Source organism: Sceloporus occidentalis, unplaced genomic scaffold, assembly GCF_023333645.1.
Source record: "Sceloporus occidentalis isolate IW3139 unplaced genomic scaffold, rSceOcc1.0.p SCAF_4, whole genome shotgun sequence".
Taxonomy (NCBI): Eukaryota; Metazoa; Chordata; class Lepidosauria; order Squamata; family Phrynosomatidae; genus Sceloporus; species Sceloporus occidentalis.
The window spans coordinates 204,041,952-204,112,933 of NW_028316984.1; the positions used below are offsets into that span (position 1 = coordinate 204,041,952).

At 45.9% G+C, this 70,982-nt stretch overlaps 2 protein-coding genes across 5 annotated transcripts; one reads left to right on the forward strand and one right to left on the reverse strand.

Annotated features, from left to right (window-relative positions):
• Window positions 1-8,254: 8,254 nt before the first annotated feature.
• On the forward strand, window positions 8,255-21,624 carry LOC149315343 (cytochrome P450 2C29-like). 4 transcript variants are annotated; one of them, XM_089523648.1, is made up of 9 exons: window positions 8,255-8,437; window positions 12,725-12,899; window positions 13,962-14,111; window positions 14,469-14,629; window positions 17,291-17,467; window positions 18,057-18,198; window positions 20,793-20,977; window positions 21,135-21,276; window positions 21,413-21,624. In XM_089523648.1, exons 1-9 carry the CDS (start codon window positions 8,255-8,257, stop codon window positions 21,592-21,594), a joined length of 1,497 nt encoding a protein of 498 aa, XP_089379774.1. In that variant the 3' UTR covers window positions 21,595-21,624. The 4 variants fall into 4 exon arrangements, with proteins under 4 accessions (XP_089379774.1, XP_089379772.1, XP_089379773.1 ...); XM_089523646.1 differs by having other exon boundaries at window positions 12,725-12,887; window positions 21,135-21,300; XM_089523647.1 differs by having other exon boundaries at window positions 12,725-12,887.
• Window positions 21,625-30,511: 8,887 nt separating this feature from the next.
• LOC149315344 (cytochrome P450 2C19-like) lies at window positions 30,512-47,225 on the reverse strand. The gene is made up of 10 exons (XM_089522990.1): window positions 47,210-47,225; window positions 43,155-43,427; window positions 40,218-40,380; window positions 38,162-38,311; window positions 36,140-36,300; window positions 35,199-35,375; window positions 34,470-34,611; window positions 32,365-32,552; window positions 31,830-31,971; window positions 30,512-30,973 (listed from the first exon to the last, which is right to left on the reverse strand). Exons 2-10 carry the CDS (start codon window positions 43,335-43,337, stop codon window positions 30,792-30,794), a joined length of 1,488 nt encoding a protein of 495 aa, XP_089379116.1. The 5' UTR covers window positions 43,338-43,427; window positions 47,210-47,225; the 3' UTR covers window positions 30,512-30,791.
• Between the last annotated feature and the right edge of the window lie 23,757 nt (window positions 47,226-70,982).

Below are 70,982 nucleotides of genomic sequence, written 5' to 3' on the forward strand. Positions count from 1 at the left end.
TGGTGCCCAGTGGGTTTCCATGGCTGAGCCAAGATTTGAACCCTGGTCTCTAAAGTCCCAATCCAATGCTCAAACCTACTACGCAACACTGACTCATGAGTAGAGTAATTAACCTTCATTCGGAAAGAAAATGTAAGAACACACTCTAACACTGCATACAGAGCTAACCAAAACAGCCAAAGTAGAAAGAAACCCCTTTAGGGTTGGATTGAGGGATATATTTACCTATCCTGAAGAATGGTCCATTGAAAGCAGGAGAGGCTGAGGCTGAGAGTCTGGGGTCAACCGTCTGCAGCAAAGCAAGGAAGGGTTGACTGCAACCGAGAAGCTAGGTTTTCCGGGTTGTATTTATACCTTAAAACTAGCCCCAGGCCAAGGTGCTTTCATAGGGAGCAAAGACTCCATAGCCCTTCAGGAAGACCAAAGGGGTTCTCAAAGCGGTGGCTTGCTTTGATGATATGCAACAGATGAAAAAGTCTGATTTGATTGATAGCAGTGTCATTGACTTAACAACACCCGACAAGATCTGAAGGACCCCGAAATAAGCAGAAGAGGAAAGATTTTTAGGAACACAATGGAAGGTGAAAGGGGATCCAGTCTCGCTTGATCTAGTTGCCAGAACTCATCATTTGATTTTTGGTTTTCATAGACTCATAGAATCTTAGAGTTGGGGGAGACCCCCAGGAGCCATCCAGTCCAACCCCCTTCTGCCATATAGGAAGACACCATCCAGGCCCTCCCTGTCTGTTTAAAAAGAACCTCCAAGGAAAGAGACTCCTCTGTTGAACAGTTCTTACTGTCAGAAGGTTCTTCCTAATGTAGAGCTGGACGCTCTTTTGCTTGCATCCATCGCTCCAGGTCCCAGCCTTTGCAGCAGCAGAAAACAAGCTTGATCCACCCTCCATATGACATCCCTTCAAATATTTCATAGAGTCATAGTACCCTAGAGTTGAAAGAGAGCCTAAGGGCCATCCAGTCCAACCCCGTTGTGCCATGCAGGAACTCACCATCAAAGCCCTCCCTGGGACAGATGGCCATACAGCCTCTCTTTAAAAACCTCCAAAGAAGGAGACGCCACCATCTTCCACTGTCCAACAGCTCTTACTCTCAGGAAGTTCTTCCTAATGTTTAGGTGGAATCTCTTTCCCTGTAGCTTGAGGCCATTGCTCTTTGTCCTTGTCTCTGAAGCAGCAGAAAACAAGCCTGGAGAAGAGAAGGTTAAGAGGTGATATGATAGCCCTGTTTCAATATTTGAAGGGATGTCATATTCATAGAATCATAGAATCAGAGAGTTGGAAGAGACCACAAGGGCCATCCAGTCCAACCCCAATCTGCCATATTGAGGAGGGAGCAAGCTTTTTCTGCTACTCCAGAGAATAGGACACAATGGAGCAATGGATGCAAGCTTCAAGAAAAGAGATTCCAACTCAACATTAGGAGGACCTTCCTGACAGTAAGGGCGACAGTGGAACACACTTTCTCAGGGATTGTGGTGGAGTCTCCTTCCTTGGAGGTCTTTAAGCAGAGGCTGGATGGCCATCTGTCAATGGGGATGCTTTGATGGAGAGTTCCTGCATGGCAGAAAAAGGGGGCTGGACTGGATCAGGGTCCTTGTCGTCTCTTCTAACTCTTTGATTCAATCCTGACGTTGGATCTTAGCTGCAACCCTGAGTTTCTCCAGGCATCAGGGGAAACAAACATTTGCGCAAACAGGCCTCCCATACCCAGCTGTTTCTTTTTTCATTTAACTTCCAGTTAACCTGGAAGTTCTAGACCTCCCCTCCTCCTTCGCACGGCTGAGTTTTCAGATTAATTACAGCTGATCTCTATTGATCCGGTGACTGGAAATGCATTTGCGGCATGTTCTCGAAGACGGCAGAGTGAAAATGGCAGAGTTATGAGACCAAAGTCTCTTCCCTCCCTCCTTGGCTTTCTCTCTTTTTTCTCATACATACCCTAAACCTGAGACTTTAATACCTGCCATTCTCATTCTGTTGGCTGCCTGATTTCTTTCCGCAGGACTGGAAATCAATGCTAAATCCAAAGCAATGCATATGTCTGCAGCTGGCCCTCGGCAATTTCGTCTCATTTGGCCAAAAGCCGTCTGTCTCTTGGAGGGTCACCTGCTCTTTATTCGGCAAATATCGACCTGGTTCTAATCAGGCTGGAAACGACTTACAGAAAAGATCCAAAGTGCCAGGCTATTTATTTGCAAAGGAGGCAATGTTGACAGAAATTGGTCAGGCTCCAGCGGCAGCTGCCCCGGATTTTTATCCCCTGCTCCTGCCATTGATTGAAGTTGGGTGTCCTCCAGGCTCCAGACTTTGCGGAGATGCTTAACTGCAATTGCCGAAAGACCTCCCTGGCAAACCTGCTCCTGAAACGATGCCACACGCTTGTTCCGTTTTGGAGGATTTGATGCATTTGTTTATGTTAAAGATTTCTCTCTCGTTTAAAAAAATTAAATAAAGATCCCAACGCGGCTCGCAATAAGCATGTAAAAGCTGAAACGCATTTGAGATGCAACAACAAATATAAACATGTAATATCTAATTGCAGCCGCAAGAAGATGAAGGATGCACTCAGCAGTATAAATGGTGTAAATACAGCTTGGAAACATTCCTTTATGGGACAGACTACAAGCCCCAGCATCTCCCAGCCAATAGGTCCACTGACTATACTGGCCGGGGGATTCTGGGAGCTGTAATCCAAAAAGGTTTGCTGTTCCAAGGGTTGGTGGAGGCTTGATGTATTATTGGATGCACCAGTTCTTAGACAACACAACTGAATCTCTGGTTCGAGGAAGATCCTTAGCAATAGGAAGCTTAAGCATCAACTGAGGCGCAACAGCAGTCATGCAGCAAACATCTCCAAAGCGGACAAGATGTCACTTCATGCTGAGTCAGAAGGATGGTTTGTGTAGTCAAATAACATCAAGGTGGCATAAGTCTGGATTCTTTACTAGCCCTGCCTGTTGGTTATAGCTTTGGCCATCTGTATGGAAAGCTAGTGTTCTGTCCTGGGCCTATTCAACATCTTTATCAATGACTTAGATGAAAGAATAGAAGGCCTGCTTATCAAATCTGCAGATGACACCAAATTAGGAGGAGTAGCTAATACCCCAGAGGACAGGATCAAGGTTCAAAATGACCTGGATAGATTAGAAAGCTGGATCAAAGTTAACAAAATGGATTTCAACAGGGAGAAATGTAAAGTATTGCACTTAGATAGAAAAAATGAAATGCCTAGCTATAGGATGGGCAACACCTGGCTTAAGGAGACTTATATGTGTAAAAGGGATCTGGGAGTCCTAGTAGATCCCAAGTTGAACATAAGTCAACAGTGCAATGAGGCAGCTAAAAAGGCCAATGCGATCCTAGGCTGTATCAACAGAAGTATAATGTCTAGATCAAGGGAAGTAACAATGCCACTCTATTCTGCTTTTGTCAAGCCTCACCTGGAATTATCCTGTGTCCAGTTCTGGACCCCACAATTCAAAAAGGACATTGAGAAACTGGAGCCATGTGTCCAAAGGGGGGTGACCAAAATGGTGAAGGGTCTGGAAACCATGAAGCCCTGTGAGGAGAGACTCTGGAGATTATCGCATTAGCTTTGCTGTTGGGATAGACTCGGGATGCAACTTTCTTAAGGCGGATCTTAGCGCATTCACCCATCGCCAGGCAGTATGCAGCTTGAATGCAACCTGCGCTTCTCTCGCAGCTTTTCAGAAAAATCCCGTTCTTGAAAAGATGTGGGACAAGCTCAGAGAAGATCCGCCTTAAGAAAGTTACATCCAGGTCTGCCATGGCAGCAAAGCTAATGTGATAATCTCCTTAGGCAGCTGGGTCTGTTTAGCCTGGAGAAGAGATGGTTAAGGGGTGATATGAGAGCCTTGTTTAAGTATCTGAAGGGATGAGATATTGAGGAAGGAGACAGATTGTTTTCTGCTGCCACAGAGAATAGGACACAATGGAGCAATGGATGGAAGCTACAGGAAAAGAGATTCTGCCTCAATGTTAGGAAGAACATCCTGACAGTAAGGGCTGTTCGACAGGGGAACACTTCCCCTTGGAGATTGTGGTGGACTCTCCTTCTTTGGAGGCTGGGTGGCCATCTATCAGAGGGAAGCCTTGGATGGTGTCTCCCTGTATTGCATGAGCCGATTGGACGCGAGAGCCCTTGGGGTCTCTTCCAGTTGTAGGATTCTAGGATTCTAAGGTGTTTATCACACAGAGGTTTTTGCAGCTCAGATCCGAAGTGACTCCTGGTTCAGCTATGCAAATTCACGTCGTAACATGAATGTTTTATCACACCTGGTTGCCCTTCCGTTGCCCTTCCGAATTGAGGGGGAATGTAATCCAAGGCAAGTCACGTGATGTGGATTCACACAAAGCAGAGTGAGTGCACATTGTATTACCACACCGGTGGGATTCAACGATTCGAAATGGGACCCTTGTGCATGCTCAGTGGGGGTCTGGATGCATCGTGACCTTGTATGTTTCTGGGGTGAAAAGGGGCGCAAGTTCTTGTTCCCTGTTTCACGTAATTGTGTGATTGCTTGAATATTTGCCTCGTGAATATTTCTGTGTCTTCTTCATCCCCCCCCTTTTTATTTTACCTTCTATTTCAGCAATTTCAACAAACACATGAATAGACAGACAGACAGACAGACAGACAGACCGACCGCCCGACCTGTATTTTCACATTCACGCACATTCACACATGTATATATTCCCAAAAAACAAGTTGCCCTGAAAGTGAAAGGACCACCGAAAGGAAATGGGGGAATATTGCAGCACTGCATCATGGGAAATTTGCACCTGGGGGGGAGGGAGTCGCAGAGGCAAAGTTGCATTCCACACCAGACCAATTCGGAGTGAAATCGAAGGGAGCTTGGAAGCGAATTCTGTGAATTCACTTTTTTCAGAATTCATCAAAATGAGGAGTGACTTTGGAATCACTGCGGAAGCCCCATGGAAAGAGCCCCCATAGAAAGGAATTGCGTCTGATAACACATTCACGTTTTGTCATGAATTCGCATCATTGGACCCGCAGTCACATCGGATCTGAGCTGCAAAAAGCTGCCAAAACCTCTGTGCGATAAGGCTCTAAGTCAGTCCCAGTGTCAAACAACAATTCCCATCATGTAGTTTCTTATAATTTGCAGTCACAGTTTCTTTTCTCATTATTTGGAGCCATTGCAACAGCGGAAAACAAGCTTGTCCCTTCTTTTCCCTTGAATCAATGAAGATACTCGAAGCCATTGTGCAGCTAGTCTGTATCTTCTCTGAAGTTGCCAGATGCCACAGATGCTGCTGGCGAAACGTCAGGAAGGAACTCTTCTAGAACATGGCCACAGAGCCCCCCAAAAAGCCCACGGAAAACTAAGTCTGTATCTTCTTCCGTAGGAGAACTCTTTCGGGTTATGAAAAAGGATAGAAGGAACCTCTAGACAACCACAGTGGACTAAGAGAGGACAAGGTCATGAAATCCTGTAAATTAAGCATGGATGCAAGCTACGGGAAAAGAGAGTCCAGCTGAACATTAGGAGGAACCTCCTGACACTAAGAGCTGCTTGACGGTGGAAGACATTGCCTTGGAGAAGGAGGGAGTCTCCTCCTTTGGAGGTCTTTAAACAGGGGCCGGATAGCCATCTCTCGGGGGTGCTTCCCAAAATTTGGTCCTCCAAAATGTTTTGGACTTTATCTGTCAGGATTGCTGACTGTTGGCCAAGCTACTGGGGCTTTTGGGGGTTGAAGTCAAAAACACCTGGAGGACCAATGTTTGGAAATCACTGCTTTACATTTATGTGCAAGTCTATGAGCAAATTTCCATGAACCGGCTGACCTCCATAGGTCTATTTCTCTGTGCAGAAGGGCAGCATTTTCCACGCAAGCGAACCACCCATAAAGCAATCAGTGCCTCTTTTAAATTCTGGGTTTGGTCTACGCGCTTCGTTCCTCCCATTACGTCCCCCTGAAGAATGATTTGGCTCTTTAACTCTCAGCCATTAGAGGTTTCAGAAAACCTTTTCAATCTAAGCATTAAAAAAGAAGAAGAAAAGGTTAAGATTTAGAGGCTTTCGATAATCCAAGCCAGAATCGGTAGCAGAGAAAATGGTTCTAAATGGCACAGAACCAATGGGGAAACTTCGGAATGGAAAGTTAGTGGCGCCGTTTAAGAGCGCCATTAACAATTGCTATGAGTCTCTTTAAACAATGAGTTAGGTGCAGTGTCTCCTTTTGGATTGGGACCCTGATGGAGGCAGAGAGGGGATGAGCGAGTCACGCTCTCTCAGCCTCAGAGGATGGCAATGGCAAACCTCCTCTGAACAAATCATGGCAAGAAAAAACTCATGATAGCTAAGCTTTAGGGTTACCATAAGTCTGGAGACTTGAGTTCAAATTCCCACTCATCCATGAAACCCAATAGATGACCTTGGGGAAGTCACATTCTCTCAGCCTCGGAGGAAGGCAATGGCAAACCCCCTCTGAATAAATCTTGCCAAGAAAAAACTCATGATGTCTATGTTTTTAAATGAAAATGGCCTTAGCCTGCTGCTGATGGTGCATCTACATGGTAGAAATAATGCAGTTTGACACAACTTTCAGGGCTTTATCTCTATCCTATGGAATCCTGGGATTTGTATTTTGTGAGGGGGCAGCACTTTTGGGAAGAGAAGGCTAAAGACACTTTGGAAAAGCAAGCACAAAGCTTTCCCTCTTCTTCTTCTTCTTCCCTGTTAGAAGGAAGGAAGGAAGGAAGGATTAACTGCTGAAAAGGAGGCAAGGCACAGCAAAATGTAGGGCATTCAAGGAAAATGGAGGACATAACAAAAAGGATGGCAAAGGCAAGCCCCTCGGAGGATCCCTTGCCAAGAAACCCTGGGATAATTTAGCCTTGGGGAGGAGTCACACTCTCTCAGCCGTGGAAGATCCCCATTTAGCTAAAGAAACCCCCTCTGTGAGCTCTGGATTCCTATAGAATCCAATGCCACAGCCCTAATAGCCACTTACCAGCGAGTAAGTGCCATTGCAATAGGGGGGTTTACACCTTAGTAGAGGGCCAGGTTGGTGTAGTACCCTTGAGTATCAGACTAGGACTCTGGAGACCAGAGTTCGAATCCCCACTGAGCCATGGAAACCCACTGGGTGACACTCTCTCAGTTTCAAAGGATGGCAATGGCAAGCCCTGCTCTGAAGAAATTGGCCAAGAAAACTCCGCAATAGGGTTGTCCTGCGGTCATCCTCCTTTCCCAGGACCCATCCTACATTTCAACCTTCTGTCCAAAGTGTCCTCCATTCTGAGCTTGACTAGGAAGAATGTCCTCCAAGTCCTACAAGGCCAGGGGGATCTGTTGTGTGTGTGTTTTCAGATTGGAAATGCAATTTCTCATCGTCCCGTAGAAGCACCCACATGAGCAAGGGCTGTCCTATAAAGGCCATGTGGGACCACAAGGCTAAAAAGTGAACGGAAATAAAGAAAATCGATGGGGGAGGATCCTCATGTAGCCAAAATTATGGCTGGCCATGTCACCAATGACGCGGCAATGTGATCAGATTGAATGTCATTTTAAAATTGTGACATTGCGGTGAAAATACAAGTGGGAAAGACAGTGGGGTCCCAAAAGATAACCAAACCCTGAATCCAAAAGATCCAGTTTCATAGTGCGAACAACCCCAAGCTGGAATTGAATCAACAAACTAGATGGAAACCTCATTGCAAACCGGTTCAAATGGTAAGTGGGAATGAAGCTGATGGCTCTTTGTCTAGCTTGCTATCTATCTCCTGTCTGCCAGAGCTGGACTATCTCTCTTGGAAGCTCACCGAACAACTAAATTGTTGCATCATCTTCAATAACTATTTTTTTGTCCTAAGATTTTAAAAAAGAGGCAGTGGCACCAGGCTAGTAGTTATTTTTTACTCTCGGCACAGTCATAAAATGGATAGATTCTTAAGACATTTAAAACCTCTTAACTATTTCGGCCAAAGTGGAAAATTCTACTCTGTATCTTGCAGGACCAATATAAAGAAAGAACCTAGTTCCAAAAAGGTAATCTCCTGTGGACAGGAGCTGTAATGATTAATCTTACTTGTCTCAGGAAATCTTACTTATCAGAACCTTAAGTCTTTGGTTTACTACTCTCTATCTCTTGGCTTTGCATTGTATAAAGACCAGGCAACAGAACTCAGAAACCCAATTGCCTTCTCCTAGAATCTGGAATTAAACCTGCCATCAGTTCTGGCTGCTGGGATGGAGTCTCTGGGGACAACCACAGTTTTTCTGATCGTCTTCATCTCCTGCCTTGTTCTCTCTGCCGTCTGGAAAAATGGGATTTGGAAGAAAGGGAAGCTTCCCCCTGGACCCTTTCCTTTGCCCATCATTGGGAACGCTCTGCAGCTGAAGATGCACCATTTGGACCAGAATCTCCGCAAGGTCAGTGGAAAGATGGAGGCCATACTCTTAAACAGACATTTAGCGGAAGGCAATATCTAAAGACCCTAAAGGCACCAGATCTTGGAATCTAATAGGGCCAGCCCTTACTCTTGGAAGGGAGCCCATCAACCGATATCAGGCTCTGTAGGCACTATTTCAAAGGAAGGAACTGGCAGAGCCACCTCTGAGGATTCCTAGTCTAAGAAAACCCCAATGAGGTTTATGGAGTTGGAGTAAGTTGACAGACAATTTGAAGGCATTCTCTCTCTCTCATACACAAGGTCCAAATACCCTAAAGTTACCAGATCCCACCTGAGCTTGGAAGCTAAGCACGGTTAGCCCTGTTTAGTACTTGGATGGCCGAACCCAAAGGGTACTCAGCCATGACTCCTCTTCTTCATCCTGGAGAGAAGTGACCAGAAGGGTGTCCAGTGGGGCTCTGTCCTGGGCCCAGTGCTATTCAACATCTTTATCAGTGACTTGGAGGACAGACTTGGGGGCATACTCATCAAATTTGCAGATGACACCAAATTAGGAGGAATAGCTAATACACCAGAGGACAGGACCAAATTCAAAACGATCTGAATAGACTTGAAAGCTGGGCCAAAGCTAACAAAATGAATTTCAACAGGGAGAAATGTAAGGTACTGCACTTAGGGCGGAAAAATGAAATGCACAGATATAGGATGACGAACAAATTCTTTAAGGAGACTTATATGTCCAAAAGGGATCTAGGCGTCCAAGTAGAGCACAAGTTAAACATGAGTCAACAGTGTGATGCGGCAGCTAAAAAGACCAATGCAATTTTAAGCTGCATCAATAAAAGTATATTGTCGAGATCAGGGGTTGGCAATTCCCGGCCCGCGGGCCACATGTGGCCCGCCGAGGCCAGGGGACCGGCTGGAGCCTTGTCCTGCCGCCGATTGCCAAAGGCCCCGCGGCAGCAGCAATCGGCAGCAGGACCGGGCCACTCGCGCGGGGCCTTTAGGGGGACCGCCAGCCTCCTCCCTCTCGCGCAAGTGGCCAAAGGCCCCGCACCCTCGCGTGAGAGGTCAAAGGTCTCACGCACGAGTGCGCAGGGCCTTTGGGGGGCCGCTGGTCTCCTCTCTCCTTCTCGGCCTGCACGGAGGCTGGGAAGCAGCCCACAGGGCCGAGAAAGAGGGGGAGGCCTCCAGCGCTGGTGGCCCTCACCGGCTCTCTTGCCGGCCTCTGATGGGGCCTGGGGCCCTGTCAGGGGCTGGCAAAGAAGGGGAGGCCTCCAGCGCTCGCGGCCCCTGCCGGCTCCCTCGCCGGCCTCTGGCGGGGCCGGCAAAGAGGAGGAGGCCTCTAGCGCTGGCCCCGCCCCCAGAGGGTGGAAGCTCCACCCCCAGCATGCGGCTCCGCCCTCGGAGGGTGGAAGCTCCCCCACGGCTTCGGCCCCCTAGTTGTCTGAGGGAAAGCAACCCGGCCCCTACCTACCCCGGTCTAGATCAAGGGAAGTAATAGTGCCACTGTATTCTGCTTCGGTCAGGATTCTATGGCCTGTTACAGACTGCCAAAATAAAGCTGCTTTGGGTCTCTTTGGAGATATGCTATTTAAATGATGCATGGGTCCTAAGAGTCCAGAGGTCGCACCAAAGCCACACTCCATTCCTAAGCACTGGAGTGCAGCTTTCGTGCAGCTTCTGGATTCTTAGGACCCATGCATCATTTAAATAGCATATCTCCAAAGAGACCCGAAGCAGCTTTATTTTGGCAGTCTGTAACAGGCCTAAGATTCTATGAACTGTCAATGAATCCAGGGTGCTGTTAGTCTCCATTTCAGAGGAGGGAACAGGCAAAATCACCTCTGGGGATTCCTTGACTCAGAAAACACAATGACATTCATGGGGTGTCCATAAGTTGACAGGCAACTTGAAAGCATCTCCATATCAACACAGTGTGCATTTCATCATTTTGCTTCTACAGTGCGGCCGCGTTATACACGGGTGCGCTTTACGCGGTCTTGAGCGTATGCACTCAAGCCGCAGGGCATACGTAGGGTGTGCAGGTTGGTGCGTCCTATTTTATTGTTTCCAATGGTGCTTGAGCATAGCCGGAATTCGCCTTACGCGGCAATGTCCGGAACGGATCCCCGGCGTAAGGCAAGGGCAGACTGCATTTGCTTCTCTCCACAAGAAGGAAAGCAGCTTTGAATTTGGTTGTTTGCAGAGAGTGCAGAATTTAGTGCCAATAAGAACATGGGGAACAGTTTGCATTGCAAAGAGATCCCTGCCCCATTGAGATTACAGTGTTACTGTCTGCATAGAAAAGAGGATGAGGAGGGAGAGAATATGGGCAATAGCTCTGCCTCAGATAGCTATAGAGATAGGTAGATAGATAGATAGATAGATAGATAGATAGATAGATAGATAGATAGAGAGCTAGGCTCAGTTATGGGAGAAGGGTCACGGGATTCCTTTATTTTTATTTTTTACTTTTTTGTAATATTTATTGAAATTTCCATATCACACACACAAAAACAGCATACAAAAACAATATTCACTGAGCTTAAATCGCTAACAACAAACTAATATCCAACAAACAAAACACTTAAATCGTACTACCTACATTCAATTTTTTTCCATCTGTTTTGCTGGACCTGAACTTCTTACATTATTATTATTATTATTATTATTATCATCATCTTTTCATTTTAGTCAAGATATCCCTCGGATCTTGTCCCCTTTCCTTCTTTTTAAGCTATTTCTTCCTTTCCCCTTCCCTTTCTCTCTGTTTTCCCTTTTCTAATTCCTTCGAAATCTTTCACTACTCACTTCTTTCTATCTTTGTTACTATCCTTTCTGTCTCTTTCTTAGGTTCTTCATGGCCTCATTCCCACTTACTTTTAGAATCAATTCCAGAACTGATCCCTCAGACTGGTTCAGCAAACAGAGTGGTTCCCAATGTGTTTGTGCCGGTGTCAGGAATTGGTTCAGGAATCGGATGCCTGTTTTGCCAGGCCCGCATCTCCTGCCATATCTCCCTCCCTCTCTCCCCTCCTCCTCCTTTCTCCTTCCCTCCTTCCCTCGTGCCAGCCTGCCTGGGGGCCCTGGTGGCGTCAGTGGCAGCGGGGGGCTGTCAGGGCTCATTGACCCTCTCCTTCGGTTGTCATCCTCCTCCTCCTCTGTGAGATCCTGCATGGATCCTTCTCTGCCATCCATTGTGGCTTGCCTCCATCCTTCCTGTGGAGGCGGGAGTGGCAGGGGCTGTCAGGGCTCATTGGACGTGCCTCTGGTGTGCCTCCGTCCTCCAGGCCATCAGGGTCATTGGACGTCGTTGGAGGAAGGAGGCACACTGGAGGCATTTCCAACGAGCCCTGACAGCCCCCACTGCCACTGCCACAGGAAGGACAGAGGCAAGCCACGGCGGGCAGCCCCTGTCCTGCTTCCACCCTGTCCTCCTTCTAAGGTAGGCCTACCAGGGCGGAGAAGTAGAAGGATCCAGGGAGGATCCCATGGAGGATGGGTACAACCGTAGGAGAGGGCCAATGAGGCCTGACAGTCCCTGCCACTGTTGCCACTGCTGGGGCCCCCAGGCAGGAGGGAAGGAGAAAGGAGGAGAAGGAGGAAGGAAGGAAAGAAGGAAGGAAGGAGGAGAAGAGGAAGAAGGAATGAAGAAGGAGAAAGAAAGTGGAGGAGGAGAGGAAGAAGGAAGGAAGGAGGGAAGGAGAAAGGAGGAGGAGGAGAGGAAGAAGGAGGGAGGGAGGGAGGGAGGGAGGGAGGGAGGAGGAGGAGGAGGAGAGGAAGAAGGAAGGAAGGAGATAGCCAGGAGGACAGAGGGAGAGGCCAGGGAAGTGGGCTGCCAGTGGCAACCAGGGCAGATTCGAATCTGCCTGGCTCCCACTTGGGCTGAATTGATTTATTTCTAAATAAATTGATTCAGCCCAAAAGCCGTCCTATTTTACCCGCATCTTTTTGACATGGGTTAAATGGGCAAAAGCCATGCATCTCTTTCCGAATCACTTCAGCGATTTGAATTATGTGGGAACCATGGTGATTTAAACTGGATTATTTGGAATCATAATCCGGTTTAAACCACAGTGGGAACAAGGCCCATGTCTCCCTTTTCTATCTTTTTTCTACTTCTTATTCTTTCTCTTACTTTCTTTCACTTGCTGTTGGGGTCACAGTTAGTAGGAAGTGAGGTAGAAGGAAGGAAGCAGGCACAGAATGCAAAATTGTAATTGAAGATATGGTTCCTTCACCAATTTGGAACAACGCATAAGTGGCCACCCTACAATGTGCCTCTTACTTTGTCTTCCTCCAGCTGAGTGAGAAATATGGACCCGTCTTCACAATACACGTTGGAGAGGAGAGAGTAGTGGTCCTGCATGGATACAATGCCGTCAAGGAAGCCCTGGTCGACCAGGCCGAGGACTTTGCCGCCCGGGGGAAGATACCCACATCTGACATAGTCAGGAAAGGGAAAGGTAATTTCTTAGGTGGCTTTGTGTACAAGGATGGATGAGGACATGAATTGTGAAGACCAAGGGTAGAAAAGGGTTCATGCACTTAGTCATAAAAAAATCTAACTCAGTTGTTGTTCTTAATTTCCAAGAGGTCAGCTGGTGACTGTCTCAATGCCAAACCTCCGTTTCTTCAACTCTGTCTTCAACGTCTCTGCTCAGGCCCTGCAAACTCTGGACCATTGCAGCTCTCTTCATACACTTCTTTACCCATTTGCAATGCAGTCTTCCTCTTTTGCTCCTTCCCACATCACTGAGCATCACCATCTTTTTGAAGGAATCATAGAATCCTAGACTTGGAAGAGACCCCAAAGGCCATCCACTCTGACCCTATTCCATAGAGGTCTTTAAAGAGAGGCTGGATGGCCATCTGTCAGGGATGCTTTGATTGAGATTTCCTGCATGGCAGAATGGAGTTGGACTGGATGGCCCTTGCGGTCTCTTCCAACTCTACAATTCTATTCTGCCATACAGGAACTTACAATCACACCCCAAAGATGGCTATTCAGCCTCTGTTTAAAGACTTCCAAAGAAGGAGACTCCACCACAAGTGTATAAGTCTCCTTAAATGCAGTAGCTTACATTTCTCCGTGTTGAAATTCATTTTGTTAGCCTTGGCCCAGCTTTCTAGTCTATTCCGGTCATTTTGAATCTTGATCCTGTCCTCTGGGGTATTAGCTATTCCTCCTAATTTGGTGTCATCTGCAAATTTGATGAGTATGCCCCCAATTCTGTCATCCAAGTCATTGATAAAGATAGCCCTGGGCCCAGGACAGAGCCCCACTGGACACCCCACTGGTCACTTCTCTTGACCTCTTTTTTCTCTTCCAATAACCCCCCCTCCAAACACGCACACACAAATATACACATATCCCTTTCCCATGTACTGTGGTCAAGCCAGGTTTCCTCCATGGACACTGGACATAGTTCTGCCACTTGTAAATAAGAAATGGGTTCTCGACCTTGTGATTGCTTCCAACTGTATGATTCTATTACCTCTGTCACACACACACACACTCTGCCCCTCTCTTTTCCCAGGGATCATCTTCAGCAACGGAGAGACCTGGAAGCAGCTGCGGCGTTTCACCCTGACTACCCTCCGCAACTTTGGGATGGGGAAGAAAAGCATCGAGGAGAGGATCCAAAAAGAAGCCCAGTATCTCCTTGAAGAGTTTCAGGACACAAAGGGTAGGTATCTCCTGTCCTCCTCCACCTCTGCCACCCTTTGTAGGGTTCTTCTCATGCCTTTCCAGGAGATCCCTCCTTTCCTGCCATCCTGGAAAAAGGCTCCAGACTCCTCCATGGAGGAATCTGATGGTTTAGGGTAGAATTCCACCTGAAAAACATGGGGACCTCCCTGGCACATCAAGTTGTTTTTTTCAGCTGCCTGGAAAGCTCATATCTGACTCAACCAAGGCAAACGGCTGCTGTAACCATGCTCTGCAAAAAGAGAGGCCAGATTTCCAACTTTGGCTGCATTGCGACTGGCACGATACTGGGCTGCAACAAGGCCTTCCTCTCTCTCTCACTGTCTCTCTCTTCTAGGGAAGCCCTTTGACCCTTCCTTCCTGTTCAGGTGCGCTACCGCCAACGTTATTTGCTCCATCGTCTTTGGGAAGCATTTCAGCTACAACGACAAGAGGTTTCTACATATCATTTCCTTGGTGAACAGCAACTTGAATATTATCAACTCTTCCTGGGGACAGGTCAGCCCTTTTTTCCTCAGGCCCTTCTTGTGAAAATTTCAATTCATTTTGCATAGGCGTGTCTCTGTGTGGGATGCAGAAGAGCCGATCCGTGACCTGGGTAAAACTAAGGGGCGAAACAGACTGCCCCGAAGGTCTGGCTCTACAGCGCCCCTTTGAGAACCTGCTTAATAGCAAAGGCTTCCTTTCCCCAAGTGGGCAAGTCCCCCTCCACTCCCTGCAACATTTTGGACAAATAAGCGCATGGTTTTTTCATCCCCTCACAGCCTCTCTGCATTAATATTGCTCCCATGGCAACATTGCAAGCATCAGTCTGTATAATAAGGTATTGTTCCAGGTCCAGATGCTTTAGGATGCGTTTTGTGCTAAATAACTCTTTCAACTTTTGAAAGGCTCTTGACATTCTGGAGTCCACTTAATCTTGGGTTTTGGTCTACTATCTCCCACGTCTGTCCCAGGAAGGAAAGGTGTTACTTTGCTTGCCATCAAAGCCTGGTCCTGGGAGGTCTTGGTCCTATACGGCTTGGGAACCAGAATACTTAAGGGAACGCCTTTTTCCATACTGTCCGTCCCGCACACCAAGGTTCTCTGGGAAGAATTTACTTCAGCCAAAAGAATCCAGGCTAACCTCAGTTACCCAGACGGCCTTCTCCACCGCTGCTCCGAAGTTATGGAACGACCTGCTGGAGGAGATCTGCCACATTTCCCCTCTTACAGCCCTTAAGAAGGACCTCTTCCAGCAAGCCTTCCCTACCTAGTTTCCTCTCCCCAAATACAAATATCACTCGATCGTGATCAACCTCTCTCTATCTGCCCAGTTTTCCCCAATATTTATCCTACTGTATGTTAGAGTTTTGAGATTGTGATTATCTTATACTGTAGTTTTATAATTGGGATGCAGGGCTGGGAAGGGATTGGTTTTAAATTTTATTGTATTTTTAATGTATTTTTACTGTTGTAACCCACCCGGATTCCTCATGATTGGGCGGGCTATAAATACATCATTTATTATTAATAGTAGTAGTAAACAAAATTATAAAACAACATCCCCTTTTGCCCATCTGTTCTGTGTGAATAGTGCTTACTGCCAGTCTGTTTAGCCCCTCAGTCCAAGACTGAAGGAGTGAAGCACATGGTGCAGCACTGCACTAATAATCCAGAGGACAGGATCAATATGCAAAATGAATTTTGAATTAATAGAGTACACATTTGGGCCAAAACTAACAAAATGAATTTCAACAGGGAGACACGTAAGGTACTACTGTGAGCGGGGCAGGCGTGGCCAGCTGCATCCTGGGTCTCTAGCTTAGGAAACTGACTCCTCGTGAGTAACAAACTTGCACAGGCGAGGGTGCTTGCAACAGAAACTTTAATAAGGCCCAGTCAACACAACTTGCAACTTAGTCCCAACCTCTTCTCACAAACATAAACTTTCAACCACATCCGGTCTGGCCCCTGGGGAGTCTCCACTCACAGCCCCTCTGCCCTTCAGCTGGATCCTTGTGGCTTGCTGCCAACCTTCGGCGTTCCCTTCGGTGCTTCTCCAGCGGCTCCCTCTTGGCCTTCTCTATTTCCTTTGGGTTTGGGCCTTGTTCCCAGCACTTGCCCTTCGGGTCCCACCACTCGCCCTGCCTCCAGTCTCCTTCCCCAGGGTAAACAAAGTCTCCTTCCAGTTTGGGGTCTTTTAGTTGGACCTCCTCGTGCGGCCTCAGTCGTCGCACCCCGTGTCTCCCTTGAAAGGAAACAGGTACAGCCTCTCTTCAAGGGCTGAGGGTTACCTGGGCTGTTCCTTCCCCAACCGCCACTCCGCGGCCCCCTCTTCCGCGTCTCTCTCCCCCCCTCCCCGCACGCCTCTCCTCCTTACTACTTATCACCCCCTGGGGCTGCACCTCTTCTTCTGGCTCCTCCCCCGACTCCTCCTCCTTCTCCTGTGCCACCTGACCCTCTTCACCCCTCCCAACTCCCTCAGCTGCCCCTACTTTACTACAACTACACTTCAGCCAAAAAAAAAATTAATAAGAAATAAATGAAATGCATAGATATAGGATGGGGGACACCTGGCTTAAGGAGATTACACATGAAAGGGATCTAGGATTCCTAGTAGACCACAAGTTGAACATGACTCAACAGTGTGATGCAGCAGCTAAAGAGGCCAATGCGATTCTAGGCTGCATCAATAAGTGTCTAGATCAAGGGAAGTAATAGTGCCACTCTATTCAGCCTTGGTCAGGCTTCACCCGGAATAACACTGTGTCCAGTTCTGGGCAAAACACTTAAAAAAGGATGTTGAGAAACTGGAGCCATGTGTCCAAAGGAGAGAAACAAGTTGGAAATCACCAAGCCTTCTGAGGAGAGAGTGAGGGAGCTGGGGATTTTTAGCCTGGAGAAAAGAAGGTGAAGGGGTGATATGATGGCCCTGTTTAAGTATCTGCAGGTTGTTATATTGAGGAGGGAACCAGCTCCTTTTCTGTAGCTGCAAAGAAAATGACCTGGAGCAATGGATTCAAGCTACAGGAAAAGAGACTCCACCTCAACATTAATCAGAATGTCGTGACAAAAAGCACTATTTGACAGTGGAATATGCTGCTTCCTTGGCGTCTGGTGTCCATGAAAGATAGGAATAGTTGGACTTGGGTGACAGGTGTGCTTCTCTCCTTGCAGCTGCTCAATGCCTTCCCTTCCTTCATGGGCTTCATCCCTGGCCCTCATCACCGGCTAATACCAAACGCCCTGAAAGCCAAAGATTTCATTTTGGAGCAAGCCAAGGAACACAGGGCTACCCTGGACCCCAACAACCCTCGGGATTTCATTGACTGCTTCTATATTAAAATGGATCAGGTAAGGCAGAATCATAGACCTCATTTTCAGGGGGCAGTGAAGCTGTCTTGGATTGAGTTTGGGACTTCGAAAGAGATATCTGGGGTTCCTATCTTGTCCCCTTAAAGCCGTTCTGCCATGGGACCCAATAGAAACCATGGATGGGGGGGGGTGGCTAGCTAGAGGTTTATCTACCTAGGTCAGCAGTCCTCAACCTGTGGGTTGAGACCCCTTTGGACGTCGAACGACCCTTTCACAGGGGTCGCCTAAAAGCATAGGAAAACACAAATTGTTGATGGTCTTAGGAACTGAGATGAAAATAAATTTATGGTTGGGGTCACCACAACATGAGGAACTATATTAAAGGGTCATGGCATTAGAAAGGTTGAGAAGCACTGACTGAGATGGTCCTTGGAAAATGCCAAGAGAGGAGATCTAATGGAGGATCCTCAGGTCCCTCGCTGCACTGCAGATCCCAGGATTTCACATGACAGACTTCCAGGGAGACCAGCATGGACTCCAGCTGCTATAATTGTCGATTATGGGCCATTCCAAGTTCTACCAAGTGTAATAATGTTGACCCCACTGATTGTTGGTCATTTCTCTCTAGGAAAAACATCACCACGCATCTGAGTTCAACACTGAGAACCTATTCATCTCCACCCTTGACTTGTTTGGGGCAGGAACAGAAACAACCAGCACCACGCTCAGATTTGGGTTCCTGATCCTCCTGAAATACCCAGAGATAGAAGGTAAAAGAGATGTGGTTGCCCCAGTCCAGACGCTTCACTCCAGGCCTTTATCCTTTTCTCAGCATCTCCAGACCATCCCTTGCTGGATTTCTGCTTTGCTGCCCTGGAAGGGCCACATCTGGGGCTGAAAATGGGTCCCACAACCAACTGAAAGTTTACTTGTAGTTTATCATCTCTACGTTATGTAGTTGTGTTACCCCAAATGCAAGGACAGCTCATAGGGCTCAGGCAACCAAAGCGGAGATAGAGCCTGTATATAACGGTTGTGAGAAAAGGAACTCCAGAATACACGTCCAAACGTAATTTTATTATAATCAAGGGAAAGGACCATTCATACAAGGCTCTCACTCAGTGATACTGCTAAGAAACAATGATATAAATGCTGTAGCAGATAGTGACTTAAAGGGATTTCAGAGGACAGCGTTGTACTGATTCCAGCTGCGTAGCTCCAATCGATGAGAACGCTGTAAAATGGAAAATGGCAGCTAAGGTCGTGGCATGGCCAGCTTTTGCTGAGGAGTCAGGTGAGATACGAATGGAGCGTCTTTCTGATTGAAAACAAGACCAAGGTGGGGCTGATTGGGAAGTACCTTTTACCCTATAGAAGTGCTTGCCAAGCACCCCCAACATATCCTGGGGCAGGTTTCAGGGTGCGAATGGTTTTCCAGGAGGGAGGAATGATCAAGGAAGTTGAGAATGGCTGGAGAATCAGTGCAAACGTCCTTGGACAAAGGAGTTTTGCTCCTGGAGGGATCTCTGTTCTTAGATTTCTGTTCATGCGTAAACACAAGGTCTATCAGCCACCATTACGCCTATCAATGTAGGGATTATGCAGATTCCCATCTTATCTATTTTGTCTATACGCTCTTGAGCTCCCCATACTGGACTTCCTTATGTGGCAAGGCAATTTCCTGCAGTGCGGTGCACCTGCATCTATGTGCTCTGAACATCCTATTCCTGATACTAGTTTGATATTGGCACAAAAGAGGGATGCAGAGGGCTAGGCCTTGAGGTAGCACTGGTTTTCAGCCAGGTGTTGGGGATGGTCTTTGCAAGCAAACTTAGTGGGAGTTGCAAAGCGGCAAGTAGATTTCCAGTTGCTTGCAGACCCGTTTGCAGTCCTAAGCATGCTGGCCCACCATAAAATTGCCCCCACCCAGAGCAGTAAAACTTAAATCCAGAAAGGGATGGTCTGGAGATGCTGAGAGGAGGGAAGAGAATTCCTAGCATTGAGCCATGGCAGTTAAGGCAGTGTCAAACTGCATTCCTTCTCTCAAATCACTTAGGGCCCATTCACATTACAAAAAAAATCGGTTCTGAAACCGATTCAATCACGTGAAGTTCCTACTCACCCCGAATCTCACACAAGCAAATCCGGGGCTTGCACACCCGTTCCGTGTTAAATGGCCCCTAGCGCGGTGTTTTTGAAATCGGCACAAATACCGTTTCTTTTGGAAAACCCCGGGTCCTGGGAATGAGAACTTGGCCTCGATCACGATCGAGGCAAATTGAGGGAGGGATTTAGGTCAGAGGGTGGGCAAAGGGCAAGGCATTTCCTCCCCTCATCGGAGGGGAGGGGGAGGAGGAAAGAGTCCTGGGAAGAAGAGAGCAAGGGAAGGCATTCTTTAGGAGCCTCTTTTCCCTGCATCCCCTGCCCAAAGCCCTCTGTCGCTGGGCATTCCTTCCCTTGCAGGAGGAAAAAATTCAGGTCATGAACGGAGCTCATGTCAGGCAAACCCCCCCCCCCCCTTTTCAAATTAAAACAATTTTTTTGGAGCAAATATGCGCATTGAATACATTATGTTTGTATTCCAGAGGCAGATGGAGCTGGGCTTGCACTTTATATCCTTGGATCTCCTTGCCTTCTGCAGAGGGAGAAGCTACAAATGTTGCAAACAATCAATGTTACATTTTTAACCATTTTTTTTGAGCGAATATGCGCATTGAATACATGATGTTTGTATTCCAGAGGCAGATGGAGCTGGGCTTGCACTTTATATCCTTGGATCTCCTTGCCTTCTGCAGAGAGGGAAGCTACAAATGTTGCAAACAATCAATGTTACATTTTTAACAATTTTTTTGGAGCAAATATGCGCATGATTTGTCTTCTTGAGCAGATACAGCAAGGGAAGCAAAGGGAAAGCTACAAATGTTGCTTTTAAAAGCATAAAAAAAGCATGGCAATTCCATCCTTTGCCTGGGACAGGGGCAGATCTGACCCAAATGCCCACAGGTTGATAAAAAATTGACCCTGTGCCTGGCTCTTTAAAAAAAGGGAGGAGGGGGAGGACACTTTCCGATGCCCTTCAAAACGTCACCATGACGATCACTTGATTGACAGTGGCCACCTCGCCAGCAGATGCAGAATGCATTTGATTTAACATTTGTAGTGGGCACTTGCTAACGGAGCGATTCGGGGGAGGGGCATCCGGATCAGCCCAGTTCCTTCCAGGTCTTTTAGACCAGTATGAATGGGGCCTTAGTTATTGCCATTGCAATGAGCCAGAAAGGTCAAACCTCCATCACTGTTTCTTGGACTGCTCTGAGATTTTCTGGAAGTGGCTTGCCATTGAATTTCATCTGTCTTTTGACAGAGAGAGTCCAGGAAGAGATTGACCGAGTGGTTGGCTGCTCAAGAAGACCTTGCATCGCTGACCGTGAACAGATGCCTTATGCGGATGCTGTCCTTCACGAGATCCAAAGGTTGTTCTCTCTCGTCCCATTCAGTCCCCGTGCAGTGGTCAGAGACACACCATTCAGACAATATCTCATCCCCAAGGTAAGTTCTCTCCTTCCACTTGAGGATCCTGAAGCAGTTCCTGTACATAGCCTTGGTTGGCTTGAATGAAGTAATTAGAATTTTGCTTCTTCTCAGGGCTTTTGACCTCAATGTTTTTTGGATGAAAATAATATATCTCCCCCTTTATTCTCTCCAGGGAAACACAGTATATCCTGATCTCACCTCGGTGTTACATGACAGCAAGGAATTCGCCAACCCCACAAAGTTTGACCCACAACATTTCCTGAACAAAGATGGGAGCTTCAGGAAGAGCGACTACTTCATGCCCTTTTCTGCAGGTAAGATGGCCCCTCCTGCCCTGGGCAGCATTATTTGATTCTCCTAATCTTCTATTGTTGGGGCAGCAAAGGCATTTCCCTCTGTGACCCCATCTCCTTTTCTTCTCTTCTTCGCTTTTTGTGGGCCTCCTTGCAGGGAAGCGGGTCTGTGTAGGAGAAGGCCTGGCCCGCATGGAGCTCTTCTTGTTCTTCACCACCATCCTCCAGAACTTCAAGCTGAAGCCCTTGATGGACCCCAAGGAGATCGACATCACGCCCCTGATGAGTGGATTGACCCGTGTCCCCCAGACCTATAAGCTCTGTGCTGTGCCCCGCTGAAAAGGTCGCCTCTGGACAGCAAGTGGACTGGCCGAGATAGTCTGCATAGTAGATATTTCAACAAATACAATAGACTAAATAACATTGGTTAAGAAGTGAGAAAGTTGTTCCCACTGAAAGGGAGACCTCCCTTTTTATGTCCGTAATTGCTCACTATACAACCCCATTGGATGACTCTTCACCCCAGGCTTCAGAGGTGGATCTTCAGAGCATCTACCAAGATGGCTTCGTTTATCCCTTTCCTGGACTTTTCATGGAGACAGATTTTGGAGACCTTGCCATGTCAGTCTGGGATCTCAGTCTGCAAAGGGATCTTGTAACACCTTTGAGACTAACTGGGTGAGCAATGTTCTTTCTGTTTTAGGTGGAATATGTTCAACATATCAAGTAAATAAATTTCTGGTCTAAGCTTGTATTTTATGTTCAATACCTTTTCTATCATAACATGTACCTTCCTCCAATAGGACTTTAGTTTGGGGCCTACCACTACATATGAAACCATGTACCTCTCTTTTCTTGACACTTCCAACACTCATTAAAGTTCCTCTTGTAGATCTTTGCAATCTTACTAGGTGTCAAATACCACCTATCCTCCATTTTAAAATAGTTCTCCTTCAATCACTGTGCCTTTGTAAATATCTTTGTTTTGGTTCTAGCATACTTCCAGTTCTCTAGACCAGTCAGCCTATCACAATCTGAGGCCCATTTTATCATTCCATCTATTATCAAGTCTTCTTTCTGTTCTCTATTCCTTAAATACTTGTACAAATTTGATGTCTTTTTCCTTGGATCAAAAAAAAAAAGTCATGTCAATTTCCATGCTATCTTGAATTTTTTTTGATCCATCAACCAACTTTCTCTTAACTGTAGATACAAAAACCAATGCATTTTAGGGTCAAGTTGATTTAATAGGACCTGGCTGAAGTTTTTGAGGAAAAGGAGTGTGACCAACTTCCATTCCACTGGGAGACAGACTGTGCAATATTTGAACTGGTGCCCGGAGCGGAGACCCCAAGCCCAGCTCTACTCCGTGACCCCGCTAGAGATGAGGACTTTAAAGGATTTCATAGAAAAGAACTTAGCTAGAGGATTCATCCGCACCTCGACCTTAAGCTTCGGAAGAGTTATGAGCATTGGAGCCTTAAATCCTTAGTGTGGATGGCTTTCCTGTCATGACCCTATGCAGAGTGGAAGAGATGACATTGGAAGAGATGACATTGCAGCCCTCCATGGAAGCAAGGCGAGCACATCATGTATGGTATTGAAATACAGGTCAAAAGGCCAAGATAGGAGTTGCCATCCGGAAAGTCATTCACACTTTTGGACAGATTTATGGCCCAGGACATTTTGCCAGGCCAGAGCCATCGGAAAGCCATTCTCAGCTTGGAGGCTCTCTATAGATCAAGCAATCTTTAATATGTAGATTTGGTTTTTCTTTGAAGTAGGATAAACAACTCTCCACCTGAGGCTAGGTTTTGTCTTACTTAAGGCCCCCCAAATCCTTTGTTCTGGGTTCTGTGTTAGATTCCAGGTAGACTCCACATCTGCCTGAGTTCTGATATAGTCCCAATCCTCTGGCCGCTTCTCCATTTCCCCTCTGTGCGGCAAAGTCTTCATCGATCTGGACCCTGGAGCATCACAATACAGGTGAATATTACAGGTAGTGAAGCCTCTTGTTGTCTGTCCAGTGCTAACTTGCTATATTCTTGAGTTCTTGCATGATTGTATGAGTGTCTTAATGTGTATGGGTAATAAATAGTAGTCACCTTGGCTAACTTTGTAAACATAGGACTTGCAACCTCTAGTGATATTCAGCTAATGATAAATTCCTCAGACCAAGGTCTCATTCCTACAGGCCCCAAGTTTTCTTCCAAGAGAAGAAGGATGAGTCCCTATGAATTGGTCACTGACTATAAGCCCCTCAATGGGATATGCAGTACCAATAAATATCCTGTCCTGCTCATGAGGGATATGCGAGGGAGATTGGCTATGGGCCGAATCTTTACTACTACTACTACTAATAATAATAATAATAATAAAATATTTATTTGTTTCCTGTTTGAGGATTGAGGCGGGTAACAGCAAGGAAAATTTCAAATGCAAAATCACAGAAAAAAATAAGGAAACAGCTGGACTTGAGAGATGCTTACTTCCGAGTGCAGATCCTGGAAGGGGATGAAAACAAGACAGTGTTCAACTACCCCTTGTGGGCTTTTGAATATCTAGCCCACATGTTTGGGCTATTGGGAGGTCCGGGGTTCTTCATGTGGCTAGTAAATGAAGTTTTGCATGATTTGCTGTTTGAGGAGGTCCTGGTCTACCTGGATGATGTGTTGATTTATTCCCAAAATTTGGAAACCCATGTGAAGTTGGTGGAGGAGGTACTGAAGCGCTTCTTGGACAATCAGTTGCATGTTAAGCTACCCAAATGTGAATTCAACAGCGACAAACTAGATTTCTTGGACTATCGAGTGTCCACCCAAGTGGTAGAAATGGACCTATCGCTGCAGACAGTGTTGGAAAGGGCCCCACCGAAGACCCCCAAAACAGGTACATGGTTTCCTGAGATTTGTTAACCTTTACAGACAGTTCTTGCTGGACTTTTCCCAGATAGCGCTGTCCATTACAGACTTGTTAAAGACCAAAACCCACCCGGGAAGAGCCAATGAAAAACCGAAGCCGTCCACAAACATTAAGTGGACTCCAGAGTGTCAGGAGACTTTCAAAAGCTGAAAGGGCTATTTAGTATGGAACCCATCTTAAAGCATCCTGATCCGGAACAACTCTTTGCTATACAGATTGATGCTAACAATGTTACCATTGGAGCAATATTAATGCAGAGACTATGAGGAGACGTTATGACCGTGTGCTTATTTATCCAAAAAGTTCCAAGGAGTGGAGGTGGACTGGCCCACTTGGGAAAAGGAAGCCTTTATGCAGGCGCTGCAGAATTGGTGCCAGTTCCTGGAGGGCACCTCGCACCCCTTTGAAGTGTGGACAGACTGTGGCAACTTGGACACTTTGAAAACCCAAAGAAAGTTAGACCCAAAATAGAGTTGCTAGGCTAAGAAATTCTATCGCTTCAGGTTCCAATTAAAGGCTTTCCCTGGAAAGCAAAATGTACTAGCAGGTGCCTTATCTAGATTACCCCAATGTGAAAGCAGGAGGGATGCCCCAGAGGAAGCCATTCTCATCCCAAAACAGTTGGGACTGGCAGTAACCACTTGGAGCCAAACACACAATGAGAAGGAAAACAATAATCCAACCATGCCAGTGGAGCCTTTGTTTCAAAGCATCCCAGAGGCGGCCGAAAATGACCAGTGGATTAAGGAATATTTGGAGACTGTAGAGTTGAAAGGTGGACTGTGGTACAAAGGGACTCAGGTTTACATCCTGGGAGACCTGAGACTCAAGGTTTTACATATATGCCATAATACTAATGTAGCAGGACATTGGGGATTCCTGAGGACTTGGCATCTGGTAAGAAGATGGGATCCAGGGGAACGTAAAGACCTATGTTAAAGGATGACCAATATGTACTTGCTTTAAGCCAGTAGTGGGCAAGCCTTGGGGACTGCTGCGGACCCTGCCCCTGCCCAGCGCTCAAAGCAGGTGTACTTTGTGCGATGCAAGGGCTTGCCCAATGTGGCCAAATTGGCCGATTTATTCAGTAGACATGTGTACAAATTACAAGGGCTTCTGGACAAGATTGTGTCTAATAGTGGCAGCCAGTTCACTTTGAAATTTTGGAGGACATTACAAGCAAAATTAGGAGTTGAACAGGCAATGAGCACCTCTCATCACCCGGAATCGGATGGCCAATCAGAACGAATGAACTGCTCGCTGGAGCAGTACATTTGCTGCTTTGGCAACTACCTACTACAAGATGATTGGTCTGATTTTTTGCCCCACACCAAAGTTGCTTTCAATGGGGACATCAACCAGAGCACCGAACACTCATTGTTTGAGATCATCTTCAGCTATGACCAAAATTTTTTGCCTACACTTTTTGCCTCTCCCAGTGGATTACAAAAATTAAAGATTTGTGGCCGCACATTGTTACAATGCTGGATGACGCAAAAGACACAGGGATTGGGAGGTGGGACCTGGGAGTAAAGTTTGTTTACTAAAAAATTAAAAATTCAACAGACTTCCAAGAAACTGGGGCTAAATTTGTGGGTCCATTTGTGGTAAAGCGGCTGATCAATGAAGTAGCTGCCAAATTAGATTTGCCTAAGACATGTTCCATTCTACCTACTAAAACCAGCTTGGAATGAGGACCCAATCCAGCAAGGAAAAAGGCGGCATGGAGCCGCTCCTTAGGGGTGGTCTGTTGAACCCCTTATTTAGTGAAATATAACTCACAGACCCCACTTAATAAAGAATGGATAACAGTAATTGCATTTTTGGAAAAGAAGGGGGAAAGACAGTATTATTAAATTTTCGTGAATAATTTCCATTCCCCTTCCATTCCAGCATCCTCTGAAGATGCCATCCACAGCTGCTGGTGAAACATCAGGAGTAAACTAGAACATGGCCTCATAGCCCGAAAAACCCACAAAAAACTATTTTAATTGAGAATTAGAATTAGATAGAATCATAGAATCGTAGAATTGGAAGAGACTGCACGGGCCATCCAGTCCAATCCCCTTCTGCCATGCAGGAAATCCAAATCAAAGCATCCCCAACATATGGCCATCCAGCCTCTGTTTGAAGACCTCCAAGGAAGGAGACTCCACTACACTCCGAGGGAGTTTGTTCCATTGTCGAATAGCCCTTACTGTCAGGAAGTTCTTCCTAATGTTCAGGTGGAATCTCTTTTCCTGTAGCTTGCACCCATTGTTCCGGGTCCTGTTCTCTGGAGCAGCAGAAAACAAGCTTGCTCCCTCCTCAATATGACATCCTTTCAAATATTTAAACAGGGCTATCATATCACCTCTTAACCTTCTTTTCTCCAGGCTAAACATCCCCAGCTCCCTAAGTCGTTCCTCATAGGGCTTCATGGTTTCCAGACCCTTCACCATTTTTGTCGCCCTCCTTTAGACACATGGCTCCAGTTTCTCAGTGTCCTTTCTGAATTGTGGCGCCCAGAACTGGACACAATATTCCAGGTAGGGCCTGACCAAAGCAGAATACAGTGGCACTATTACTTCTCTTGATCTAGACACTATACTTCTATTGATGCAGCCTAAAATAGCATTGGCCTTTTTAGCTGCTGCATCACACTGTTGACTCATGTTCAACTTGTGGTCTACTTGGACTCCCAGATCCCTTTCACATGTAGTTTCATTCAGTCAGATGTCCCCCATAATCCTATATCTGTGCATTTTATTTTTCCACCCTAAGTGCAATACCTTACATTTCTCTGTGTTGAATTTCATTTTGTTAGCTTTGGCCCAGCTTTCTAGTCTATTCAGGTCATTTTGAATCTTGATCCTGTCCTCTGGGGTATTAGCTATTCCCCCTAATTTGGTGTCATCTGCAAATTTGATAAGTATGCTCCCAATTCTGTCATCCAGGTCATTGATAAAGATGTTGAATATCACTGGGCCCAGGACAGAGCCCCACTGGACACCCCACTGGTCACTTCTCTCCAGGATGAAAAGGAGCCATTGTTGAGCACCCTTTGGGTTCGGCCGGTCAACCAATTACAGATCCATTTAACAGTTCCTTTGTCTAGCCCACATTTTACAAGCTTGTTTGCAAGAATGTCATGGGAAACCTTGTCAAAGGCCTTACTGAAATCAAGATATACTATATCCACAGCATTCCCTTCATCTACCAAGCTGGTAATTTTGTCAAAGAAAGAGATTAGGTTTGTCTGGCATGACTTGTTTCTCTGAAACCCATGTTGACTTTTTGTGATGATGGCATTGCCTTCTAGATGTTCACAGACTCTCTGTTTAATGATCTGCTCCAGAATCTTTCCTAGAACTGATGTCAGGCTAACTGGACGATAATTGTTGGGATCCTCTTTTTTCCCCTTTTTGAAGATGGGGACAGCGTTTGCCCTCCTCCAGTCTGCTGGGATCTCTCATGTTTTGCAGGAGTTTTCAAAGATTATTGCCAATGGCTCCGATATTACATTTGCCAGTTCTTTTAATACCCTTGGATGGAGTTCATCTGGTCCCGGAGACTTAAATTCATTTAGATTAACAAGGTGTTCCTCTACTATCTCTTTACTTATTCTGTGCTGAAATTCCCCTATTCTGTCCTCTGCTCCATTATCCTCAGGTTGAGCACCCTTTGCCTTTTCTGAGAAGACTGAGGCAAAGAAGGTCTTGAGTAATTCTGCCTTTTCTCTATCTCCTGTTAGCATTTTGCCATCTTCTCCACGCAGTGAACCTACCGTTTCCTTCTTCTTCCTTTTGCTGCGGACATATCCAAAAAAGCCCTTTTTATTGTTCTTAACCTCTCTAGCAAGCCTGAGTTCATTCTGCGCTTTAGCTTTTCTGACTTTACCCTACACATGCCTGCTATTTCTTTGAATTCCTTTTTCGTGATTTCCCCCTTTTTCCATTTCTTATACATCTTCCGTTTCAAACTTAGTTCAGTTGAAAGTTCCTTAGTCATCCATCCTGGTTTCTTGAGACAGCTCCCGTTTTTCTTTCTCACTGGAACTGTTTGAAATTGTGCCTTCAGTATCTCTCTTTTGAGAAAGTCCCATCCGTCCTGAACTCCTTTATCTTTTAGTATTTCTGACCATGGAATCGCCCTCAATACTTCTCTAAGTTTACTGAAATCCGCTCTCCTAAAGTCTAGGATGCGTGTCTGACTCTGCCTGGCTTCTCCTTTCCACTGTATTACAAACTCCAGGAGAACATGGTCACTTCCACCTAATGATCCCACCACTTGCACCCCATTAACCAAGTCATCCTTGTTGGTTAGGATCAGATCTAAAATAGCTGACCCGCTTGTTGCCTCTTCCACCTTTTGGACCATGAAATTGTCTTCCAGGCAAGTGAGGAATTTGCTAGGCCTTGAGGATTTTGCTGAGTTTGACTTCCAGCAAATATCAGGATAGTTGAAGTCCCCCATCACTACTACATCTCTCTTTTCTGACTGTGTGGTCATCTGTTCTAGAAAGATATCATCCAATTCCTCCGTCTGACTTGGGGGTCTGTAGTAGACTCCCACCGTAACATCCTTGTTGTTTCCCTCCCCTTTGATTCTTATCCAGATGCTCTCCACCTGGCTTCCATGATTGATGTCCAGGATCTCTTCACTGGTGTAAATATCTCTGACATATAGTGCTATTCCTCCTCCTTTCCTGTTTGGCCTATTTCTCTTAATGAGGTTATACCCCTCTATTTCCACATTCCAATCATGAGACTCATCCCACCAGGTTTCAGTGATGCCTATTATATCATATTTGCTTTCTTGTACTAGGAGTTCGAGTTCATCTTGCTTATTTCCCATGCTCTGTGCATTAGTGTAGAGACATCGCAGACCATGGTTCCCTTTTACTTGCTGCCTGTGCAAGTTTTTTTGCCTCCCACTGTTGGGTCCTTGCACTGTTTGCCTTGTTTCCTCTATGTCAGTTTGACTATTTTCGCCATCCCTTTCGCCTTCCTTAATATTGTCTCCCTTCCCCTCGGAACTCGGTTTAAAGCTCTCCTGATCAAGTTCTTGAGACTGTTGGCAAAGACATTTCTTCCAATAAAGGATAAAGGATATAAAGAAGGTATAAATGAGGTAAAGCTCGACTCAGGCTTGCATCCTTCTGAGGAGGGAGCTAAAATGAGTACCCAGACTATTGGGGGCAAATTAGCTTACTTGCTAATTAGCTTACTTGCTGTTCACCGCTATCATCTTTGGAATAGCGGTATATAAATAAAACAAATTATTATTAGTTAAATAAGGAAATTGAATAGAATAAGGAGAATAGAGAAAGAATATAATAATAAGAATGTTATGGAAGTGGAATAAAGGGAAGGTCTTTGTCATGATAATGCTTGAGGAAATGATGAAATGGTTAAAGTCATAGATTGAGGAGGGAATAGAAATATGCTGGTAAACTGGAAGTAGGTATGGTAGTTGGGAAAGGAAGGTGAATGAAAGTATGTGGAAGAGAATAAGGTATGAGTAAGTGATGAATGGGAAGAATGTAGGGAGAAGTTGAAACAGGAGAGGGAGAAAGAAGGGAGGGGTGGGAGTAGGAAAGGTAGAAAGGGAAAGGAGGAAGAACAGAGAGAGGGATGGAAGAGAAGGAAAAGGGAAGGAGAGAGGAAATAGAAAGGGATAGATGAAGGAGATAAGAAAATGAAAGAAAGTTGACCACAAAATAAGAGAGTAAGAGACGATGTTTCTTTGTAAGTTGTAAGTTGTCAAGTGTATAAATGGTTTGATAGGATTAATGGGAAGACCTTATTATTGAAGATCCTATGCTAGAGTATGTATGCTCATGTGTTAGTTGGCATGTAATGTGTTAAGGATGTTATGATTGTTGTGTTGTGTTATTTTTATATGTTTAATAAATTTATTAATAATAATAAAAAAGGAGTCACAATTCAAGAAGGATGTTGAGAAGCTGGAGCATGTCCAGATGAAGGCGAAAGAGCTGGAAACCACCAAAACCCTAGGAGGAACATCTTTGGGATCTGGTTATGTTTATCTTGGAGAAGAGAAGGCCAAGGGGTGATATGATGATAGCCCTGTTTAAGTATTTGAAGGGATGTCATGTTGAGGAGGGAGCAAGCTTGTTTTCTCTGCTCTGGGAGTAGGGACCTTGAGCAATGCCCAGCCATGGAAACCCCATTGGAGTCTTAGCAGATGCTCTGAAGAACCAGCTCTGAAGACAAAGCCTTAGTTGAAGAGTCATCCAGTGAGGCTGAATTGTGAGCAGTTATGGACATAAAAAGGGAGGTTTCCCTTTGAGTGGGAACAACCTTCTCACTTGTAAAGCAACATTGTTTATTGTATTTATTGAAATATCTGCCATCCAGAATACTACTTGAACTTTCAGGATGCCACACAAATAAAATCGGTTCTAAACAATTTAAAGCTTGAAACAATAGCGAATAATTTAAACATACTACAAGCGTATTGGAGCTCTCAAACAAGCTCAAGCAGTTTAAAGTCCATGCTTGTGTGCGATCAATGCAGATTTATCAGAGCCCACATTTCCCCCTTGCACCAGACTGACTTTCTAGACTCAATGCTTTCGCCAGTCCACATTCTGTCCGGAGATGACCTTTTCAGCGGGGCATAGCACAGAGCTTATAGGTCTGGGGGACACGGGTCAATCCACTCATCAGGGGCGTGATGTCGATCTCCTTGGGGTCCATGAGGGGCTTCAGCTTGAAATTCTGGAGGATGGTGGTGAAGAACAAGAAGAGCTCCATGCGGGCCAGGCCTTCTCCTGCACAGATCCGCTTCCCTGCAAAGAGACCCACAGAAGAAAGGGAAGGGAAGAGAAGAAGATGGGGTCACAGAGGGAAATGCCTTCACTGCTCCAATGTCCTGGACTGTGGCCAGCACATACAGACACACACCGATAAGGAAGGCAATTAACTATGGAGCTGGAAGTAGTCCACAAACCTTGCAGGGAGAAAGAGAGAAAGCAAACCGAAAGCAAACCGAAAGCCAAGCCGAAGTCAGGATAACAGAGGTCTCAATAGTCAGTCCAGTCCAGGGCCAGGTCAGCCAAAAGGTAGCAATAGTCCAGTCCGGTCAAGAGTCAAGGCAACAAGGAGTCAAGATACAGGAAGCCAGTGCCAGCAGCAATCACACCAAAGGATTATGCAATAAACTCTGGTCCTGAGTTGGTGTCTCTCTGCTCATTAAGTAAGGGAAACTCTTCCGCGTGCCACCTGAAGCTGATTTGCTAATTGCCTCTCTGCAATTCTCTGGGATCTGTGCCTGCCAGCACTTTCAGCCCTGCGTTGTCTATAGGAGGGAACCTTGAAGCCTGGTTCCTCCCCAGAGTCACCACTAGGCTGCTGTGGCACCAGAGGAATCCCACCAGCACTAGGCCCTGGCTGAGCCTCCTCCTCTGGGGCTGGGAGATCAGGGCTGGATTCTGGCAGAGCAGGATGAGCACCTGGTGTAGCATCAATTACCTCTTGCACTGGAGCAGGATGAGCACCTGCTGTAGCCTCAATTACCTCTTGCTCTGGAGGAGCCCCATCCTCCTCCTCCTCCTCCGAGACCTGCTCTTGGCTGGCCATGACATCCAACAATGGAAAATTAGGAGAACCAAATAATGCTGCCCAGGGCAGGAGGGACCATCTTACCTGCAGAAAAGGGAATGAAGTAGTCGCTCTTCCTGAAGGTCCCATCTTTGTTCAGGAAATGCTGTGGGTCAAACTTTGTGGGGTTGGGGAATTCCTTGCTGTCATGCAACACCGAGGTCAGATCAGGAATTACTGTGGTCCCCTGGAAAGAATAAAGGGAGATACAGTCCACCCTCCCCATTTGCAGGGGATCCGTTCCAGACCCCCCCCCCCCATATTGGGGGGAAAGCGTATGCTCACGCTCGACAGAAAATAATGGGGTGCATGCTCACAGCAGTGCATGGGGCGCACAGCGTGAATACATGCTGCATTATTCCTGCCAGGGCTTGCCTTCCACGTAAACTTAAAGCTGCTGAAGATAAGCCCACCTATAAGGAGGACCAACTGTATGTTATTTTCATCCACAAAATATTGAGGCCAAAAGCACTGACAAGAAGCAAGATTCTAATTATTCCATCCAAGCCAAGCAAGGCTTAGAGAACCTTCTGTGTGCAGGATCCATTCTAGGTTCCTCAAGTGGAATCAGAGAACTTACCTTGGGGATGATGTATTGTCTGAATGGCGTGTCTTTGACCACCGCATGGGGGAGACTCAATGGGACGAGAGAGATGAACCTCTGGATCTCGTGGAGAACGGCGTCCGTGTAAGACATCTGTCCGCGGTCAGCCATGCAAGGTCTTCGGGAACGGCCAACCACCCGGTCAATCTCTTCCTGAACTTTCTCTATCAAGAGACGGATGAAGTTCAATAGCAAACCACTTCCAGGAAACCTCAGAGAGGTTCGAGAAATGGCAATAGAAGTTTGACCTGTGTGGCTCATTGCGATGGCAACATCTGAGTGGTTTGAGATCATTAGGTCCCAGCTCAGTGACTATATTGTTCTGAGAGAGATTCAGATTGAGAAACAGACAAACAGACATACAGTAGTTTTTTGTGGGTTTTTTGGGCTCTGTGGCCATGTTCTAGAAGAGTTTCTTCCTGACCTTTCTCCAGCCTCTGTGGCTTTGGCATCTTCAGAGAGACAACAGACAGACAGAAAGACTAGAGCTGCATCTGCATGGCAGAATGAATAGTTTGACAGCACTTTAACTGCCATGTCTTAGTGCTATGCAATTCTCTTCTTTCAGCATCTCCAGACTATCCCTTGTTGGATTTCTGTTTTGCTCCTCTGAGTAGGGGCAATTTTAGGCCTGTGGTGGACCACACGGGTCCCGCAAGCATCTAGAAGTCTAATGTGAAGTTGAGTGCTTTCAAAGCTGGTATCACAGCCAGTTTTTGGTGGGATTTTTTTGGTTTATGTGGCCGTGTCTCCAGCATCTGTGGCTGGCATCTTCAGAGAATGCTGGCACGGAAGAGAGTGGGGTATATATACTGTGTGACCCTGGGTAGGGAGGAGTGATGTCCATGTTAATCTGTGTATGGTTCAGGAATAAACTTTTCTACAACTTGGCAACATGGCCTGAAAAACTCACACAAATCTGGAAGTCTACTTGCCGCTTTTTAATTCGGAGAAAATTGGCTAGCAAAGACCACCCCCAACCCCTGGATGAAAACCAGCACTTCCTCAAAGCCTAGCCCTCTGCATCCCTCTTTTGTGCCAATATCAAACTAGTATCAGGAATAGGATGTTCAGAGCACATAGATGCGGGTGCACCGCACTGCAGGAAATTGCCTTGCCACATAAGGAAGTCCAGTATGGGGAGCTCAAGAGCGTATAGACAAAATAGATAAGATGGGAATCTGCATAATCCCTACATTGATAGGCGTAATGGTGGCTGATAGACCTTGTGTTTACGCATGAACAGAAATCTAAGAACAGAGATCCCTCCAGGAGCAAAACTCCTTTGTCCAAGGACGTTTGCACTGATTCTCCAGCCATTCTCAACTTCCTTGATCATTCCTCCCTCCTGGAAATCCATTCACACCCTGAAACCTGCCCCAGGATATGTTGGGGGTGCTTGGCAAGCACTTCTATAGGGTAAAAGGTCCTTCCCAATCAGCCCCACCTTGGTCTTGTTTTCAATCAGAAAGACGCTCCATTCGTATCTCACCTGACTCCTCAGCAAAAGCTGGCCATGCCACGATCTTAGCTGCCATTTTCCATTTTCCAGCGTTCTCCTCGATTGGAGCTACGCAGCTGGAATCAGTACAACGCTGTCCTCTGAAGTCCCTTTAAGTCACTATCTGCTACAGCATTTATATCATTGTTTCTTAGCAGTATCACTGAGTGAGAGCCTTGTATGAATGGTCCTTTCCCTTGATTATAATAAAATTACGTTTGGACGTGTATTCTGGAGTTCCTTTTCTCACAACCGTTATATACAGGCTCTATCTCCGCTTTGGTTGCCTGAGCCCTCTTGGCTGCTGTCATTTGAGCTAATAAAACTCCCTAATTTAACTATTATTTGCGAACAGCCTCTTGGGACCCTTGCATTTTGGGGTAGCACAGCCTAAAAATCTAGAGGTCAAATGCTAAAAAAAAAGACTTCTAGTTAATTGTGGGACCCATTTTCAGCCCCAGATGTGGCCCTTTCAGAGCAGCAAAACCGAAATCCAGCAAGGGATGGTCTGGAGATGCTGAGAAAAGGGCAGAGGACTGGAGTGAAGCTTGCCAGACTGGGGGAGCCTCATCTCTTTTACCTTCTATCTCTGGGTATTTCAGGAGGATCAGGAGCCCGTATTTGAGTGTGGTGCTGGTTGTTTCTGTTCCTGCCACAAACAAGTCAAAGGTGGAGATGAACAGGTTCTCAGTGTCGAACTCAGATGCGTGGTGATGTTTTTCCTAGAGAGAAATGACCAACAATCAGTGGGGTCAACATTATTACACTTGGTAGAACTTGGAATGGCCCATAATCGACAATTATAGCAGCTGGAGTCCATGCTGGTCTCCCTGGAAGTCTGTCATGTGAAATCCTGGGATCTGCAGTGCAGCGAGGGACCTGAGGATCCTCCATTAGATCTCCTCTCTTGGCATTTTCCAAGGACCATCTCAGTCAGTGCTTCTCAACCTTTCTAATGTCATGACCCTTTAATATAGTTCCTCATGTTGTGGTGACCCCAACCATAAATTTATTTTCATCTCAGTTCCTAAGACCATCAACAATTTGTGTTTTCCTATGCTTTTAGGCGGCCCCTGTGAAAGGGTCGTTCGACGTCCAAAGGGGTCTCAACCCACAGGTTGAGGACTGCTGACCTAGGTAGATAAACCTCTAGCTAGCCAACCCCCCATCCATGGTTTCTATTGGGTCCCATGGCAGAACGGCTTTAAGGGGACAGGATAGGAACCCCAGATATCTCTTTCGAAGTCCCAAACTCAATCCAAGACAGCTTCACTGCCCCCTGAAAATGAGGTCTATGATTCTGCCTTACCTGATCCATTTTAATATAGAAGCAGTCAATGAAATCCCGAGGGTTGTTGGGGTCCAGGGTAGCCCTGTGCTCCTTGGCTTCGTCCAAAATGAAATCCTTGGCTTTCAGGGCGTTGGGTATCATCTGTTGATGAGGGCCAGGGATGAAGTCCATGAAGGAAGGGAAGGAATTGAAAAGCTGGAAGGAGAGAAGCACACAGATCACACCTGTATTCCTTTCTTTTATGGACACCAGAAGATGAATGGACTCCCCAGAAGAAGAGGTATATGTTTGTTTTATGGGTTAAATTTGGATGGTATAGAATCATAGAATCATGGAGTTGGAAGGGACCCCTAAGGGCCATCAAGTCCAACCTTCTTCTGCCATGCAGGAAGCCTCAATCAAAGCCCTCCTTGGTACAGATGGCCATCCAGCCTCTGCTTTAAAAACCTGCAAGGAAGGAGACTCTGCAGCACTCCAAGGAAGCAGCATATTCCACTGTCAAATAGTTCTTTCTGTTAAGACATTCTCTCTAAATGTCTTTTCCTGTGGTTTGAATCTATTGCTCCAGGTTGTTTTCTTTGGAGCTACAGAAAATAAGCTTACTCCATCCTCAATACAACTGATCTTCAAAGATTTAAAGATGGCTATCATGTACACTCTTAATGTCCTCTTTCACTCTAAGTTTCACTTCATAGGGCTTTATGGTTTCCAGACCCTTCACCATTTTAGTCACCTTCCTTTTGACACACTTCAGTTTCTCAACATCTTTCTTGAATTGTGGTGCCTAGGACCAGACACTATTCCAGGTGAGGCCTGAGTAGAATCATCAGAGTAGAGTGCCACTTGGCCCAGGCCATGCATCCCACACAGAGACACAGCCATCAAGTCCAACCTCCTTCTGCCATGCAGGAATGAATTAAAAATTTCACACAAAAGGCCCTGAGGAAGAAAGGCCTGACCTGTCCCCAGGGAGAGTTGATAATCTGCAAGTTGCCATCCAGCAAGGCGATAATGTATAGAAACCTCTTGTCGTTGTAGCCGAAGTGCTTTCCAAAGACGATGGAACAGATAACGTTGGAGGCAGCGCACTTGAGCAAGAAGTTGGGGTCAAAGGGCTTCCCTGGAAGAGCGAGGGAGAGAACGGACGTGTCTCAGCCCAAGACCTTGCTAGTCGCAATCTAGTCAAGGCTGAAAATCTGGCTTCTGTTTTTGTGGAGTGTGTTCACAGGGGGTGTTTGCCTTGGTTGGGCCATATATGCAACTGGGAAAAACAACCTCATGTTCCAGGGAGGATCCCATCTTTTTCAGGTGGATTTCTGCCCTGGCAAGTATGGGGATAAGCAGCCATTGGTCCTTGCCAGTCCCATGGAAACTGACATCTCCCCAGGGCTTCCTGGCATTGGTGGGTCTCTCTGGCTGTGGCCAGCATTTCCTCATCAAGGCCTCTGAGACCAGCCTAGCTCAAGGAGAACCTCTATTGCCCACAGGAGCTTGGCATGGGATCTTGCCAAGGAAACCATTGGATCTGGGGCATGTGATCTATGAATCTCCTACTCCAGCAGCTGTTCCATGTTGGGTGGGAGGTCTGCCCAGGCCAACCCAGGTTCCTTGACTAACAAACCTCCCAAACAATGCAGATCCCCATGGAATGACTGGCAATACCCCAATCCACCAATTGTCCTTGATGCATGCAGCACTTCTCCCACCCAGGTGTCATGGTGGGTTGTTTGGATGCTCAGGTAAGGCCTTCCTGGCCATTGTGACTTGGGCATCCATTCCCAGAGTTCTTGGTTTGGGTGTCTAAAGGATGGGAACCATTTTTATTTAGAATTGGCTTGGGGCATGTTAGGAAATTTCTAATTAGGGGAATTTCCATTTAACACAAATTGACAAGAAGGAAGGGGTAACAATGCCCTTGAGAAACCATGTCTCTTAGTGTATACCAAAGGACCAAATAATCCCTTAAGAGATGCTGAGACCAGCTTCTCCTATTAAAGTCCAAATACTTATTAAGGGAGGGAACACACATACAACAAGGAGCACACGCACACACACATACACACCAGAGACTCAATTAAAGTAAAGGTGGGACAGTGGAAAAGATTGCGAGGCAGAACTACGGGTGATACTTACTTTTGAAGGCTTCTCTGGGAATCCAGTGCAGATGTGGATGAAGAATGTCATGGCCGCCAGAACGTGGGGGAAATGGCCGAGGGAGCTACAATCAGAGTCCAGTCTGGCATGGAGCCAAACTGTATTCTGAAAGTAGCACTCCTGAGTGAGCAAATCTAGGGGTTCTTATAGGCGAAATCTAGCCTCTGGCGATGAGCCTAATGGTTTGGCTGAAGCCTAGACAAAGGTGTTTAATTACCTGGGCTTTGTTAAGCCAAGGTGTAGGGTAGCCTGGTCACTGCAGTCAGGTCTTGACATAATCGAGAGAAGACAAACAGATAGCTGGCTGAGCCGTTGATTTGATCACCGGCCCATTAAGTGTGAGACTGAGAACAGTCAGCATTCTGTTGGTTTTGAAGGCAATGGCTCCCTCCTTAGCAACTCTCAAGCTACCTTTCGGGAATTTCCATGTGTATTATTTCTAGGGATCTGCCTCCTGCCTGGCAAGTTGCCTACCTGGTCTCCTTGCTTCGGGGAAATGGCGGTTCCACTAGGACCTCAGTTTGAGGTCAGAGTGAACTCCACACTCCAAAATTTTACAAAAATGCAGTTGTACTAAAAGGCAGTATGTTTTCAATTGAGACTTATGTAGAAAAGACGCATATGCCCAGGTCTCCTGCAGATGGGCCCTTGGCGTAGGACATGTGAAGGCCTGTTCCTCCCACCTCCTGGTGGAAATGTCCACCTCTCCTCTTGAGTCCATGGAGGAGCCTGGAGCCTTTTTCCAGGATGGCAAGAATGGAGGAATCTCCTGGAAAGGCATGAGAAGAAGCCTACAAGGGTGGTAGAGGTAGACAGGATCTGCCTACCCTTTGTGTCCCGTAACTCCTCCAGGAGATACTGGGCTTCTTCTTGGATCCTCTCCTCAATGCTTTTCTTCCCCATCCCAAAGTTGCGGAGGGTGGTCAGGGCGAAGCGCCGCAGCTGCTTCCATCTCTCCCCATTGCTGAAGATGATCCCTGGGGAAAAAAAGGTTGGGAGGCAGAGAATGTGTGTTTCTGTGTGTGTGAGACAGAGGTCATAGAATCATGGAGTTGGAAGGGATCACAAGGTCGATATAGTCCAAACTGTTACAATGCCAAGATCAATGCACATATTTAATCGGAAAAAATTACACAAATAAATGCATGATTCATGATACATCTCAGAACCCATTTCTTTTTTAAAAGTGGAGGGACCATGTCCAGTGTCCATGGAGGACACCTGGCTTGACCACAGCACACAGCAAAGGGATCTAGGAGTCCTAGTTGACCGCAAGGTAAACATGAGTCAACAGTGTGATGTGGCAGCTTAAAAAGGCAATGTGATTCAAGGCTGCATCCACAGAAGTATAGTGTCTGGTTGAGGAAAATAATAGTACCACTCTGGAGCATGTCCAGAGGAGGGTGATCAAAATGGTGAAGGGTCTGGAAACTATGCCTTACAAGCAAAGACTTAGGGAGCTGGGGGTGTTTAGCCTGGGGAAGAGAAGGTTAAGAGGGGATAGGATAGCCCTGTTTAAGTGTTTGAAGGGATGTCACATTGAGGATGGAGCAAGCTTGTTTTCTGCAGCTCCAGAGATTAGGATGTAAGTAAATAAGTAAGTAAGTAAGTAAGTAAGTAAAACATTTATTTATACCTCGCCTCTCTCTCAATGACAATTGAGGCACTTACAAGTTAAAAGTTCACATACAATCCCATATCCCCATATCCCCGTAACCCACCCTCCCCTAAAACATAATTAAACATTAACAATTTAAAATCATGCATTAAAATCAACATCAATTCAACCTCAAACATCAAGAACATCAAAAACCAACAAGTCAAGCACATAGAATGCAGCAAAGTCAGGGGGATAGAGGGTTTGATTTGGTGGCCGGGTTTTCTATTTGGGGAAGGCCTGCCGATAGAGATCCGTCTTGACAGCTTTGGTTGCAGTTAGCCTAGTTTTTATAGGTTGCCATAAATTCCTCCCAGAGGTCCTGAGTGCGCAGGGTGGATTGTATGGAAGAAGGTGGTCCCATAAATATGTTGGACCCAAGCCATTTAGGGCATTAAAGGTGATAACCAACACCTTGTACTGCGCCTGGAAACTAAGAGGCAGCCTGTGAAGCGATTTTAGAATAGGTGTTATCTGATTGCTTCTGGTTTAACCAATAATCAATCTGGGTGCCATGTATTAAACTAACTGGAGTTTCTGAAATAAGTACAAGGGTAGTCCCATGTGGAGCACATTGCAGAAATCTAGTTGTGAGGTTACCAGTGCATGCACCACAGTTTCTTGGTCCCTTTGATTCCAGGAAAGGATGCGGCTGGAGTAACAGCCGAAGCTGATAACAAGGACTCCTGACCATTAGAACCTCCTGATGGTAAGAGCTGTTCAACAGTGGAAGACACTGTATCAGAGGGTGATGGAGTCTCCTTCTTTGGAGGCGTTTAAGCAGAGGCTGGATGGGCATCTCTCAATTGGGATGCTTTGATTGAGAGTCCCTGCATGGCAGAAGGGGCTTGGACTGCATGGTCCCTGGGCTCTCTTCCAACTCTAGGATTCTAAGATTCTATAATTCCTTAGAAAATATGACGATGCTCAGTGAGGAGCAATAGACAGAGACAACACTGCAAGCAGATGGGGCCCATCAAGAAAGCTGCGATGGCAGCAGTTCTGAGTTTGCAAGACCTGAGCGCAGTGGTTGAAGACAGAGGAACATGGATCTTTCTCATCCAGATGGTCACCAGAAGTCAAAGCTGACTTCAAAGAAATAAGTTAACCATGATTGTTAGCTTGGTAGTGATTAACCAAGTGCATGAACCCTTTTCTACCCTTGTTAAAAACAGTGCCATATGGCCCTCATCCATCCTTGTACGCAAAGCCACCTAAGACTTTACCTTTCCCATTCCTGAGTTTGTCAGCTATGTGCACCTTTCCCCGGGGGGCAAAGTCCTCGGCCCGGTCGACCAGGGCTTCCTTGACGGCATTGTATCCGTGCAACACAACAGCCCTCTTCGCTCCGAAATGGAGTGTGAAGACGGGTCCATATTTCTCGCTCAGCTGGAAGAAGACAAAGTAAGAGGCACATTGTAGGGTGGCCACCTCTGCACTGTCCCAAATGGGGGAAACCCAGATCTTCAGTTACAATTTTGCATTCTGTGCCTGTTTCCTTCCTTCTGCCTCAGACACAGAATGCAAATTGTAATAGAAGATATGGGTTTCTCCCATTTGGGACAGTGCAGAGGTGGCCACCCAACACTAACTTGTTAAATTCAGTGACCCCAACAGAAAGAAGGTAAGAGAAAGAATAAGAGGAAAGAAGGTAGAAAAAAGACAGAAAAGGGAGACACGAAGGACATAAGAAAGTGACGGAAAGGATAGCAAGAAAGACAGAAGGAAGTGAGTAGGGAAAGATTTAGAAGGAATTGGAAAAGGGAAATTAGAGAGAAAAGGAAGTGGAAAGGAAGATGTAGTTTAAAAAGAAGGGAAGGGGACAAGATCCGAGGGATATCTTGACCAAAACAAAAAGCTAAAATAACAAAATTAAATAATTTAAAAAAAGAAAAGAAATAGACTGTTAGAAGTTTGAATTCAGCAAAACAGAGAGAAAACAACAATTGAATGTTGGTAGTATGGTTTTAGTGTTTAGTTTGTTGTATATTGGTTTGTTGTTAGCGATTTAAGCTCAATGTGTATTGTTTTTGTATGTTGTTTTTTTTCTGTGTGTGATATTGAAGTTTCAATAAATATTACCAAAAAAGTAAAAAATAAAAATAAAGAAATCCCGTGACCCTTCTCCCATAACTGAGCCTATCTATCTATCTATCTATCTATCTATCTATCTATCTATCTATCTATCTCTCTCTCTCTCTATCTCTCTAGCTATCTGAGGCAGAGCTATTGCCCATATCCTCTCCCTCCTCATTCTCTTTTCTATGCAGACAGTAACACTGTAATCTCAATGGGGCAGGGATCTCTTTGCAATGCAAACTGTTCCCCATGTTCTTATTGGCACTAAATTCTGCACTCTCTGCAAATAACCAAATTCAAAGCTGCTTTCCTTCTGGTGAAGAGACGCACATAGAAGCAAAATGATGAAATGCACATCGTGTTAATATGGATGTGCTTTCAAGTTGTCTGTCGACTTATGGAGACCCCATGAATTTCACTGTGTTTATCACACAGTAACCTCTGTGGTGTCATCCCCAAAATGGTTCAAGTTCAGTCACTCCAGAAAAGCAAGCCCATTTGCTAATGGTTATCACACGCAAGAGCACAACAAGGGTTTAAAGACACAGTATTTAGGGTTAGATTCGACTTTGGCTATCAGATGGGTGAGGACAAATCCCCATTGCTTGCTTAGAAATATCTGTTCTGAGCATGCTCCAAACTGTCCCTTCCACAAGTGCCTTTCCCAAATGCTGCAGGGAGGGAGGGAAGCCTCTTTGCCCCCAAAGCCCCAAAAGCTGTCTCTGAGGAAGGCAGACAAACTCCGTCCAGCCACAAAGACACACAGCTACACACAAGAGTTACATGAGTCCTATTTCCTCTGAGGCTGAGAGAGTGTGACTTTCTCAAGGTCACCCGGTGAGTTTCATGACCAAGAAGGGTCCCTGCCTGTCATCCATCTCTGTCAGTCTGTCCTCCATTTCTCCCTCCTGTCCAGGAGGACTTCCAAAATGCTCTCTCTCTTCCTTTGCAAGCTCCAAAACCAGACACAGACACACGAGAGAGAGAGAGAGGGAGAGAGAGAGAGAGAGAGAGAGAGAGGAAGGAGGAGGCTGGGGCCAGAAGCCTGCCTAATTCCATGTCCTCCTTTTCCAGGGCATGTCCTCCATTAATCCCAAAGGCTTCCTCTCGGCCTTCTCCCAGGAGAAAGCAGCCAAGAGGACGTAACTCCAGTAGTTTTGTGAACTTGCTTCCTCCTCACTGACCTCCCATCGTTCAGCCCAGATTCCCTGCGCAATGGCTGCTGGTCGTGTGGAAAACAGCTGCGGATTTGCCCTTGAACCCCCCACTTTAACCTTCCAGTTTTGCCCCTTTGATAAGGTCTGAGGCAAGGGATCCTCAGAGATGCTTTTGCCAGTTCCTTCCTCTGAAATAGAGCCTCAGGGTCTTTGTATTCCTTTGGGGCCTCCCATCCTGGGGATCCCATTAATTTTCTTAGGCCAGGGATCCTCAAAGATGGTTTTACCAGTTCCATCCTCTGAAATAGAGGCCACAGCACCCTCAGTTCATTGGCGGCTGTCCATCCAAGTACTAAACAGGGATGACCCTGCTTAGCTTCCAAGGTCAGGTGGGATCTGGTACCTTTAGGGTGCTTGGACCTTGTGTATGAGAGAGAGAGAATGCCTTCAAATTGTCCGTCAACTTACTCCAACCCCATAAACCTCAGTGGAGTTTTCTTAGACTAGGAACCCTCAGAGGTGGCTCTGCCAGTTCCTTCCGCTGAAACAGGGCCTACAGAGCCTGATATTTGTTGGTGGACTCCCATCCAAGTTCAAACAAGGGCTGGTCCTACTTAGCTTCCAAGATCAGACATGATCTGGTACCTTTAGGGCAGCAGTTCTCAACTTGTGGGTTGTGACCCCTTTGGAGGTCAAACAACCCTTTCCAGGGGTTGCCCAAGATGATTGGAAAACACTTATTTCCAATGGTCTTAGGGACCGAGACCATTGGTTGGGAGTCACCACAACATGAGGAGCTGTATTAAAGGATTGTGGCAGTAGGAAGGTTGAGAACCACTGCTTTAGGGTCTTTAGAGGGGTCTAGCTATGTAATGCACCAACACATCATACGTGTCTTTTGTGGAGGATGGCCACCCTTCTACTGACCTTGCGGAGACTCTGGTCCAAGTGGCTGGTCTTCAGCTGCAGAGCATTCCCGATGATGGGCAATGGAGGAGGTCCGGGGGGCAGCTTCCCTTTCTTGTGGGTCCTGCTTTTCCAGATGGCAGAAAGAACAAGGCAGCAGATACAGACGATCAGAAGGACTGTGGTTGTCCCCAGAGGCTCCATCCCGGCAGCCAGAAACGAATGGTAGGTTTACTTCTAGATTCTAGGAGAAGGCAATTGGGTTTCTGAGCTCCATTGCTTGGACTTTATACACTGAAAAGCCAAGTAAAACAAAGTTTTTTATTTACTGAGATAAGTAAGATTAATCATTACACCTGCTATCCACAAGAGATTAACCTTTCAGAACTGGTTTCTTTCTTTATATTCCCCCCCTGCAAAACAGAAGAATCCAAATGTATTTTGGTGCTCCCCTCCCAAGTGGGTCCAGGGTGAGAAGCATTTGTGTGCATCTCTTGCATCAAAACCACCGAAGAGCCCAGTGGCATCTTAAAGACTCTCGGGTTTATAATGTGATGCCATGAACAACTGTGGAGTCAGATTTGTAATGAAATGAACTTTAATCAGACGCATGGAGCATTATTCCTCCCTTCACGCACATGAGTGAGAGATATGGGTCTGTCAAAATTGGGAAATGGAGAGCAGGAGTTAGTAATATAGGACAGAGGTACATAGTGCCCCAGAGTCCCCCGTTACCTTCTCACGCTGGAGTAATGCTCGGAAACTGTCCACACGCCTGTCCTGCTATGCTCTCAGTCCTGAGCTCCTGCCACTGGCAGAGGTTGAAAATGAGGCCAGTAGTTGGCAGCAGCATCACTAGAGGGGTGCGTGTGGGGAACGCGGACCCTAATTTTATTATTTATTTATTTATTTATTTATTTCATTTTATTTTATTTTTATCCCACCTTTCTCTCAAACCTTTAAAGCTCTGAATTAGGCCCAACTTACTTGCGGAATCTAGGAGTCCAAGTAGACCATAGGTTGAACATGAGCCAACAGTGTAATGCGGCAGCTGAAAAGGCCAATGAAATTCTAGGCTGCACCAATAGATGTATAGTCTCAAGATCAAGGAAAGTCATAGTGTCACTCTATTCTGCTTTGGTCAGATCTCACCTGGAAGACTGTGTCCAGTTCTGGGCACCATAATTTAAAAAGGATATGGAGAAACTGGAGCCATGTGTCCAAAGGAGGGAGACTAAAATGATGAGGGGTCTGGAAACCATGAAGCCCTATGAGGAAAGACTTAGGGAGATGCCAGGGATGTTTAGCCTGGAGAAGAGAAGGTTAAGAGGTGATATAATAGCCCTGTTTAAATATTTGAAGGGATGTCATATTGAGGAGGGAGCAAGCTTGTTTTCTGCTGCTCCAGAGACTAGGACCCAATGGAACAATGGATGGAAGCTACAGGAAAAGAGATTCCAGCTCAACATTAGGAGGAACTTCCTGAGAGTAAGGGCTGTTTGACTGTGGAATAAGCTGCCTTGAAGAGTGGTGAAGTCTCCTTCCTTGGAGGTCTTTAAGCGGAGGCTGGATGGCCATCTCTCAGATATGCTTTGATTGAGAGTTCCTGCATGGCAGAATGGGGTTCGACTGGATGGACCTTTTCGGGGACTCTTCCAACTCTGGGATTCTATGATTCTAAGGAAGTAATTTTGACAAAGATTTCACTGGAAAAATATGGCTGAGTCCATAACAAAACATACTATCTGTAATATAGCTGTAAATAAACCTCAGGGAATTAATTTACGTTTATGTGAGTGTCTTTTTCTGCTTTTGAATGCCCTACATTTTTCTTGCACAGCCTTCCTTTGTGGTTGTGTCATCTGGTCTCACACACAAAAACCACATACGCCGAAGACGGCCTTTGCTCCTCCGGCAGAAATTCTGCTCTTTCCCATTTTCCTCTGCCGCAAGGAGAGTGAAAATGATAGGTCTGAAATGCAGAGATGATCCTTCCTTCCGCTTGGAGATGCTGGAACAACCCTTTTCCTTCCTTTCTCAGCCTCTCTCTTCTCCCCGCCAACCTCTGGGCCATAGGGAAATGCTGGTGCTATCATCATCCCCATCCCCATTTAATCACTTGTTCAGTGTTCTGTCTAAAAGCAGGGCTTAAAGCTATGCAAAAGCGCTTTTCGCGGCATGCATTCATTACCTTTCATTTCAGAAAATTACAATGGGCCCCTCTCTCTCTCTCTCCTGCTGCCAGCATTGTACAGGCCTCTCGGCATTATTCTTGCAAAGTCCCTCGTCTTCCCAGGCTTTAGAGCTGAGCTGAGCTGAGCTGAGCATCTCCATTCTGGGCTCTGAAACCTGATAATGCGCCTGAGGTACCCCTGGGGTTTTGCTCCACGGTGATGTCTCCTTCCTCTTTGCCTCTTCCCCTTTCCTTGCAGGAAACCAAAGACAAGGGGAAACAAAACTAGGCCTTCTTCTTCTTCTTTTTTTCTTTTTGCATTCGGGGTTAACGTTCTCTTTGTACAATTTTCCTTCCATCGAGAGCTTTCTTATTTCACTCTTATCTCACTCTCTGCTTTTGCAACAATGCATTTCGTGGAAGAGGGGGGGAAAGGAACCTTGTGAGAATGAGGTGCCTTGAATGATAACACTGATCAAGGAGGAGTTCACATTCAGAGCACTGGCTTCATTCATTCAAAGGTCCATGTTTTGGAAGCGGAATGGGGGGGCTTCTGCACAGATGAAGGCATCCTTCAGAGTGAAACCCCCCAAAGGTTCATCGGCATGCGCAAGGGCACCACATGCACAACTCTGCTTCACAATGTTAACAGGGTTCCAGTGACTGATTCAGAGTTAACCTTATTCCTTCAGCTGGAAAGGCTGTGAGATGGGGAAAACAGTATATGCTACCCAAGGAGCCTTTGAGAAGGAGAAGGAGAAGAAGGAGGAGGAATACGAGAAGAAAGAGATGAAGAAGAAGGAAGAGGAGGAAGACTAAGAAGAAGAAGAGGATGAGGAGGAAGAGAAAGAAAAAAGAAGAGGAGAAGGAAGACTAAGAAGAAGAGGAGGAGGAGGAACATGATGATGGTGATGCTGATGATGTTGAAGAGGAGGAGGAGGAAAAGGAGGAGGAGAACGAAGAAGAGGAGTAGGACAAGGACAAGGAAGACTGAGGAGAAGAAGAAGACGAGGAGGAGGAAGATGATGATGCTGATGGTAATGATGCTGATGATGATGCTGATTATGATGATGAAAAGGAGAAGGAGGAGGAATAGGAGGAGGAGGAAGAAGAGGAGGAGGAGGAGGAGGCGGGCGATGATGATGATGATGATGATGATGATGATGATGATGATGAAAAGGAGGAAGAGGAGGAAGAAGAAGAGGAGGAGCAGGAGGAAGACTAAGAAGAAGAGGAAGCGAAGAAGGAGGAAGTTGGTGATGATCATAATGAAAAGGAGGAGGAGGGGGGGAAGACTATGATGAAGAGGAGGAAACTGCTGAGAAGCAGTCCTTGCTGGAGTCTCCCACGTTGGCGGGGGCAAAGAATCCGCTCTGTAAACATTAAAGGAGCTTTCCAAAGTAGTGAAGCTCTTTGTGGAAAATGTTTCAGCCCCTTGGAGAGCTCCTATTGAGAGTGCAGACATGGAGACTACCAGCCAGAACTCCTTCAAGGCTCACTTGCCATTTTGTAGGAGGGTCGCCATGATCAGGTCCAAAGGGACTACGCCACCCGTTTCTTCTGAACACGTAGATCAGGCTCTATGGCGCAACAATGACTCTTTGGCTTCATAGTTCACATGGGGAAGAAGAACCTTCTCCCACTATTGTAACCTCTTTGCATTCCCAACAGTGACAAGATATCAGGGCTGGCAAGAAGTATTTTGTCATGGCCAGTAAAACAGGTTCTTTTAGGATTTGGGAAGTGTAGAAGACCCCGGAACAAGTGACAAGCAAAAGGACACAGAGAGACCAAATTTGGTTTTCAATCACTATGCATATAACATTTATTAATATACGAAGACATAACATTTACTTAAGTATCAAGAGCTCTTTCACACACACATTCACACAAACATACTCACAACACAGGTCCCCCACTGATCGATTGATCATCAGTCCATTCCAGAAGGTCGCGTGAAGCTTGGAGCCATGGGCGGGAATCACAAAAGTGGGCCTGAGAAGCTCTTCTCTTTATACAAAGTCCATCTCTAGCTTTCTGGCTACTGTGGTTTGCAGCCCATTACTCAACTTCTCCTTCCTGGAGAAAACGTGTTGTCTGTAATACCATGGTTTCAAAACATGTCAATGTCTTATCAGTTCCTGTTTATCTCTGTTTATGTTCTTCTGCAGCTCAGGAGATCGTGTTTTTACAAAAAAACCTCCTGTCAAATGTCAGCATTATTTCTATTTCTCACTTCTTTTAACAAGTTCATCCTATAGCAATGCTCCATGAGGGCATCCATTTTATTGATCAGTTCTTTGGTTCTTTAGGACAACCATGTTTTAACCAGAACCCATCCATTCCTCACAACCATTAGGGCTGGTTTCACTTTCACACCAGTGTAGCAGACTCATGTTGCCATCCCGAGGCAGGCAGCCACTCATGGAGACAACGTGGGAGGGTTCAAGGGGAGATGGAGGTGGAGGTGGAAGTGGCAAAAGGCAGGGAGGGGTCATTGCCATCGGCAATGCCTCAACCAAAATGCCTGGCACCCTTCAGCTGCCCCTCGCCTGTTCAGACTTCTCCCTCCATGGCCTTGGTTCTCTTGCTGAGGAAGCCAAGGCAATGGAGACAAATGGATGGGTGCCGGTGGCTGGGATGATCTGCTGCTGCCATCTGGGCAGGAAAAGGGAGGCAATGGCAGCAGGAAAGCGAGGAGCGCAGATATAGGATGGGGGACACCTGGCTTCACAATAGTACAAGTGGAAGGGACCTAGGAGTCCTAGTAGACTACAAGTTGAACATGAGCCAGTGGCGTGAGGCAGCAGCCAAAAAAGCCAATGCAATTCTAGGCTGAATAAATAGTAGTATACTGTCCGGATGGAAGGAAGTCATTGTACCACTCTATTCTTCTTTGGACAGGTCTCACTTGGAATAATCCTGTGTCCAGTTCTGGAAACCACAGTTCAAAAAGGATGTTGAAAAACTGGAGCGTATCCAAAGGAGGGCAACTAAAATGGTCAAAGGCCTGGAAACCAAGCCCAATAAGGAAAGACTTAGGGAGCTGGGGATGTTTAGCATGAAGAAGACAAGGTTAAGAGGTGATATGAGAGCCTTGATTAAGTATTTGAGTGCATCAAGCTTGTTTTCTGCTGCTCCAGAGAATAGGACCTGAGCAATGGATGCAAGCCACAGGAAAAGAGATTCCACCTCAACATTTGGAGGAACTTCCTGATGGTAAGAACTGTTCGACAGTGAAAGACATTCCTCAGAGTGTGCTGGAGTCTCCTTATTTGAGGGCCATTTTTAAGCTGATGGCCATCTGTCAGGGGTGCTTTGATGGTGAGTTCCTGCATGGCAGGATGGGGCTGGACCCAATGTCTTTTGCAGTTTCTTCCAACTCTATGAGTCCATGAGCCCATTGTGCCATTACTGCCTCTGCTGGAATCTCCCTTTTCCACCTGGCCAGCAGCCCTGCCAGACCCAGAAGGAGCTTCCAGGTGGCATAGAATCATAGAATCCTAGAGTCGGAAGTAGACTCCAAGGGCCCTGATCCAGTCCAACCCCATTCTTCTGCCATGGAGGAATTCTCAATCAAAGCATCTCCATTGACAGATGGCCATCCAGCCTCTGCTTAAACACCTCCAAAGAAGGAGACTCCAGCAAAACCTCCATTGAGGGAGTGTTTTTACAAAAAAACCTCCTGTCAAATGTCAGCATTATTTCTATTTCTCACTTCTTTTAACAAGTTCATCCTATAGCAATGCTCCATGATCGCATGGAGCTCTGCAGCTAACAGAGATGACCACTGTCGAAAAGCCCTTACTCTCAGGAAGTTCCTCCTAACGTTGAGCTGGAATCTCTTTTCCTGCAGTTTGCATCCAGTGCTCCATGTGCTATTCTCTGGAACAGCAGAAAACAAGCTTGCTCTATTTTCAACATGACATCCCTTCAAATACTTGAAGAGGGCTATCATATCACACCTTAACTGTCTCTTTTCCAGCCTAAAAATACCTAGCCCCCTTAAACCTTTCCTTCTAAGGCCTTATGGTTTCCAGACCCCTCACCATTTTGATCACTTTCTTCTGGACACAGTTCCAGTTTCTCAACATCCTTTTTGAATTGTTTTGCCCAGAACTGGACACAGTATTCCAGACAGCCCTGGAGTGACCTGGTGTGGTGCATCCTCTTTGCGCCCTCCTGATGAGGCCTCTGGTTACCAATGACAAGGAGAAAGGGATGCCTTGGAGGGAATGGAAGTCATCCCTGATCCTGCCCTATGGATGTGCCAGTTCTTTCCTAGCTCCTGAAGAGCGTCCTTTTCCCCTCTGCAACATCTCCTCTTCTCCTTCGTGAAGGAGGCACAGCTGCTTACCTTCCAGCCAGAGTTATGTCATTGCCGCCTTTAATCTCTTTATCTTTTCCTCCCTCCCTTTGGCAAAATTAGTCATTTCCAATTTCCCTGGGCTTGGCTGCCTCTGTTAAGCTTTGCTCTGTTTTGAAGCTGGAAGAACAAAAGCGGAGAATTCTTCTCTCTTTAACTTTGAAGGCTTCGCAGCAGCAGACTGATTCAGGATGATTCATTTCGCTGCTCCTTCTTTTGCTAAAAGACGCGGCTGGCTTTAAAGCAAGAGGTGGGCAACTCTCTGAGGCCCGGAGGCTGACTCCTCACTGCCTCCTCTCCTACCTTCCGGTTATATTTAACTTGCAAAACCAAGGCTGAAATCATGTTTGCATGGTATAAACCTACACTCAGATAGTTGCACAGTTCTGTTGAATACAGGTATTGTGCAATCCAACCTTGTGCATTGTGCGCTCGCAAAGGCCCTTTGTGAAATGGGAAATAATATTCATGGAGAGTTTCTGCATTTCCAAGGAACTGTATGCTCTATCCACAGTACAGCAATAATCCATTCTGAAACCGCTTTAACTGTCATGGCGCTATCCTATGAAATTCTGAAGACCCATTCCCTCTTACAAATAAATCGAGGTGCGATCCAAATTGATGGATCGATTCAACTGCGGAGTGTGGTTCCCACTACATTTGCCCCAATTGCATTTCCCCCCTCTAAAATAATCCACTTGTGGTTCCCATTCATGAATGAATCGATTCAAAATGATTTGGTTCCAGCTGGCCGAAGGGGAAATTTAAATTGATCCCGATCCGCATGTGGTTCTCACTTGCACAGATTTGGTTTGTCGAAATAGCAGTGGAAAAAATCAGCATCAAAAAAAGATGCGGGTTAAATGGGTCTAGTGCATGACCCCCCTCTCCAAATTGCTTCAGCGATTTGGATTAAGTGGGAACCAGGGGCGTTTGAACCAGTTCAAACAGATTCACGATCTGATTTAAAAGGTAGCTGGAATGAAGCCTGGGACTGTAGTTGTTGTGGCACCAGAGAAAGCTAAATGTTTCACAAAACTACAATTCCCAGAACCCCGTAGCATTGACTCCTGACAATTGAAGCAGTTTCAGAATGGTTTCAAAATTCAAGGAGGCCTGATCAGATTCAAAAGCTGGGCCAAAGCTAACAAAATGAATTTCAACACAGAAAAATGTCAGGGGTTAAGGGAGCTGATGTCCAAATCGTCAGGAGGACCAAAGCTTGGGAACCACTACTCTATTCTGAATACCCTCATAGCGCAAAGTATGTGAATCCATGGTGCAGCCCAGTGTGTAAGTGTGTAAGTCAATCAACTGTATGCACAGCTGGATGTGTAGCCACCTGCACAACAGCCGCTTTGAGTCCCAGCCTAGGGGTAATGAGGGGTATGAATAAAGTGATGGTGGACAGTACACTGGACATGCGCCTCTGCCTCTGGGGACTGGGCCTGAGTGCGAGTGTCCCACATGAGACACAAATATCCCATTGCTCCCAGACTAGATCTTCTGCAAGTATAGGAAACCAACAGCCACGTGGCAGGAAATGAACAACTTACACAAATGCAACAGACTCACTTTAATCTGTAGCACATTGTACCATCTCAAAAATTAAAACAAACAAACAAGACATTTAAAGCATCCCTAAAGCAAATAAACAGGAATGTACTCCTGTAGATCAAACAACGAAGGTGCTTCGGTCACAAATAAACCACTCTTTTGCAGACTAATAAACAAAGTTTTTTCCCTTGATATGTGTGCAAAAAGTGTGTGTGTGTGTTTTAAAAAAAGAAACAACCCTGGTAACACCACTGATATATAATTGGTTTTCCTTTATAAGGCAGCCTTGGATCCGAGGAGGCAAGTGTCTATTTTCTCCCGATGCGTGCGTGAGAACAGCATGATTGTGTGGCGGGGATATTATTAGACTCCCAAAGAAGACCAATTTACGGCTGAAACGTGCTTCGTGTTGGTTATATCTGATCGTTTTTATGTTTATTCGGTTTTTCAAGATGCTTTCAGAGGATGCATTCGGAGCATCTATACAAGCGGTTGCAATGCATCTGCAAACGGTCTGAATTTATGAATTTATTCCATACCTATTTGACATATTCCCAACTACGGCAATGATTTCTGTTGCCCCCAAAGCCTTGGTGATTGGGACTAAGCTCTCTTCATCTTTTTCAGTCTGCAAAGGGTAGCATTTGGTGAGGCAAACTGAAAGAGGGAATGGGGTAGCATCAGCTTTTGTAGACTTGAGCCTACTTCCTCGGATGCATGGAGCATCTTTCTTTTAGTTTAGCTACATGATCCCTTTGCAGACTGGTTTTTCCAGATTCACATGGCTAGGTCTTTGAGTCTTAGCTCCACGCAAAGCGCCAAACTCAGCCAGAGAAGAGTGGAAATCCATCCGTCTCTTCAAGAACTTGACCAAGGACAGACAGACACCAACGCTATGCATCTTCAAAGGTTCATGCGGCCAGCTTTCTTCTCTCATTTAGTCCCCAAGGTGCTGCAAGATGCCTTTGCAGACTGGTTTTCCAGACTAACACAGCTGTGTCATGGAATTCATCTTTTCCAGGCAAAGTATATGGCTTTCTGTATGGCTTTCCAGGAAAATTTTGAGCTTGAGCAGAAGGGTCAGAAGCATGTTCACTGAAGCTGATAGCCGTTCCATGGAAAACAGAGATTTGTCCACTGGGGCTACCTTCCTTCCTCTCTTCACACCAACCTTGTGAGGTAGGCTATGCTGAGAGGAAAGGGGATTAGCCTGACATCTGCTACATGAGCTTCGTGGCCGAGCGTGGATTTGGACCCAGCTCCACTGAAGCAAAGGGATCTACCTCTGTGTTGACTCACAATTCAACAGTTGATTCAATGGGTCTCTTCTAGATGGGAGCGACCAACAGAATGTCTAGCCATGCAATGGCACATTCTTGGATAGTGCGTAACTATGTGTCAGTGGGACTATGACTCTGGAGACCAGGGTTCGATTCCCAGCTTGACCATGAAACACACTGGGTGACCTTTCTGAAGTCATACTCTCTCAGCCTCAAGGGAATGCCAACCTCCTCTGAACAAACCTTGCCAAGAAACCCCTGGGATAGGTTTGCCGAAGGGTCGCGATAAGTCAGAAATGACTTGAAGGCAAACCAACAACAACACTTCACTCTGTATAGGGCTGCCCTGGAAGATGACTCAGAAACAGCAGCTAGTGCCAAACACAGCTGACTGAGGCTGCATTTACGCGGCAGAAATAACGACACCACTTTATCTGTTATGGCACCATCCTATGGGATCCTGGGATTTGTAGTTTTGCAAGGTCTTTAGCCTTCTCTGTCAAAGGGGGCTAGTGTCTCACCAAACTACAGATCCCAGGATTCCATAGGATGGAGCCATGACAGATAAAGTGGTGTCAAACTGCATCATTGCTAACAGTGCAGATGCACCCATGGCTTTTCTAACCCCTTTTAGCCATTTTGAGTTGTGTCAGTGTGTTTCTGTGCTATTTTGGATTATCTATTGAACTGTGGAATTGTTTAAACTGTTCGTATTGTTTATGTAACTTTGCCATCCCAAGATCTCATGATTAAGGGTTGGGATAAACATTAATTAATTAATTAATACGGCAGCATTCGGAAGCAAGTCTGTTGTAGCCCAACCCCTGTGTCACTATGCAATCTGAATGCCTTACCTCGACCTTGAGTATCTTATCAGCTCCGATCCAGAGTGGAATTGGAGCTTTAATTTAGAGCTAAAGTGCTCCATTGCGATGCCTGTTGGCTGCCATATTGGAAACGTGGGACATTTCTGGTGGAAGACTGAAGAACCACAGGCTACAAAGTGGCACCATGGAGGCATGGTCAATATTTTCAATTTGGGCCAATCAGGCAGGTAGACTTGGCTAAGGGATGCCTGCGGATGCAGCTTGCTTCCTGGGCATTGCCTTTGATGGCATTTTTTGGGGAGGGAAACAGAATCGATTCAGCATTGTATTTATATTAAGTTGGTTTATTTTTTAAAAAGGATGTCATCTCACCTCAGGAGCACCTCAGGAGTGGGTAATTCCATTGGGCACAAGCTAATAAGGAAGAAGCAATGGGGGAATAAAAAATATGAATGCCAAGAGAATGCCAAGTCCCAATTAACCCATCTGATAGCCCTGAGGAGGAATCTGTTGTACTCAAAACAAGAAGCCACTGTCAGAACAAAGACAGAAAAACAGAATGGTTCCCAATTGGGAAAGGAGTCAGACAAGGCTGCATCCTTCCACCGTTTCTGTTCAACTTGTATGCAGAATGTATTGTAAGAAAAGCAGACCTGGACACAGAAGAAGGAGGAGTGAAAACAGGAGGAAGGAATGTCAACAGTCCAAGGCAGTATACGCAGATGACACCATAGTACTCCATTCTGTTTTTCTGTCTTCTGTTCTGACAGTAGCCTCTTGTTTTGAGTACAACAGATTCCTCCTCAGGACTATCAGATGCGTTGGCACTCCCATGTCTTTGAAGGCCTTCCATAGTCTTTTGTGATGGCCAACTGCAATAACTGAAGCAATGACTGAATGATGAGTCAACTCAGAGGTAAAACCCACTAATCCAGGTCTAATCTGCACTTCATAAATAATGCAGTTCCAGAGTGCTTTAGCTGTCATGGCTCCATGCTATCAAATGTTGGGATTTGTAGTTTTGTGAGATGTTCTGTCTGAGAGCGGAGGTGTCACAACAAACTCCATTTTAGAAGCTCCATTTTAAAGCTGTACTGTAAATGTGAACTTCAGAGGGGCAAATTGCCCCGATCGAGGTAAAGGGTAGTGGGCACTTGTTTCCGAGCAGATTTGATATGGGGGCAACTGGATCTGCCCAGTTCTATCCAGGGCAAATGGGTGAGTGGGAATGGGGCCAAAGAAAATCAAAATAATGGCCACAGAGAACCTACACAAATTTGAATTAGACAACAAAGAAATAGAAACAGTAAAAGAATTCCCATACCTGGGATCAAACACTGATAGAAATGGAGACTGCAGCCAGGAAGCCAGAAGAAGACTAAGAATGGGAAGGATGGCTATGAAAGAACTAGAGAAGCTCCTAAAATGCAAAGATATACAACTGAGCACAAAAGTTAGACGCGTACAAGCCATTCTATTCCCGATTACCATGGATGGATGTGAAAGCTGGATGGTTAAGAAAGTGGATAGGAAGAGAATCAATTCATTGGAGATATGGGGCTGGAGAAGAGTGCTGAGGATCCCAAAAGGACAGACCAATGGGTCCTAGAGCAGAAGAAATCTCCCTGGAAGCCAAAATGACCAGACTGAGGCTGTCGTACTTCGGACACATAGTGAAAAGGAAGGACTCATTGGAAAAGACCATAATGCTGGGAAAGGTGGAGGGAAGAGAAAGAGAGGAAGGCCAGAGGCCAGATGGAGGATGGAGTCTATGAAGGAGGACACTATGGGGATGAATTTGCAGGACCTGAGCAGAGCAGGGGAGCAGGTGTCTCATCCACAGGGTCACCATGGGCCCAGATCCACTCCAGGGTGGATGGCAACAACAACAAAGCAGGAGTCAGCCCCAAATCTCACTGAAAGCTGAGGGACCAAAGTGGACTTGGATGGCACATAAGCTTTAATGCAAGGGGGGGGGGTAATTTTTTGAGGGGGGAAAGTGGCCAGGGTTTTTTTGTTTTGTTTTTTCCCCATCCAGGCCACACTTGGACATGCAATGCCAATTCTGATCTATGCTGCCTCCACTTTGGATCTCATTTTGGTCCTAACTGGGATTTCAGTGTGGGAGAATGGAACATTTGTGAGTCAGTGGTTTCAGGGCCTCTTTTTTTTTGGCAAAACAAAATTGGCAGAAAATTGATTTGGGATTTTTAAGAACAGTTTTTGGGGTAGGCCATTGGGGCACTGTTATCAAGTTTGGATTTTAATAAAATTTTGGAGTAAGTGGACTTCACTAAGACCCCAAACGGACTTCCTAGAGGAGCCGCCATTAACCCAAAAGCGAGGAGGACATGTAGTCAGCCTGCATGGGAAGAGGCAGGATCCCTAGAAAATAGACTTGGATGATCCCCAGAGGAAGTTTGGGAGTTGCCAAACCAGAATGGCCACTGCTTCCAAAGGTAAGACAGTAACCTTGGCCTCGCACCTAATGGGCCGGTGATCAGCTTAAGGAGCAGCCCTTGATCTGTTTGCCCACCCGATTGCATCCAGACCCAGTCGCATTGTTGTAACTTCTCCTCTCCTCCACTTAGCAATAGCCCAGGCAAACAAGCCTTTGTCTTGCCCTTTATTTCATTGCTACAGGCTACATTCAGCCTATACATACCTTGGGTTTTGGGACCCTCAGTGTGCTATGACCAGATTACAGAGTGGTCCATGCCGGTCTGAACTCTGATCTTAGCTCCCTCGGCCATCTTTCATGAAGTTCTGGCAGCCATAGAATCATAGAATCATAGAATCGTAGAGTTGGAAGAGACCACTAGGGCCCTGATCCAGTCCAACCCCATTCTGCCATGCAGGAAATCCAAATCAAAGCATCCCTGACAGATGGCCATCCAGCCTCTGTTTAAAGACCTCCAAGGAAGGAGACTCTATCACCCTCCGAGGAAGGAGTGCATTCCACTGTCGAACAGCCCTTACTGTCAGGAAGTTCCTCCTAATGTTCAGGTGGAATCTCTTTTCCTGTAGCTTGCATCCATTGTTCCGGGTCCTGTTCTCTGGAGCAGCAGAAAACAAGCTTGCTCCCTCCTCAATATGACATCCTTTCAAATATTTAAACAGGGCTATCATATCACCTCTTAACCTTCTTTTCTCCAGGCTAAACATCCCCAGCTCTCTAAGATATTCCTCATAGGGCTTCATGGCTTCCAGACCCTTCACCATTTTAGTCCCCCTCCTTTGGACACATGGCTCCAGTTTCTCAATGTCCTTTCTGAATTGTGGCGCCCAGAACTGGACACAATATTCCAGGTGGGGCCTGACCAAGGCAGAATACAGTGGCACTATTACTTCTCTTGATCTAGACACTATACTTCTATTGATGCAGCCTAAAATAGCATTGGCCTTTTTAGCTGCCGCATCACACTGTTGACTCATGTTCAACTTGTGGTCTCCTTGGACTCCTAGATCCCTTTCACACATAGTTTCATTCAGCCAGGTGTCACCCATCCTATATCTGTGCATTTTATTTTTCCGCCCTAAGTGCAATACCTTACATTTCTCTGTGTTGAATTTCATTTTGTTAGCTTTGGCCCAGCTTTCTAGTCTATTCAGGTCATTTTGAATCTTGATCCTGTCCTCTGGGGTATTAGCTATTCCCCTAATTTGGTGTCATCTGCAAATCTGATAAGTATGCTCCCAATTCTGTCATCCAGGTCATTGATAAAGATGTTGAATAGCACTGGGCCCAGGACAGAGCCCCACTGGACTCCCCACTGGTCACTTCTCTCCAGGATGAAAAGGAGCCATTGTTGAGCACCCTTTGGGTTCGGCCGGTCAACCAATTACAGATCCATTTAACAGTTCCTTTGTCTAGCCCACATTTTACAAGCTTCTTTGCAAGAATGTCATGGGAAACCTTGTCAAAGGATGAATCTCCACTCATCCAAACTTGCATTGGACTTTCCCGGAGAAGACTTCTAAGGTAATGTATTTCCCCTAGTGATGCCTCTCTCTCAACCTATCTCTCGAACTCACTCCTTTGCTTTCCGCCAGTATTGAATGTGTGTGTGTGTGTGTGTGAAAGAGAGAGAGAGAGAGAGAGAGAGATCCCTTGCTGTATGTGTGTTTCTGCTTTAATAAACTTTAGACATTTAATTGGACATAGTTGGTATCTGTGTCATCTCTCCAAGGATTTCCTGGTGACCTTTGGTATACACCACGGGACCCGATCTTGGCGAAGGGCGTTGTTAGGGCCCCCTCAGCAATTTGAGCTAATTAAAATTCCCCTAATTGAAAGACTTCCTAACAGCACTGAGGTGGGGCTTGGGGGCCACAAATATGGGGCTTGAGGCCTCAGAAGCCCACAATCTGCACCGCCTCCACCCCTGTTTTAATGGGCGAGCAAAGAGACCCCTAGCATGTAAGTCCTGCAGAGCAGAGCAGAGGAGAGCAAGCAAAGAATGGGGACAAAGCCCACAGAATGTGGGGCTCGAAAGCCAGGTTCTGGCTCATGTAACCCATCCTTTGCTGAATCTCCTGGAATCCCAGTGTTGAAAGAGGCCCTGGGGACCATCCAATGCAAACCCCTTCGGCCATTCAGAAAGACACCATCCAAGCCCTCCCTTTGACAGTTGGCTATCCAGACTCTGTTTGAAGTCCTCCCAAAAGGGAGACTCCACATCCTCCATTGAGGGAGCGTCTTCCACGGTCAAACAGCTCTTACTCTCAGGACGTTCTTCCTAACGTTGCGCTGGAATCTTTGAGCCGCGGCTCAAAGTTAATGGTGGGAGACAGCAACGTCCTCTAAAGCTGTCCCCCCAAAGTTCCCAGATACTCCTCTCATTTTCTGCACAAAAATATCTGGTGCCCAACTGCTTATGAAATGCCCCTAGATAGTTCCTGGACAAGCGTCAAGATTCAAGAACTCCCTCTTAGTTTATCACACTTGGGCTAATTTTGGCATGGAAGAGAGATTAAAGCGCATTGAAAGCATCCTGCAAATGAAGCAGAAATGGCAAGTAACTGTGCAAATGATCATCACACACAATTGTGCAAATAAAGCGATATCGGAAATGCATTGTCACTGAAATCCCAAAAGTAACAAGATGTGCATTAATGCTTCTTTGTGGCCACTTTAATGGTGGGTTTTGTGCAACGTTGTGTAAAATCGTTACGCCTAATTGTAGGATTTTTCCGGGATATTCATGGGATAGACTCCCGATCTCCTCTGTGTGATAAACTCTATAGAAAAATAACCAGATTCCATTTGCTGGAACAGATGTAGATACTTTTTTTGCCACTTCCAGGTCGCCCTTTTCAGGTTATCTGCATCCAAACCTGTGCAGATGAGACCCACTGGCCCCCTTCCTGCAGGGAAGTGCTAACTTCACTTGTGGGCACTTTTGTACCTGAGCCTTGGGGTTTCCCCTGAACCCCACTTTCAGGCAACTTGCTTTTCTGTCTGGCTGATGTTGTGTGTGTCTGTGTCTGTGTATCTGAGAGTGTGCATGTCTTTGTCAGATGATTTGTCTTACAATCAGGAGGAGGCAGGCTTGCCTTCTGGAACAAGACTGAGCATTATGTTTGCTCTCCCTGCAGACGCCAGAGGCACAGATGAAATATTCAAGAGAGCGCCCGTTCTCCTGAAACAACATTAAGGGAGACGGTGACGTCTTTGGGGGGCACAGCTCCGATTCTTAATACGTTCCCCTTGAAGCTGAACCAGCACCTTGCATTTCCTATTCAAAGACATCACCACCGCCACCACCGTCATCACACTAAAATAATATTTCAGTGCAGAAATATTCATTCATGCACTGAAAATGCTGCTGTCTGTGCAGGAAATGCTGCAGTCGGGAATTTCCTCGGCTTAAAAACTGCACAAGGTTGAATCGCATAGAAGATAGCATTTTCTGCACCGAAATTAATATTTCTGCAAGGAAATATTATTTCACGTAGAATTATAGAATCATAGAGTTGGAAGAGACCACAAGGGCCATGCTCCCTCTGCTCTCTCTTCCATCCAGACTTTACTTTAAGCCAAAATAGTTATGCCTGCCTGAGTTTTGTAGGTTCTTTGGCATTTTTCCTCTTTGCTTCATCATTTAGATCCTTTGCTGCATGCCCCTAAGTTTAATCCTCGACTTATCCAAGGGTCATATCAAAATCCATAATTCCCCCCCTCCAAAAAAAAATCCTTGCCTTCGACTTATAATTGAGTATATACGGTAATATGGCTATAGCTTTGAATTCTGTTTCCAACCAGTTTTATTCTCTTTTAAAAATGTTTTTCTTTGTGCATTCAACACAATATCTGCTGCAAATTGTTTCATTAGCCCTGGTGGGCTGAGAGCGGAAAGAGAGAGAGATGCAATCCATCCATCCATCCATCCATTGTGACTTCTTGCAAAGTAATACAAAACAAAGAAAGGAAGAACAAGAAAGGCATGGACAGAAGAAATGCAAGACAAGGGGAGGGAGATATTTCTACATCTCTCTCTGCCTCTGCTCCTGCGTCTTCCTCCATTGGCAGCAACTGAGTGATAACCGGTCAGTGTGAATCATGAGAGAGAGATAAGGAAGGAAGACTGAAGGCCTCCTGCAAAAGGAGAAGCAGCACAATTGCAAGTGAAGACACCTCGGTCACCTTCAACACAAAGCACAGTATCTCTCCATCCAGTTGTCGCTGTGTGCCTGCAAGTCATTTCTGACTTATAGAGACCCTATGAAGAATTTATCATGGGGTTTTCTTGGCAAGGTTTGTTCGGAGGGCTTTCTGCCTTGCCCTGTGCCTTCCTCTGAGGCTGAGAAAGTGCGGCATTTGATTTGCACAATGGATTTGCACAATTGAGTGGGGATTTGGACCCTGGCCTCCAGAGTCGTAGCTCAGTACTCAAACCACTACACCATGCTTCCTCTCTGATCTCTCTATCTTAGTTGTTGTTATTTGCCCTCAAGTCAACTTCAGCTTATGGTGGCCCTGTTGGACTGTGACTCTGGAGATCTGGGTTCGATTCCCAGCTCCACCATGAAACGCATTGGGTGGCCTTTGGTAAGTCACACTCTCTCAGCCTCCTCAGGGGAAGGCAATGGCAAACCTCCTCTGAATAAAACTTGCCAAGAAAAATTGCAATTCGCAATTATGATTTTCACAGAACATTGCGATTAAACGGCCATTATCCCATGAATATCGCACACTTGCGATAAAGCTTTTCACACAATGTTGTGTTGAAAAGCGATTAAAGTGGCATTAACCTGTGAATAACCAGGCAATAAACAGCAACAAATCCCCCCAATGCTTTCTTGCTGTTTATTGCCTGGTTATTCCTGGGATAATTGCTCTTTTAATTGTGATTTAAATGTACTTGCGTGATTTTCACAAGATAAACCCTGTTTAAACTTCCAATTTTCCTCTGTGTGATAAAGTCCTGGGACCTGGAGCAATGGATGGCAGCCGCAGGGAAAGAGATTCCAGCTCAACATTCGGAGGAACTTCCTTGACAGTGGAAGGCATTCCCTCAATGGAGATTTAGTGGAGTCTCCTTCTTTGGAGGTTTTCAAGCAGAGGCTGGATGGTCATCTGTCAATGGGGAAGCTATGATTGTGAGTTCCTGCATGGCAGAAAAAGGGGGTTGGACTGGGTGGCCATTCTTGGGGTCCCTTTCAACTCTATGATTCTAAGGTATCGAGAGAGAGAGACAGAAACAGACAGATAGACAGAAGGTGTTTCCAGACTGCACAGTTGCCGCATTTGGGTACCACTTGAACTGCTGTAGCTTTAATCCTATGGACTATTGGGATCTGTAGTTTGATGAAGGATTTGGAATCTTCCAACAGAAGGTACAAGTATATTTCCCCAACTTCAATTTCCAAGGTACTCTGAACAACTGTCTACAAAGCAGAATTGAACCGATTTAACTCTGTGAAGTAGAAGGCTTTCATGGCTGGCATCCCTAGTTTTGGGGGTTTTTGGCCTATGTGGCCATGTCCTAGAAGAGTTTCTTCCTGACGTTTCGCAAGCAGCATCTGTGGCATCTGGCCTCTTCAGAGAATGCTTGCCTGGAAAGGAGGGGAGAGAGAGAGAGAGAGATCCTGTTTTAATTCTCTCTTTAGGGGGTCTTCCAAATAGCCCACTGCACTACAAATCCCACAATTCCATTCGATAAAGCCATGGCAATTAAAGTGGCATCAAACTGCTATACTACTACATCATGTAGATGATCCCAGAGAGGGACACAGATTGGTTCCATCAAAAGAAGGAACTCTCCCTGGCTGAATTTATGTAGTATTATATTGTATTGCATTCCATTGTCTTGGATTGAATTGGATTTATTGGATTTTTATCCCACTCCCCCCCCCCCCCAAATGGCCTAAATGTGGCTTCTTTTTGCTGGAATTCTGTTGGAAGTTCTCTCTGCAAGATGCAACGGAGCAGACACTCTGCAACACACTCTTCCTCTTCATCTGATTGCGATTCATTCAATTCATTTGTCTCTTTTAAACAATAGGCAGGAAATGAATAGGCAGAGAAAAGACAGTCTTTCTAATGAAAGGAGAAGGAAAGGACACGCGTCCGCTGGAGCTCTGTGGGGGGATCACTTATCTTCATTCTCCTTTTTGAGGTCCAAAACTGGACCCAGACACTGAATAAAAGGCAAAAAGAAAAAGAAGAAGTGCCAATGGTTCCACCAAGGGACCTGGGTTCATGCTATTTCCACCCATCACTAGTCATAGACTCAGAGAGTGATATAATTTCTGAGATGGATAATAATAATAATAATAATAATAATAATAATAATAATAATACATTTTATTTCTGTTTTCCCACCTCTCCCATAGGATCGAAGCGGGGTTACAGACTAAATAAAAAACCATTACAAACAATCTCACAGATAAAATTCAATAGTACAAAAACTCTAAATACAATCATACAACATACATATCCAGGGTAAGCAGAGATAGATTTGTCAATCTAATTTTGATAGACAGACCAATTCCTGATGGTAGAGGCATCCACAGTTTAAGCATTTTCAAGAGAGGCCCATCCAGGCTCTGCATAAAGAGCCCCAAAGGAGGAGGGTCCACCGCCCTCCAAGGCAGTCTGCATCCCAAAGTCAGACAGTCACAGAGTTCTTCCTAAGGGTTTCATTAATAATAATATGATATTTAAATCACCAAACTGAGACCCAGCATGGCATAGTGGCTTGAGCATTGGACCAGGACTCAGAGACCAGGGTTTAAATCCTGGCTTTGCCATGTAAACCCCATGGGATCTAGGAATACTAGTAGACCAGAAGTTGAACATGAGTCAAGAGTGTGATTCAGCAGCTAAAAAGGCCAATGCGATTTTAGGCTGCATCAATAGACATATAGTGTCTAGATGAAGGCCAATGTCACACTGATGATGGAGCAAGCTTGTTTTCTGCTGCTCCAGAGGCCAAGAAACAGAGCAAATGGATTCCAACTACGGGAAAAGAGATTCCACCTCAACATTAGAAAGAATCCATAAAGCCCTATGAGGAAAGACTTAGGGAGCTGGGTCTGTTTAGCCTGGGAAGAGAAGGTTAAGAGGTGATATGAGAGTAAGTATTTGAAGGGATGTCATATTGAGGAGGGAGCAAGCTTCATCCTTTCATTTAAATCAGGCCTGCACAGCATAAGGCCTGGGGGCCACATGCGGCCCCCAAAGGATTTTGGGACACCCGCAGGGATGTGGAGTGACTTCAAGGCTCCTTTGCCTCTTGGCTTCCGCATGGAGGAGGAGAGGAGGAGGACGGAGGGCGAATGCTTGCCCTGCAAGGCTCCTGCTTTGCCTGGCTTTCTCTTGAGAAAGCTGGGTAGCAGATGAGGAAAAAGGGCAAACACTCACTCCTCAAGGCTCCTCCGTCTTTGGCTTTCTCCCAAGGAGAAGTCTAGGCTGCTCAGCTTTCTGCTGAGGAGAGGGCTAGGCGACGGCGGAGGAGGAGGAGGAGGAGAGAATTAATATTAATTAATTCTAATTAATGATAATATTAATTAATTAACATTTAATTAAAGCCTATCTGTGGCCCGAAGAAGTGTAGCCTGTTTTAACTGTGGCCCCTGCCTACTGGCACGTTGTGCAGGCCTGATTTAAATCATCCCCCCAAATGGAACTCAAAGCAACGGTTAGTTAGTCTCAACATCAGCAGACCCATTCAAGCAATTCTTGGAAAGTGGGGCAAGACATAGCTTGACCTGGTTGGATCAATGGCTCTGCTCTAGCAAGGGAATAAAAGAGTCTGAGAGCTGGAAGGGAAGGCAAGGGCCATCTAGAGGGGACTCGAACCCTGGTCTCCAGAGCCATAGGCCGATGCTCAAACCATTACACCACGGTGGTTCATCCAGAGCAAGAGAAAACAGGCTGGTTCCACCTTCCATCACACAAAGGCATCCCTTGAGATATTTAAAAATGGCTGCATGATGGGTTGTGATGTCTTTCAGCCCGCTCTTCTCAAGGGCTTGGTGGTGTCCCAACTTCTCCATTAGGAACTGAAGCCCCTGGTGAATACTGGTGCCACTGGGAGGGCTCTCCATCTATCTCTGTCCCTGTAATAAAATGGAAATCCCATCAGAAAGCATGTCAAAATGTCCAACAGCATCAATCTGTGGGGGATAACTCCGTTGTTATTGCTGTTGCATCCCTTCAAGTTGTTTATGGTGACCTAAGGTGATGGGGTTTTCTTGGCACGCTCCTTCAAAGAGGGGTTGCCCTTCCCATCTTCAGAGGCTGAGAGAGTGTGACTTGGCCAGGATTCGAACCCTGTTCTCTAGAGGCATGGTCCAATGCTCAAACCACTAGGCCATGATGGCTCTCGATACATTCATGCTGGGCTGATTAATAAGGGCATTTAGCGGCCACCAAACAAAACACGAAAGCACCGGCTGGGCATTTCCCCTGACTTCTAAGCATGGAGCTGATGAATGGCTTGCAACGATCTTTATGCATTTTTAATTTCTTATTGGGTGTTTTAAACAACGCAAAGCGAAGGAAAACCTGAGCATCCTTGCCAAATTGAACAATCCTCATTGAAGGGAGGGAAGGCAGATTTTCATTAGAAGGAGAGAGAGGAGAGGGGACAAAATCAGAGCATTTCACTGTCTGATTAATTGAAATGCCAGTTCCATAAATTGCTGTGTCTTAAAAAAGGGGGGGATGTGTTTGCCATCAGGAGTCTGCAGCCAGCAATTATGAAACAAGAGACGCTGCCAGAAGTCATCAAGGAAACGCCAGCCTCGACGCACCTCCAATTCGAGGGTCTTTTTTCTCAGGAGAGCAGCCCAAAAGGCATCTGGCAGCAGCTGGACAGGAGCAGGACTTCAGGAGCTGAGCCGATTAAGTCCTCACTCAGCTTGAAAGCAAGCAGGGCAATGCTGGACATCTTGCTGGAGTTTTCATAGAATCCTAGAGGCCAACCCCCCCCCCTTTTTGCCATGCAGGAACTCACAATCAAAGTGCCTCCGACAGATGGCCATCCAGCCTCTGCTTAAAGACCTCCAAGGAAGGAGACTCCACTATAATCTCCGAGGAAGGAGTGTGTTCCACTGTCGAACAGCCCTGACTGTCAGGAGATTCCTCCTAATGTTGAGCTGGAATCTCTTTTCCTGGAGCGTGCATCCATTGTTCCATTGGGTCCTAGTCTCTGGAGCAGCAGAAAACAAGTTTGCTTCCTCTTCAATATGACATCCCTTCAAATATTTAAACAGGGCTCTCATATCACCTCTTACCCTTCTCTTCTCCAGGCTAAACATTCCCAGATCCCTAAGTCTCTCCTCATAGGGCTTCATGGTTTCCAGACCCTTCACCGTTTTAGCGGTCCTCCTTTGGGGCCTTCCTAATTATTGTTAATTACCTCCCAGCTGCCACTGACTCATGATGACCCTCTGAAGGAGAGCCCTCCAAGTCCCCCTCTTGTCAATAGTCCTGGTCAGCTCTTGCAAAGTCAGGGTTATGACTCCCTGGATGGAGTCAATCCATCTGGGATGCCATCTTCCTCTTTCCCTATTGCCTTCAACTTAACCACTCATTATTGTCTTTTCTAGCGAGCCCCTTCTTCTCATGATATGGCCAAAATACAACAACCTCACTATAAAGCATCTCGCAAATAAAGCAAAAACGGCGAGGAATTGCACAGATGGTTATCACACACAATTGCACAAATAAAGTGTTATCAGAAATGCATTGTCACTGAAATCCCAAAAGTAAAAAGATGCACGTTAATGCTTCTTTGTGACAACTTTAATGACGGGTTTTTGTGCAAAGTCATGTAAAACCGTCATTTGCATAATTAAGTGATTTTTCCGGGATATTCACAGGATAAAGTCTCCTTCATGTGATAAGCTCCTAAGACCCACCAGTTTTCCCCATTTGCTGACCCAGGTTCACCGCCAGCACCGTAAGGAGGAGCAGAGACATCACAAATGCTGCTGAGGAAGCCATGATGGAACCCCAGGAATCACTGTGTGGATGGGGAGGGGGACTCCTGATCCAGACCCACCCGTGTCTTCATTACCAGCCTCTTTGTTTATTTTGAAAGGCTCCCAGAACCAGCGTCCCTTCCCTCCTTCTGCTGGGCTGACATCTGGGTCATTTCCCAAGTCCATCTGATGGGCAAATAGCACTTGTGGTGAAGGTGGAAGGAAAACAGCAGGCAAAACATGATTGCAAAAAGACTATTAGAAGAGGAGGGTTAGGACTCGCTTTGATTAAACCTTGTTGCTTAGGAACCATCCTCGGGATTCTCCTCTTCTGCAAATACACTGCGCAAGGCCTCTTCCTCTGAAGTCAATGGAAGTTCCTTTTCTGCACCAGAATAAGTCCCAAGTCACCAGTCAAGTCCTCCTCCTTTGCTCACAATCTGTTCCAATGACCTGATTCTGCTCCTCTAGGAAGGAGAGCCACCTTCACACAACCCAACAACTTGCATGGAGTAAGCGGAGGCTTGAGTAGTGAACGCAGCAGGCGCTTGACCTCCAGGTGTGCTTCAAATCTTGATCACAGATCACAGAGACCAGTTGGTGATGCATGAGTGGATAAATCAGGCCCTGTACAGACTGGCCTGAAAGGCTGGCCCAGGGGTAGACTCGGGGCGTTGTGTCCAGATGACGCAGATGTGACTCCGTCTCCATTGTACCGCTCCACAGGGGCACGGCATCATGGCACTCCTCCAGCACTGCATCCATATAACACAGTACCGAAGGAGCGCCATATGGCCACACTGCTGCAGCTGTGGCGTCCTTTCAAGGGCACAAAAAGGAGCCACTTTTTGCACCCTTGAAAGGTTGGATTGGGCTGTGGTGTGTGGTTGCCTGGGCCCCGATCCAGCTAGGAAAGGGGTGGCATCCCACTGCCCCTTCGGGGTGGTCTGTCAAGCCCCTCAGTTGGGCCCTTCTCTGCTCTCTCTTTGCAAAGACCTTTTTATTTCAGCAGGACTTTGTCTTCAGGTTAATGCAGGATCTCTTAATGGGGTATATTATGTTTTGAGAGCCAGCGTGGTATAGTTGGCCTACAACCCTGGAGACTAGGGTTCAATTCCCACTTGGCAATGGGAACCCATTGGGTGACCTTTGGAAAGTCACACACTCTCAGCCTCCTCAGGGGAAGGAAGTGGCAAATCTTGTCAAGAAAACCCTCTCATAGTTTCATCTTAGGGTCGCCATAAGTCAGAAACGACTTGAAGGCACACTACGGAGTTTATCAGACAAGGGAAATTGGAAGTATAGTCCAATGGCAATCTGAATGCAATCATGTGGTTTAATGTTATTGCGTGAGAGGTGATCACATGCAATTTCGGGCAATGGGAAGTCAGTCCGAGCGCAATTATAGGCTTTCACGTTATAGACTACCACAAGCAAATCCAGGCAATGGCAAGCTATTTTCAGGTAATGGGAAGCCAGTTCAAACGCAATTCACATTCATGTAAATTCACTGAACTAGTGAATTCATGTGAATGTGTTCTGGCCCCACTTTCTTTTCATTCGAAATTAAGAGAAATTCCTCCCGTGTGATAAAGTCCTATAACATCAATTAAGTTTTTATCTTGTCGCTAAAATGAGTCCCCAGCTTGTTGGAGGCACTTAGCTTACAATTGTAAACCACTTAAAGACTCTTTAGGTGGTATGAAGTGATATATAAATGAAGCTGCCATTGTTATTGCTATCTTTTTACAATGTTTTAATATGTTTTTAAGGGTTGCAATTTAATAGTTTTTTTAATGGATCTCATTAGTTAAGACTTCTCAAACTTTCAAATGAGTTTCTAGTGCATGAACTTCTTAACCTGATGTGAGCCAACTTGGGTGCCATTCTGGGGAAAAGGTTGCATATATAATAAAGCAAAGCAAAATAAAATCTCCTGAGTGGGGTGCCAGGGGGATGCTCTCTCCCCTTGGGCCCCATCCAATACAGGACCACAGACTCCTAGCTTCCAAGAGCTGGAAGGGTCCCCCAGAGACCACCAAATCCAACCCTCCACTCAATGCAGGATCTCCAGCTAAAGCATCTCCAGCGAGAGGCAGATGTCCAGCCTCTTTTAGAAGACGTCCAGGGAAGGAAACCCCAGCATCTAGGCAACCAGTCCCATTGAAGAACTGCTTTCACTGTCAAACAGCTCTTTCTCATGTTCAACCAAAATCTACCCTTCTGTAACTTCAGACCATTAGACTTGGTCCTCCTCTCTGGGGCAGCAGGAAAGAAGCCTGCCTTTCCTCTCTGGAGCAGCTTTTGTGGGGCAATGTTTCCACTATGATTGAAAGTGAATCACTGATTGGGTTATATATGACCGTCATTCCCATTTGAAATTCTATGATTCTATCTCATCCCTCAGTCTTTCCTTCCCAAGGCTGAATATGCCCAGTTCCTTTAACCTTTCCGTGTAAGATTTGTTCTCTTACCATCCTCGCTGTGCTGCTCTCAACCTGCTCCAACTTATATCTTTCTAAAAATGAGGCTCCCAGAACCGAACCCAGGACTCCAGAGGAGGCCTGGTCAGCCCAGACTATAATGGGGCTATTCCTTCTCTTAGAATCATAGAATCATAGAATCATAGAATCATAGAATCGTAGAGTTGGAAGAGACCACTAGGGCCCTGATCCAGTCCAACCCCCTGCCATGCAGGAAATCCAAATCAAAGCATCCCTGACAGATGGCCATCCAGCCTCTGTTTAAAGACCTCCAAGGAAGGAGACTCTATCACCCTCCGAGGAAGGAGTGCATTCCACTGTCGAACAGCCCTTACTGTCAGGAAGTTCCTCCTAATGTTCAGGTGGAATCTCTTTTCCTGTAGCTTGCATCCATTGTTCCGGGTCCTGTTCTCTGGAGCAGCAGAAAACAAGCTTGCTCCCTCCTCAATATGACATCCTTTCAAATATTTAAACAGGGCTATCATATCACCTCTTAACCTTCTTTTCTCCAGGCTAAACATCCCCAGCTCCCTAAGTCGTTCCTCATAGGGCATGGTTTCCAGACCCTTCACCATTTTTGTCACCCTCCTTTGGACACGCTCCAGTTTCTCAATGTCCTTTTTGAATTGTGGTGTCCAGAACTGGACACAATATTCCAGGTGAGGCCTGACCAAAGCAGAATACAGTGGCACTATTACTTCTCTTGATCTAGACACTATACTTCTATTGATGCAGCCTAAAATAGCATTGGCCTTTTTAGCTGCCGCATCACACTGTTCACTCATGTTCAACTTGTGGTCTACTTGGACTCCTAGATCCCTTTCACACGTAGTTTCATTCAGCCAGGTGTCACCCATCCTATATCTGTGCGTTTTATTTTTCCGCCCTAAGTGCAATACCTTACATTTCTCTGTGTTGAATTTCATTTTGTTAGCTTTGGCCCAGCTTTCTAGTCTATTCAGGTCATTTTGAATCTTGATCCTGTCGTCTGGGGTATTAGCTATTCCTCCTAATTTGGTGTCATCTGCAAATTTGATAAGTATGCTCCCAATTCTGTCATCCAGTTCATTGATAAAGATGTTGAATAGCACTGGGCCCAGGACAGAGCCCTGTGGGACCCCACTGGTCACTTCTCTCCAGGATGAAAAGGAGCCATTGTTGAGCACCCTTTGGGTTCGGCCGGTCAACCAATGACAGATCCATTTAACAGTTCCTTTGTCTAGCCCACATTTTACAAGCTTGTTTGCAAGTATGTCATGGGAAACCTTGTCAAAGGCCTTACTGAAATCAAGATATACTATATCCACAGCATTCCCTTCATCTACCAAGCTGGTAATTTTATCAAAGAAAGAGATTAGATTTGTCTGGCATGACTTGTTTCTCTGAAACCCATGTTGACTTTTTGTGATGATGGCATTGCCTTCTAGATGTTCACAGACTCTCTGTTTAAGGATCTGCTCCAGAATCTTTCCTAGAACTGATGTCAGACTAACTGGATGATGATTGTTGGGATCCTCTTTTTTCCCCTTTTTGAAGATGGGGACAACGTTTGCCCTCCTCCAGTCTGCTGGGATCTCTCCTCTTCTTCAGGAGTCCTCAAAGACTATTATTGCCAATGGCTCCGATATTACTTTTGCCAGTTCTTTTAATACCCTTGGATGGAGTTCATCTGGTCCCGGAGACTTAAATTCATTTAGATTAACAAGGTGTTCCTCTACTATCTCTTTACTTATTCTGTGCTGAAATGCCCCTATTCTGTCCTCTGCTCCATTATCCTCAGGTTGAGCACCCTTTGCCTTTTCTGAGAAGACTGAGGCAAAGAAGGTGTTGAGTAATTCTGCCTTTTCTCTATCTCCTGTTAGCATTTTGCCATCTTCTCCACGCAGTGGCCCTACCGTTTCCTTCTTCTTCCTCTTGCTGCGGACATATCCAAAAAAGCCCTTTTTATTGTTCTTAACCTCTCTAGCAAGCCTGAGTTCATTCTGCGCTTTAGCTTTTCTGACTTTACCCTACAAATGCCTGCTATTTCTTTGAATTCCTTTTTTGTGATTTCCCCCTTTTTCCATTTCTTATACATCTTCCGTTTCAAACTCATCTCGGTTGAAAGTTCCTTAGTCATCCATCCTGGTTTCTTGAGACACCTCCCGTTTTTCTTTCTCACTGGAACTGTTTGAAATTGTGCCTTCAGTATCTCCCTTTTGAGAAAGTCCCATCCGTCCTGAACTCCTTTATCTTTTAGTATTTCTGACCACAGGATCACCCTCAATACTTCTCTAAGTTTACTGAAATCCGCTCTCCTAAAGTCTAGGATGCGTGTCTGACTCTGCCTGGCTTCTCCTTTCCACTGTATTACAAACTCCAGGAGAACATGGTCGCTTCCACCTAATGATCCCACCACTTGCACCCCATTAACCAAGTCATCCTTGTTGGTTAGGATCAGATCTAAAATAGCTGACCCCCTTGTTGCCTCTTCCACCTTTTGGACCATGAAATTGTCTTCCAGGCAAGTGAGGAATTTGCTAGACCTTGAGGATTTTGCTGAGTTTGACTTCCAGCAAATATCAGTATAGTTGAAGTCGCCCATCACTACTACATCTCTCTTTTCTGACTGTGTGGTCATCTGTTCTAGAAAGATATCATCCAATTCCTCAGTCTGACTTGGGGGTCTGTAGTAGACTCCCACCATAACATCCTTGTTGTTTCCCTCCCCTTTGATTCTTATCCAGAT

Coding starts and splice junctions, on each gene's coding strand:
- LOC149315344 (XM_089522990.1), bottom strand. CDS start 43,337: ATGGAGCCTCTGGGGACAACCACAGTCCTTCTGATCGTCTGTATCTGC. Junction 40,381..43,154: donor TGGACCAGAGTCTCCGCAAG/GTCAGTAGAAGG, acceptor GTCTTCTTCCAG/CTGAGCGAGAAATATGGACC. Junction 38,312..40,217: donor CAAACTCAGGAATGGGAAAG/GTAAAGTCTTAG, acceptor TTTTTTCCCCAG/GGATCATCTTCAGCAATGGG.
- LOC149315343 (XM_089523646.1), top strand. CDS start 8,255: ATGGAGTCTCTGGGGACAACCACAGTTTTTCTGATCGTCTTCATCTCC. Junction 8,438..12,724: donor TGGACCAGAATCTCCGCAAG/GTCAGTGGAAAG, acceptor GTCTTCCTCCAG/CTGAGTGAGAAATATGGACC. Junction 14,112..14,468: donor AGAGTTTCAGGACACAAAGG/GTAGGTATCTCC, acceptor TCTCTCTTCTAG/GGAAGCCCTTTGACCCTTCC.